General features: G+C 34.2%; 7 protein-coding genes across 9 annotated transcripts; 2 read left to right on the top strand and 5 right to left on the bottom strand.

The window, feature by feature from the left end:
* Positions 1 to 6,876: 6,876 nt before the first annotated feature.
* On the bottom strand, positions 6,877 to 11,557 carry LOC137813880 (Peroxisomal membrane 22 kDa (Mpv17/PMP22) family protein). Its single transcript, XM_068616346.2, has 8 exons — positions 11,053 to 11,557; positions 10,684 to 10,771; positions 9,531 to 9,625; positions 9,129 to 9,201; positions 8,922 to 9,014; positions 8,728 to 8,814; positions 8,018 to 8,098; positions 6,877 to 7,135 (listed from the first exon to the last, which is right to left on the bottom strand). The coding sequence occupies exons 1-7, from the start codon at positions 11,376 to 11,378 to the stop codon at positions 8,018 to 8,020; spliced, it is 843 nt and encodes a 280-aa protein (XP_068472447.1). The 5' UTR covers positions 11,379 to 11,557; the 3' UTR covers positions 6,877 to 7,135.
* A 7,825-nt stretch (positions 11,558 to 19,382) lies between these two features.
* Positions 19,383 to 21,275, bottom strand: LOC137813879 (Ubiquitin carboxyl-terminal hydrolase family protein). Its single transcript, XM_068616345.2, has 2 exons — positions 19,833 to 21,275; positions 19,383 to 19,696 (listed from the first exon to the last, which is right to left on the bottom strand). The coding sequence occupies exon 1, from the start codon at positions 21,273 to 21,275 to the stop codon at positions 20,031 to 20,033; it is 1,245 nt and encodes a 414-aa protein (XP_068472446.1). The 3' UTR covers positions 19,383 to 19,696; positions 19,833 to 20,030.
* A 185-nt stretch (positions 21,276 to 21,460) lies between these two features.
* LOC137813878 (Transducin/WD40 repeat-like superfamily protein) lies at positions 21,461 to 28,042 on the top strand. 2 transcript variants are annotated; one of them, XR_016520701.1, is made up of 14 exons: positions 21,461 to 21,699; positions 21,775 to 21,830; positions 21,936 to 22,109; positions 22,203 to 22,317; positions 22,660 to 22,756; positions 22,854 to 23,036; positions 23,163 to 23,218; positions 24,303 to 24,390; positions 24,474 to 24,549; positions 25,678 to 25,777; positions 26,734 to 26,785; positions 27,180 to 27,313; positions 27,463 to 27,550; positions 27,810 to 28,042. XR_016520701.1 is itself a non-coding variant. In XM_068616344.2 (14 exons), exons 1-14 carry the CDS (start codon positions 21,642 to 21,644, stop codon positions 27,870 to 27,872), a joined length of 1,344 nt encoding a protein of 447 aa, XP_068472445.1. In that variant the 5' UTR covers positions 21,461 to 21,641; the 3' UTR covers positions 27,873 to 28,042. The 2 variants fall into 2 exon arrangements, 1 of the variants encoding a protein (XP_068472445.1); XM_068616344.2 differs by having other exon boundaries at positions 27,176 to 27,313.
* Positions 28,043 to 29,303: 1,261 nt separating this feature from the next.
* On the top strand, positions 29,304 to 30,128 carry PSRP5 (plastid-specific 50S ribosomal protein 5). The gene is made up of 2 exons (XM_068616343.2): positions 29,304 to 29,564; positions 29,654 to 30,128. Exons 1-2 carry the CDS (start codon positions 29,471 to 29,473, stop codon positions 29,989 to 29,991), a joined length of 432 nt encoding a protein of 143 aa, XP_068472444.1. The 5' UTR covers positions 29,304 to 29,470; the 3' UTR covers positions 29,992 to 30,128.
* A 682-nt stretch (positions 30,129 to 30,810) lies between these two features.
* On the bottom strand, positions 30,811 to 35,184 carry LOC137813876 (E3 ubiquitin-protein ligase At1g12760). 2 transcript variants are annotated; one of them, XR_016520696.1, is made up of 4 exons: positions 34,484 to 35,175; positions 33,601 to 33,720; positions 32,037 to 32,263; positions 30,811 to 31,242 (listed from the first exon to the last, which is right to left on the bottom strand). XR_016520696.1 is itself a non-coding variant. In XM_068616342.2 (4 exons), the coding sequence occupies exons 1-4, from the start codon at positions 34,873 to 34,875 to the stop codon at positions 31,081 to 31,083; spliced, it is 969 nt and encodes a 322-aa protein (XP_068472443.1). In that variant the 5' UTR covers positions 34,876 to 35,184; the 3' UTR covers positions 30,811 to 31,080. The 2 variants fall into 2 exon arrangements, 1 of the variants encoding a protein (XP_068472443.1); XM_068616342.2 differs by having other exon boundaries at positions 32,037 to 32,331; positions 34,484 to 35,184.
* Positions 35,185 to 39,415: 4,231 nt separating this feature from the next.
* LOC137816137 (alpha-L-arabinofuranosidase 1) lies at positions 39,416 to 44,626 on the bottom strand. The gene is made up of 17 exons (XM_068619226.2): positions 44,170 to 44,626; positions 43,966 to 44,020; positions 43,587 to 43,783; positions 43,267 to 43,388; positions 43,013 to 43,166; positions 42,858 to 42,927; positions 42,567 to 42,712; positions 42,389 to 42,434; positions 42,235 to 42,287; positions 41,965 to 42,109; positions 41,058 to 41,176; positions 40,863 to 40,937; positions 40,642 to 40,745; positions 40,218 to 40,274; positions 39,917 to 40,106; positions 39,679 to 39,819; positions 39,416 to 39,581 (listed from the first exon to the last, which is right to left on the bottom strand). The coding sequence occupies exons 1-17, from the start codon at positions 44,335 to 44,337 to the stop codon at positions 39,477 to 39,479; spliced, it is 1,947 nt and encodes a 648-aa protein (XP_068475327.1). The 5' UTR covers positions 44,338 to 44,626; the 3' UTR covers positions 39,416 to 39,476.
* Positions 44,627 to 45,999: 1,373 nt separating this feature from the next.
* Positions 46,000 to 51,632, bottom strand: LOC137813875 (alpha-L-arabinofuranosidase 1). Its single transcript, XM_068616341.2, has 17 exons — positions 50,779 to 51,632; positions 50,348 to 50,402; positions 50,031 to 50,236; positions 49,753 to 49,868; positions 49,487 to 49,637; positions 49,225 to 49,294; positions 48,683 to 48,828; positions 48,552 to 48,597; positions 48,393 to 48,445; positions 48,117 to 48,261; positions 47,831 to 47,949; positions 47,633 to 47,704; positions 47,421 to 47,524; positions 47,266 to 47,322; positions 46,916 to 47,111; positions 46,588 to 46,731; positions 46,000 to 46,474 (listed from the first exon to the last, which is right to left on the bottom strand). Exons 1-17 carry the CDS (start codon positions 50,953 to 50,955, stop codon positions 46,379 to 46,381), a joined length of 1,953 nt encoding a protein of 650 aa, XP_068472442.2. The 5' UTR covers positions 50,956 to 51,632; the 3' UTR covers positions 46,000 to 46,378.
* Positions 51,633 to 70,302: the final 18,670 nt, after the last annotated feature.

Here is a 70,302-nt window from a genome sequence, read left to right as displayed (position 1 = left end):
GCACTTTTCTTGGTTTATCCAACTCTTCGCAATCCTTCACTCGCTCGATCCTAAGAGACTAGTATGGTAGTATCCACCATATCTCGGATCCAGAAACATCCCGAGAAGGAAATTGATTTTTCTTTTATTTTTAGACTCTTTGTAGCCCCTCACTTGCTTAAGCCTAAGATTTCAATATACAATAGCTAAGCCTAAGATTTCAATATACAATAGCTAAGCCTAAGATTTCAATATACAATAGCTAACTAAGATTTCCTAGTTCTCAACAATACCAAATACCATTTTATCTCAACATATAAGAGATCAGGAATGCTATAGTGAGAATATCCATATCTTGACCAGGACAAGTACCTCGTCGTCACGACGTAGTCAAAATAACAAACAAATTACTAGGAAAGAAACTAACGCACATTTGGCGTATTCAACCTGCTAGATTACTAAAAACAATAACATAAACATGATTACGAAAAATTAGGAGGCCAAGCAAGATTATCGTGATTAATAAGCTACCAAATTACCTATATAAATCATGAGTCTTAGAAGACTTAGACCTACACAAGGCCCACAAGTAAAGACACACCTTAAAATAGTATAAATGGGAGGCAAGCCCTACAAGTAAAGGACTTTTATTGAACCTCTTACAAACAACTTGTATAACAAAGCCTTACTTGGGTGTCAGAGTGCCTTTACCAGTACCCCACTCCCTTGAAATTGAGACGTCCGACTGAGAAGGAGAATCAAGATCAATACCACAAAATACAAAATCATACCAAAAATAAAAATTTAAAAAGGAAAAGGCATTTTCGAATAACCTTTCAAAAATTATAAATCATACAAAAAATAATAATTTAAAAAAAAAATTATAATAACCTTGTAAAAGTTATAAAGGTCTTCCATACATCTAGAATATAAAAGTGCATTAGAAATCAAATTTGAATATTTTTATTCTTACTAATTCCTTAACGAATGCCCTTTAAGACATTTGTTAGCATTTATATTTCAATTTATAACCACAAAAGCATTATGAATATAAGTATTCTATCACAAATTAAGAAAAAAATGATTTTTTTTTCTCTCTCATTAAGTCGTGTAGTTTTTTGTTTGTTTTTTTTTTTGCATATTACTTTTTTCATTATTTTTATTTAGTTCTCTTCAATAACCATTGTTCAACTTAAATTAATTTAAATCTAGGTTTAAACTTTGAATCTATATATGTATCAAATCGAATTGAAGATATTACTTTTTTTTTCATGTTTAATTAGATTTTAAGATTTTTAAAATTGTAATAACTCTCAATTTAAATTTTACTGTCAATTTTAAAATTTTGAGCCAGTACATAAATAAAAATGATGAAATTAATATTATTTGAGATATGGATGACAGTGCGGGTGAGTCATGTGGGTCAGTTCGTACCCCACTACAAAAAAACGTGGAATGAGTTCACTAATCTAATCCGCTAATCCGCTCATACCCGTTCCGCATAACCCGCAGCCCCGTGCGGCCGCATAAAGAAAAAATAATTATTTTATTTTTAAAAAAAATCATACCCATTCACTAATGATTACAATATGACATTTATTTTATTTTATTTTATTTTATAGAAATTGAATTTAATGTACTGAAAAATAATGTTTTATTTTAATAATTTAAAGGAGTTAGTTTTTTATATCAGTAATAAAAAATAAATAAATAAATAAGAACCACTTTATGGATGATTCAACCCATGTACAAAATCGCACAGAAATGAACAACTTCTCCTACTAGAAGTTTGCCATTAACTTTCTACTAGAACAAATACAGTCTGACCAACCTAAATAAATCAGTTATGTTTAATCAAATACATATAAACCAGAGGATCCAAACACCAGTCAAAAAAAGGAAAACAAGCAGAAAAGACTTTAGAGGTTACCCAGGACCAGACCTTTAGTTGAGTCATGGAGTTAGTATGAAGAGTGACAATGGATTTAGTTTGAAGTAAAGTCTTATATTTAAAATTTGTTAATAAAAGAATAATATAAAGAAGAGATTTCATTAGGATAGTTAAAAAATTAGTCATCTTCATTAAAATATTTTGTAGCAAAACTTTGATAAAATATTTGTATACATTTACATACATATATAGGAAAAATATAGGTGCAAAGTAAAACTTTAATTATTTTTAATCAAGTCTTCTAACAATCCTCATACTTGAATTTATTTCTTATTTTAATTGAATGAATTGAAACATGAATAAAAAATTTATTTTTTCAGTAGTAGGAATAAGGTTTTTTTTATAATTAATGAAATTTTAATTTTTGAAAAAAAATATTTTTCTTATGCGGATTGACCTGCAGGCCTGCAAATTACTGAACGGATAAATAAAATGAGTCTACATTTCGTGCTGGCCTAATTAGAGATAACGTGTTATATAATTTATTTCATAATATTTCTAAAACATGTATCTTTAACTAATCCCACGTTACAAATAAAATGTTAATGAACCAATAACATGGATTTTTATCTACACTCTGAAGTTATAAGTATTCAATAGAATAAGGAGAATGATTAATATTAAGAACACTTTTCATGAAAAATGGTTACATGTTAACTTTGAAATGGGTTAGTTTTAGGTTGTGTCCCAGTAAATTCTTTTTTATGTAGCCATCATGATTGATTACTTTTCAATTGATAAAAGCTAGTAAGAAAATTGTAGTACAGATATAGAAAAAACTGTTAAAATAATTGACACATTTAAATAATATAAAAAAATTATACCTACTTGATGGTACATTAAAACAAAAGCCTTTTTACAATATTTAATCGTTTACTTATAAAGGTGGATAAACTTTTTTGTCTTTATTTTCTCTAGTTACTTACATAAGTTGCATTAGCTCAAGCTCTCAAATTTTATTTTGAACTTATGTAAGGTACTGAGAGCAATGAACCCCATAAACAACTTCCAATTATGATAAACATATTATTTATTGAAAAATAAAATATTCTTTAACTAACTATTATGTTTTTGCAATTACACTTTAATTATTAACTATAGTTTTGTAATTTAATAGCAAACCCTAAATCAAATAATTAATATAGAAATCAATATCATGAATTCAATGAAGTAATTCTTCTAGAAAAGATCATTATTAAATTGTATATATCAATTATTTTATTATGGAGACATGTTTAATCATAAACTTTAGATTCTTATCCTTTCTTAAATGGAAAATATCATTACAACTATACAACATTAGTTTACAACTATTATGTGATATAACATAATTTTAAAATTATTTAATCTTTAAGTGGAATTTATATTTTAGAAAAATTTATTTATATTTTTAGTTATAATCTGGTGTAGATTATCAACCTATCATCACTTTTGTTAAAATTAAATAACTGTCATGCTATCTACAAGAATTTATTTTGAGCATAATTAGGGTTTGCTTGGTAAGCATTATATAGGATATTGTTCAAAGTCTTCCGACATAAGTTGCCTAACTAGTGGCAAATTCAAATTTTGACTAAGCTTTTTTTCTCATACATTAATAATGCTTTGCATTGTCCCACGGTTCTGGTGGATAAGTATAGTTTATGTAACAGAAAATCAAAAAGAGAAAAGTTTTAAGAATGAAGTTGAATTAGGAGAACCTTCTACGTCATGATTCAATCAGTTTTCTGAGTTGAAGTTATGTTCGAAGATACATATGAATCATGTTTGAACTGAACAATAATGCATTTGAATCAGACATAATTAACAAAATCATGATCTCACTGTTTTAGAATATAACACAACATTGCTGTTGGATTCTTCTTTTTTTATTACTTTATTTTGCTTAAACATTTTTAAAAACTTAATACGAATTTACATAACATGTCATAGATGATTAAGGAAATTCATGAAACACGTTATGGAACTTTCAGAGGACTATAAAGTCAACACATTTTCCCTATATGCATATATCAAAATGATTACTTGCATGACAATAACATATTAATTATGATATATATTTATACAGTAATCATTGTCTTAAGGGCAATAATTAAAAAAAAATCTATGAAATTGTTAATATTTTTTTTTATCAGTGGGAATTCAAACAGCAAAAGGAGAAGATTACTAATTAACATCTCACTATAACATTTTTTTATTTATAATCTCTTATGATATTCTCTTATTTCTTCTGTAAGTTATGTTTTATATTTTTTAGAGTAATTCATTTTTTTGATTTAACACTTCTATGGAAAGTGGGAGAAAAGTGTGGAGAAAGATTAAATTATTTGAGCACTCACACAACAGTGGCAAGAAGGGACGTGTTTGAGGGAAAGTTTTAAAAATGGTGCTGCTTTGCATCTCTCTTTTGGGTGTTTCCAATTGTTTTTTTTTCTTTAAAACGTAAATGGAAGGAGGAAAAAACATATAAAATTAATGAATTTAAATGAAAAATATGAGAAAAAAATTTGAAATAAAAGTGTATAAATTTAAAAATTTGATAAATTTTTTTTTTTTTTACTTGTCTAATAATTATATCCTACAAACTTTTAATATATAATTACCTAATTCAATTTGACACACTTTCATTTCAAATTTTTTCCTCAAAATACTACACTTAAATTCATTAATTTTATAATTCTTTTTCAACTTCTTTCTTATTTCCTTTATTTTTCTGAACAAAAAGAAAAACAAAAAAAAAGTTAGAATTCGGTTCCACATAAACCATCTAATTTTGTAGTAATATTACAACTAATGAGAGGTTAAAATTGGATTTTTCAAAAACTAAAATTTTTGAGCTGAAAATCAAACTGTACTATCTGTGTAAATAATTGACATAATATAGTATCTGAGGAAAGAAGATGAAGAAGCAAAGTGTGCTATTTCAGTGAAAATTTCCAATACTTAAGTTAAAATTAAATCACCATTATGGAACTCTTTGTGATTCTTTTTGGTATGTGTTGGAAAACCATTTAGTTTCAGCTACTTACAATACCTCCTAGGCTTTACCAGTTATGAGCCCAATACCCTTAAAAAATGGGGAATTACTTCCTACACCCAATAAAATTTGAACCTGCACCCGATTTTATTTACGTGAAATGATAAAAATATCCTTAAATAAGAGAGGATTTAGATAAAAATTCATTTCGAATTTCTTTCATAGGACACGGTTCTAGATTTGAATTTCCAGAACACGTTTTGGGATTTGAATTTCTAGAACACTTTTTTTTTTCTATAACCTCTTTTCCAGAATAATTTCTGGATTTTATTTTTTGAATTTTTTCAAATATTTTTTATTCCAGAATTGCTTTTTTGAAATAAGATTTTAATTTTTCAATTTTATTTCCGAAACAAATCTATTATGATTTTTTTTCAAAATATATTTTTCTACTTTCAGATTTTCAATTCTAGAATGGAGAGTAATTTTAGAAATTTTAAAGTGCATCAAGATCAAGTGATGTCACAATTTACAAAGGCACAGGAGGAATTTGCCTTAAAAAAATGTCCAAATACAATACTCAAGCCCAAATGGCTGAGGAGTCGAAAAGGGACTATGATTACGCTGCAACAATGCTTATGAGACTTTTTCTTCCTACACCTCCATACCTTATTGTGCCACCCCATACTAAATATGAAAATACCATTTTATCTTTTTTTTTCATCCCCTTGAATTTGAAATAATAAGCCTATGGATTATATAATCTGGATAAATTTCGGATTACATAATCCGGAAGTCAATTTCATATTTAGAAAAGACTTCCGGATTATGTAATCCAGAAGTTAATAACACATCTGAAAGAAAGACTTCCGGATTACATAATCCGGAAGCTAATCTTATGTATAGAAAAGACTTCCGGATTATGTAATCCGGAAGCTAATCACAAAAGACTGCTGGATTACATAATCTAGAAGCTAATTCTGAATCTAGAAAAAGACTTCCAGATTATGTAATCCGGAATATTGAAAGGGTATTTTTGGAATAAAAAAAATTTATGGGAGTGGCACAAGAAGGTATAGAAGTGCAGGAAGAAGCAGCCTGCTTATGAACCTCAAGATTTAAACATTAATTTGTGTTGGCAAAATGTGGTTTTTATGAGTCAAACATTATTTAATATAGTCAAAATGGAACTTGGAATCACTAGATCGACCTCTATGTCTCAACAATCAATGACCCAACAAATTTGATCATTCTGAAATATTTTTGCTTTTATCCTTAACAAATGTAAATTCCATATTAGTTCATGACTCATGTAAGAAGTTTCACTTGTAATATCAATTACTCCAAAAACTAGTTATATGTTCAATTTCTAACTAAAGTTGAAGCACACTGATAAATGAATTACAAAAGTGCTGCATTTATGTTGGTTTTACTTTACACATCATTATCATATTGACAACGAAAATTCACTTCATAAAAGGTCCTTCCTTTTGTAGATTTGTTTAGCTAATTTTTTTTTCTCTCTTCTTTCTGTCTTTAGATTTCCATCATAATGGTTTTCATGGTCACCAAAAAAAGTTATTGCCCTGTTGAATTTTGCTATTTTTATCTAAAACTATGAAACTATCATATCCATTCAAAAGATCTCGTAAATTAAGTTGATTTAAGTTATTCTCAACTTCTACCCAAAACTCGACAACAAGAATATCAAATTTTAGCCAAGAATTAGAAATTATAATACTCCCTCTTTAAACCATAAACTTAACGCCAATGAAACCCTTCAAAAAGAATTCCAATTTCTACTAAATGTTATGCTTCCAAACTTTTGAACTGATTTTATATTCTAAATTTATCACAAACCCTACAAATAATCGGATAAAAATTAAAATTTGAAGATTTTTGGAAAAAGTAAATAAGGAAATTGTCAAATTTGCCCAAATATAAAAAAAAGTAAAAAAACTTAAGAACCTAAGCAAACAAAATTTAACATTGACCAAAACAAGGGGATAAAAATAAAAATACAGTCAAACCAAACAAAATTTCTAGTGCCTGTTTATACAAGTGCAAGTCTTCATGTTCATATAATTTACCAAAGCATTTAAAATCTTAAATATAGCTCATGCAGCTTCCTTCTCAAGCTCTGTCTGAAGAATGTTCAACAGACATAAAACTGATTAATATTGTCAACTACTATGTAATTACTGCAGTATTGGGCACGCTCTTCCAACCTGTAACATAAATAGATTAAAAGTGCAAAAAAACTCAGCATTATATATCTATGCCATTCTATAAAAAGAATATACCAGCATTATATATCTATGTCAACTTCTACTTGAACAATTTTCCCTTCTAATAAATAAAAAATAATTTATTTATTTAATAAAATAAATAATTAAATATTTTTTCTTTATTTAAAATAATTAAATAATCTTTTTAAGAAAATAATGACTATATAATTTTTTTAATACTGTTCTTATAAAATTATATGTATATATGCCTTTAATTTGTATTCTTTTTATTGTTTAATTAATTATTCTAAAAAATAATAAAATTATATATTTTTAATGTAATAAAACTGTAAATACACGATGTACGGAATTACATATGTTGTGTCTAGTCCATAATAATAGGATTTTGTTGTACATCATCCTATTACAGGAAGGTTTTTGTTTGGCAATACAGACTGAATCACTCAGGAATGTTCTTTTAAAAGTGTCCTGATAATTCTCTGTTGAAGGTGAACTCTTACAAATTATAGAAACAAGTAACTTTATAATTTCCAAGGGTCATTTGGAGAACATTCTATTTTCACTTTTAATTACAGAAACACCACCTTTTCTTTCAATTTATTTACTGCTTTCAAAACTTTGTATAGGAAACTTTGCAACAACTTAATGCAGCTATTCTTAGGAAACTTTGCAACTACAGCTATTCTTAGGAAACTTTGCAACTACAGCTATTCTTAGGAAACTTTGCAACTACAGCTATTCTTAGGAAACATCCTAGGAATTTCTTCTTGCCTCAGGTTCGTGTATAGTTCAATTCCTATATCAAAAGGTTAGTAGTTACTTAGAATTAGGTCTTCAGCATTCAAGGAACATAAAGCTTACCTATTTTGGAAGAACCTCTTTGTGTGCCATAAATGAGAGAATAACATTCCAAGCCACAGCAATAACATTAGCAGCAAGGACCTGAAATTATGTCCATCTACTTTAAACTCAACAATAACATTAATAAAATGGAGAAACAAATCTAAGAACATTGAAGAAAGCATTAGATTCTATGGCCAAGGAATACTATCAACAACAAAAATATCTGGTATGGTAAATTGGAAAATATCCATCTGAAATGTCAGCAAGCATAACCAAAGATGGCTCTATTCCACTGATTTCAGGCATTTCAGAACTTCCCAATGAAATTAATTTAAGATCAAGATTAACTTTGTTTGAGTAAAGAGTATATGCGTGTGAATGTAAATGTTTGCTTTAAATAAAAAAATGGAACAATGAACTGCGAACCACTGTGACGCCTTCTCAACAGACTAAGAAAAAGACAAACGGCATCCCATTTTCATATGATATAATACTTGAAAACAAGGGGCCAAAAAGATGCATCCTAGAGATCCAAACATGTTGCAAAGTGAATCGAAATATCAACAAAAAAGTTCCTTCATTATGTTGAAAAGTGAATAACGAAATATTAAGCATTGATCAAGTCAAATTGATCTTCAATACTAAAATGGCAACATGTATCAGAGTGGTGAACAGATTTATGTTCAAGTAAAATCCCCAGTGTGTGTGCATGAGTCTGCCAGTCTAACCTGAAATTGTTGTGGAACAAATCTGAAGTTGAGAAATTGAAAAGGTATCCATAGTTTCCAGTTTGCTAGAACAGCAGAAAACCACCCCTACAAAATGAAATTTGTGGATGAATATACATGACAACAACGAAATACCACTCTCTCAACACATTTTATAAAAACATACAGGTTTAAACATTACTTTTTACACCCACCTGTTTTAGCTTGGGTACAACTTCTGATGGCTTTCCCTCAAGTGTCACCAATGTAGCTAAGAAAACTCCGATGAATATGGGAGAAAATATGAACTGTGAAAATATTTCATAGCATTCAAAAATAAAATTATAACACAAGCACACAATTAATAACTGATTCTAAGTGGAGATAGACGGTGTATTGGAGAACCAAAAGAAATATTCCACCTGATCAAGTACAAGCCGCAACAGTGCACCTGATGCTCCAGGAAGTGTAACCAATTTACTCAGATACAAATACCTACAAATTCAAAGCAAATATTAAGAAGGACAATGGAATGAGACTTGACGATTATTGAGCCTTCATCCAAACTCATGTGACCATGGCGGAAAATTTCCTAAAGATAGACACCACAAATATCAGAAATCAATCTTCATTGGATTCTTCTAATAATATTCATTAGGGTAATGGATAAATATTTACAACATTATTAAAAAGAAAAAACTACACCAAGGACCTAACAACATATTGCACTTATTACTACTGTTGATGGATTGGGATGTACGATCACAAATTCATACATAACACCTCTACTTCCAGGCGTACCAACAGAGATTCTAGGGAATTACCAAAAATGTAGTGTTGGACCCACTAAAGCAAAACCGAGAAAAGTAAAGACAAATGTCCTCTTGAAGTCCAGTGACTGCACTTGATCTATTGCAAGCTGTAAAAAAGTAAGATTAATTTTGTTAAAGAATTAACATATATAAATGAAAGCATAGGCATGCAATGCTTCAAAAAGTAAATTAAGTATTGACCAAAAAAGTAATCCATTTAGAATCCATATCAAATGTAATGTCAAATAAAGTTTGATAACGTTAGCAATAAGGATAGACCCAAAATGTAAGGTAAGGTAAGAGATAAATTTCAGAAATAAAATAAATAAAAAATCAATTTACTGCTAAGACAAGGACATTACTGTATATCATAAACAGCAGAGAATACAAATATATAGAGTATGTGCTCATGCATAGAGGTAGTTACTTTGACTGTCTAACACAACTTGCAAGTATATATCATCTTAAGGACTCTATTAGTCCGTGTGACAGTAGTTTAGCAGTCGGTCACCTCTGTTAATAAATTTATACCAGTCTTGAGCAAATGACTTAGCAGGTCTGACCATGCTTGCTTTTAGTTGGAAGGTAAATAGCAGTAACATTGCACTACTTAGACTTCAGATTTCTCCATGCCTACATCTTTTCCACTCCACCCCACCCACTAATAATCTTCGAAGTCTTCATTTTCCATTTGGAACCCAAAACAATGTATAAATAACTTAATAATTCAACCCAGTCATCAAGAATCACTCAATGTCCAAAATATTTTCTAACTGGATATGTGAGTTTATGGTAAAATTATCATATATGTTATAAATAAACTACGCAAATTTGGTGCAGCTTGGATTTCTTTATATGCCAGTTCCGTAATCTTCATTCATATCATCGCATCCTTATTCAAAAGAACTCTTGATTCCACGAATTTGAGCATAATTTCATCTCCCCTGACCATTAAAATTCTTGGGGAAACCTTGCATGGTTGTCCACACACAACAAGGTAGCAAATTAACAGAAAGCAGAGCAGTTAAACCATGTTCAGATAGCTAAAAGTAAAAGCAACACTATTCTAAGCAAAAAGTGTCAATATGTATATCATACATTTTGAAGCAGTAAAGAAATATAACCAAAACCATTGAAAGAGAAAGGGAGAAAAATAGTGTAATACCTGGCAAATCAAATCACCAATTAGATTCAAAAGTGCAGAAGTTAGAGCTTTCACCGCAACAGGGTATTTTTCAAGAAGAGCCAAGTACCTGTAGTAAAACCATGTTACATTTTCTAAAAAAAAGCTACACTATTCAGACGTAAGGCTGAGTGTTTTTCACACACACACAAAGTTAGAATCTTCGCGGAAAGTACTTATAAAAGAAAAATAAATAAAAATGAAATACTCTCGTAAATGCTTATTATCATATTTTTTGCAAGTGCTTATTATCCAAAAACAAGACATAAGTAACCTTAGACTAAAACAAAGGACACATGATAATATAAAACAATGATAAAAGCATAGGGTTACATGTTGATATTTGTTTACCATGACAACAAGGACCACTTTTCTCCTCCATCACCGCCACCGGAATCCGAACCGCCAGAGCCACCGAATTTGGGACCGTCGGAGCCACCGCCGCCACGACCACCGTTTCCGCCGTCGGAGAAGGAGGAGAGGCGAGAATTACGGATGCGGAGGAGGGAGGGTTTGGAGGGGGTGGCGGAGTGATTGAAGTTAAAAGGGTGAGAGAGGAGGAAAGAGCGAGTGTGGAAATGAGGGCGCGTGGCATGTTGACGACAAAGGTTGAGGTTAAGGGCACGGTAAGCGAGTGGGAATTTGTGCGCGTGGGCGCACAATGCTCCATACACCATTTTCTATTGAAACGGAGTTTCTGCTCTGAAACTATGGATACCAAAACGGTGCAGTCTCTCACTCATTCACTCACCACTTTGGTGGCAGGGTTCAACAAATTCTCTGTTTCAGGGGAAACGACAAAAACATTGCAATGTAAGGAATAATTTAAAATATTACCGTTTATTCATTCAACTTTACTTCATTATTTAATTAATGTTCTTATAAACAATTTGATAACTTTATTAATGCTACATTTTTTAACAATTCGATCTTTTAATAAATAAACAAAATTTATTTCATAAAATAAGTAATTAAATCATTTTTATTATTTCAAAATAATTTTCATTTAAAAAAATTAAAGATACATAACTTTTTAATATTATATTTATAAAATTATACACGTATATATTAAATTATATTACTTTTCTATTTTTTAATTAATTATTGATAAATATAATAACATCATAAAATAATAAAATTATATATATTATTTAATGAAATAAAATGTGAATACAAAGTATAGAAAAGTATGTGTTTTTGCTATTAATTATACAAAATATTAGAAAAAAAAAACCTTAGTAAATACTAGTGGGAACACATGAGTTTTTGCGTCTGTGTATTTATATTTTTTTTTATCATTATAATACATGTAACACTATTAAACAATAAATCAAAAAATCATTCTCAATTGTTCAACCAACATTAATTATGAAAAATATTATATACAAAAGAAGAAAATATGATGAAATATGTTTATATTTTCTTTGTCTTGAACTCGTAGAGAGACTTAGTCAAATTATTTCTATCATTTACCACCATTATCAACCACTTCCTCTCCATATCCTCCATCAGCCCCTATTCTTAACATTCACAATCAAATCTCAAAATGTAAGCGTATTTCGCTAGTTTGTTATTCTCTCTCATGATCCATTTTCTCATTCTTTTCGTTCATAGACTAACATGCCTCCCCTTTTCTCCTTAAGTCCTCTGTTTCTCATAGACTAACCCCCTTACTCCCACCGGTGCATTTCCATCTTTTACTTTATAATTGAAAAACAATACTTATTGATTGGTTTCGTGGTGGTGGAATAAAACTATGACTTCTCATATTTTAGATTTTGAATATGAAAATAGAAAAAGAAGATGAACGGGAGAAAAAGATGCAATTGTACAATGCTCCTCAACAAGTCTCACTTTGCAATGTTTAGTTTTGAATTTAAAAATAGTATTATCTCTTATGTTATCTTTTTGAAATATAAAATTAAAAATGCTCACAAAATGATAAATATCTTCTCTCATATATTTTTAAAATAATAAAATAAAATATAAATTTAAAGATAAAATTATAATAGAAATAAAATGGTAGTTAAAGAGGGAAATCCCCTTTATATATAGGTATAAATTAACAATACTTAAAACTAACTAATTATTTTTAAAAAAAATAAAGTTAATTAATATTTATATAAGGGAGATTTTCATTAAAATAGTCAAAACTTTTTTATCTTTTCAAAAATAGACGTAATAAATTCTCATTTTATTTTGATTAACAGTTAAACTTTTATTATTGTTTTAAATAGTTATCAGGGTTATTTTGTTTTTCAATTTTTGACACTCTAATTTCATATGATTTTAATATTTTGAACAGAAATTGTTATAGGATTAAGATCTAATCGAAATCCACGGTGTATGTATAGGATTAAGATCTAATCTCAATTTGCATGTTTTTCAACAAGTAATCCAACCTTTAGGCTTTGTTTAGATGAGGGAGTGGAAAGGAGGGAGTGGATTTGAGATGATTTGAAGGGAAAGTGTAAAGAAAGTTGGGGTGTTTGGATTAAGGTAAATAGAGTGGAAAGTGTGAGGAAAGTTTATGAAAATTTGTGAGTGATGTGATGGGTGTGATTGAAATTATATTTTTTTTTAATTGATAAGAATGTAAGTTTACAAATTTACTTTTATATTTAAAAATTATTAAAAATTAATTGGATTGATTTATTTATAAATTAAATAAATTTATTATTTTTAACTTTAGTTTTTATAATTAATATAATTATTATATAATTTTTTATTTAAAAATATATATATTTATTATTATTATTTATATTTATTCTTATAAATAATTAATTATGTTATTTTATAATAAATATTTTTTTACCGTTTTAATTATATTTTTATATTTGAATTATAATCTTATTTTAAATAAAAATAATAATAATTTTAGTTTAAAATAAAAAAAAAACTAACCTAAACTATTAAAGCAACTTTCGTTGCAAACCTCTCCTACACATTAAGAAAGTTTTATACAAATCTCTTTTCGTTTTTCTTGTTTTATATTATTTAATGTCTCGTTTTTCGTGTTTTACCCACCAGTAAATCAGCTCCTTTCTTCTCGCTGAAACAAACAGAGCCTTACAGAAATTCTGCAACCAAATAGTTTGACTTTTGCACCCTAAGTATTCTTCGATAAGCCTCTTCAAGCTTCACCCTATTGAGCTTACAAGATACATTTCTGGTTTTCCCTGTACCATGAATTTTTTTGAATTCCACTCTTTCAACATGTTAAGGTTTGTCCTTAATTTTTTATCTGCATAATTAGAAGATAATTTCAATATCTAATGAAACAAAGGCTTTTTGAAGTTGAAATATTTTTTACATCAATGTTGAAAGACTTTAAAATCTTACGCAGTGTGTATAAAGCGATTTCACTAATGTATAAGTTGACTTGAAATGATGAACTCGCTTAAGAATCGCTGACAACGATATTGATACCTATAAATATCTATTGCTAAAGTCTTTTTAACATTTATAAACTCTTAGTGTGTACCCGTAAAAGAAGTTTAGTATTTATAAGATTTAAAATGAATTGGTCATCAGAATGAAAGTTAGGGCATTCACTTTCACTTGCTCAATTGATTTTAAAAAGGGTGGATTGATTATGATTAGCAAAATATAATGAATACAAATGGAACGAATATTTTTAGATCAAATGAGGAGAATGACTAAATCATAACTATTTCTGTGGTGACTCAACCTCAATATCGGGTGAGAAAAGTCCAAATTATAAAAGTCATTATATAATTATTCATATTCATAATATTTTTAAATGGATTTATCTCAAATTCAAATCTAAATTCATACTTTTTGGATTTTAAGTCCAATCCATTTAACAAAATTTAGATTAGATATAAATTGGATAATGTTTTAGATTTTAAAAATCCAAAATCAAGATGTGTTTAGGTCATTTCAACTTATGAAATGCTAAGTTGGTCTAGACCTAAGTAGTCCAGGTTGAGCTCAGGCAAGATCGAGCCAAATGATCAAAGTCAAACCAAGTCAACTAGAGCCCAGGTCAAGTCAAGTTGGCTCGAGCCCAAGTCAAGTTGAGTCGATCCAGGCCCAGATCAACCCAAGTTGGGGTGAGCAAACATTCAGTCAAGTTGGGGTGAGCAAACATTCAGTCAAGTTGGGGCGAGTCTACGTTCATTGGAGTAGGGCTAGGCACAAGTCGGTCTTAGTCCGATCAAGTCCAAGTCGGGCCTAGCCTAATCAATATCAAGTCAAATCCAGCCAAAGTCAATCCAAGTCAACCTGAGCCCAGGTCAAGATGAGTGAACCTAGGCCCATGTCTAGTGGAGTTAGCCAAGGTTTAAGTCGAGCCGAGCCAGAGGGAGCCCACATTCAATCAAGACGGGGCAGGTTCACATTCATCCGAGTTGGGGCTCACACACACGTTCAACCGAATTGGGGCAGACACACGTTCAACTTAGTTGGGCTAGGACTAGGTTGGTCCTAGTCCGATCAAGACCAAGGCAAGCCTAGCTAAATCAAGACTAGGTCAGTCTTAATCTAATCAAGACTAGGTCGAGCTTAGCTCGATCAAGACCATTTCAAGCCTAGCTCGATGAAGACAAGGTCTAACCTAGCCTGATCAAGAACATGTCCAGCAGAGCCCAAGTGAAGCCAAATCAGCCCTTTCATAGATCAAGCCAAGTCAGTATGTGCATAGGTCAAGTCAAGTGGCTCAAGCCCAAGCTTTTAAATAATGTACAATAAATTATACGATTTCGAGATATTGTATAATAAAGATTACTCGTTTAACTTCATTGGCATGCATGGCAATTTTTTTGGCACTCACCATAAAAATCTAACTTTAAAATTCCGAGTGGGCTGTAACATACCAATCTCATTTATCATCCAAACAAAACGACAAAGTAAAAAAAAAAAAAAACTAATCTCATTTCAATTTTTTAACATTCCCCAGTTTCTTTGAATTTATTTTCAGGAGATAAATCATGCTGGTGCTGGGGATTGTGGGCAAAACTTGTAAGCAATAGATGTCATTTCCAAATCAATAAACCTTTCTTCATCTTGTCTTTCCAGTCCACGACTCAATTAGTATTGAGTATATTTTTAATTATTTTGTTTATTCTCTTTTTTAGGCTTTGAAGCTGGAGGACCAGTAACACCTTAAATATTTATCCTTGGTCAGTTATTGGAAATGAGTAATCCATTTTTGTATCAATAAACCATACCTCTTGCTTTGAGCGTAATAAAGTTGCATTACAAATGAAGGTGTATAGTGGTGGTCATAATCCTTGCCGATATGGTGGCATTGGTATCTCTAATCCTTGCCCATATGGTGGCATTACAAATAAAAAGGCTTATATAACCATCACACTTTGTGTTTACATGGAGTAACTTTTTTCATGTTCAAAATTTTGAGCAAGGAAAGAGGTACAAGGTGGTCTACCATGTTAAATAAGAAACAAAGTTTGATTTTCAACTTTCATTCAAGGGTGTTGATGTTATAAAAGTGGCATCAAATACCAGGTAAGTTCCTTTTTATTTAAAAGACATTGTAGATATTCTACAACCTATACTAAATAAGCCATAAATCCATTTGTTGTATTGATTAAAATGATGGTTCTTGACAGACATGTTTTTGGAGATAGAAAATGGAAAAGGGTGGAGACAATAGTGGAAGCAAAAGATACTAATCACTATAGTGGAAAGAAATAGATGAAATATATTTTTGAGATGTCTTTACAAATGTGATTACCGTCTCAATTTATAGACTGTTTACAACCTAATTAAGGAAATAAATAATAAGTAATTAAAGCTATACAAATGAAATCAAATAACTAAAAGATATCAAATCTGTCATAATAAATAGAGAATGAAATCTGTACTTAATTACGGAATAAATATCTAATAATTATCAAAAACAGAACAATCAAAGACACGATTATGAAGACTAGTCAACATGGGAATAGAAAGATATAATGTGGTCATAAGCTGAATAGGAGTAACACCCTTTAAAACCCGAAAGGGTAATCTATTAATCGAATAAGTGGCAGTTAGGAATGCTTCCCCCAATAAGATCTAAGAACAGACGTTTCGAAAAGTAAAGTTCTAGTAACCTCAAGGAGATGCCAATTTTTCCTTTCAGCAACCTCATTTTGTTGGAGAGTGTCCACACAAGTTAATTCAAGAACAACTTGGAAAGGTTTTGGTTCACACATTCTCTTCCATTATTAGAAGACAATCTCTTAATTGGACTTTCAAATTGTGTTATTCTATAAAAATTTACAAACAAATGAAAAAATTCAAACTTATCTTTCATGAGGAATATCCAGGTAACCTGAGTACAATCATCAATAAAAGAAACAAACCATTTTGCACGTGAGATATTAGGAATAGGAGAAGGTCCACATACATCTGAATGAATACGATCAAAAGGTTTAGAACTTTTATTATCATTGAGAAGAAAAGTTGTCTGATGGTGTTTAGCAAACTGACAAACATCACAATAAAAAGACTCGACAGACACTTTTGTAAATAAGACAGGTCATAGGGACTTTAGAATACTAAATGGAGGATGACCAAAACGTTTGTGTTGAAGTCATATTTGAGAGGATGACCAAGATTCAAAGCCTTGTTGAAGATTAAAAGTGTGTCTGTAGTTTAACACACTTTTTATTTTCTTCATGCGGTAAATTATAACACGCCCTGCTCTTTAGCAATTTCAATAGCTTTTCCCGTGGCAAGATCCTAAAAAACACAATGGGAATGAAAAATACCACTGCACAATTTAAATATTGGGTAACCTTTTGAATAGAGAAGAGGTTATTGGATAGTTTGGGCACATGAAACACATTTTTTAAAGGAAATGAAGGTTGAAGGTGGATGTTACCACGACCAGTAACAGGGGTATTGGAACCATTAACAATAGTAATATGTTAGTTACTAGATAAAGCAGTGTAGGATTAAAATAAGAGGAATGAGGTGTCATATGATCAGTAGAGCCAAAGTCTATAATCTAGATATTTTCAGTACTAGAAGTATTAAAGGATAAGAAACTAGAACTCTTACCACTCATAGTTAAGGAACAATAGCTAGATGTCTTACTAAGGGAGTCCATGAGAGCTCAAAACCAACTGAGCTTTAGAGATTAGCAAAATTTGATCCTATTCACAAAAAAAAAGTTCATCGGAAAAATTCTCCGACAACAGTTTTCGGCGGCAGTTTCCAGAGGCCGGTGACAGTTTCCGGCGGTCGACAGCGATGATTGACGGTTGGCAGTGGCGATGGCAGTGACAGTAAATGGTGCAAGGTGGTGGTCAATGGAGAAAAGAAAAGGAAAAAAAACAATTGCAATAATTAAGGTTGTCCAAAAAAAGTAATTACAACAATGAAGGCTGCCCAGAAAAATAATTACAGCTATGAAGACTGCAAAAAAGATTGCAAAAACAGAGTCTCCTAGATCAGGAGTTCTGGAGTTCTGATACCAAGTTGAAAGAAATAGATGAAATATATTTTTGAGATGTCTTTACAAATGTGATTACAGTCTCAATTTATAGACTATTTACAATCTAATTAAGCAAAAAAATAATAAGTAATTAAAGCTATACAAATCAAATCAAAGAACTAAAAGATATCAAATTTGTCCTAATAAATAGAGAATGAAATCTGCACTTAATTACGTAATAATTATCTCCTAATTATTCAACAACTATTCTAGTCTTCAAATAACCACAACCAGTGAAGGGAGATTCTTGTTAGACCAGGTGTCAGCAATGCCATTGGACACTCATATGGTTAGTAGAATAAAGAATCACACCTTATAAATCAACGAATGTAGATATTTATTACTTAAATTTTATAGATTTAATATTTATTCCATCGTTTTAGTGCTTATTATTCAAAAAACTTCAGCCTAAATTCTGATATTTCCTACTACGCTTGGTACCTGACCATTTTCCCTTTACGCTACTTCATTTTTCTCTCGAAAAATGGCCATGGCTTCAGAAAGGACCTTTTTCAAATGGTGGCAGATTTGAAACCTAAATTTCTCAGATTTCCTGGTATGTCCAAATTCTGTGTTTGCAAAGTGAGGTTTGCTATACAACTTAATTTGTAACTTTATATTTTTGGGTACCTAAAGCTGCATTCTTACCTAACTAATTCATTTGAGTAAAATTTTAAATCAATTTCTGGACAATTATAAGTAATTAAAAAAGAAACTGTATCATGGTGGGAGATCTACACAAGGTGAAGGTATTCCCTCCCAATTTGGTTTATTTTATATTCTAAGTGATATCATTAGGATTCAAATCTCGAACCACCTAGTTAAAAGGGACCTGGTTACTATTTGTGTCAACAAATATTGGTTTTATCTTAACTCTTGGAATAGCATAATATTTCTTTCTTCTAAACTTTGTGTAAAGTAAAATCTCTTAAGACCTAACACTATTTGTCAATATTACTGCATTAGGTGGTACTTATGTTGAAGGTGATCAACTGCAAAACATATCAGTGGAAAGATACAATTTGACCATGGGAAGAGAGACCTGGACATTTCGATGATATTTGGAACTATTGGACTGACAATGGAACTGGTTATTTTGAATATCTCTAAGTGAGTGAGTATATATATTCTCTTGAAACCATAATTAAATTGTCCCTACTTTAGTTGAATAAATATAATGAATCAATAGATATATAAGCAATGGGAAGCAAAGTGTTACCCAAACCTTCAAATATTAATTAATTTCCTATAACTAATACAAGAGGAAAGACAAAACTGAAAATCAGTAATTTATAGTCCTTTAATTTCAACAAGTTTGAGTTAGTATAGCAACCAAAGACAACTCATATGATAAAGATATTGCTGTATGGGTTCATATTGCATAACCTGTTCTGCAGTGAAGTGGTAAAAAAGATGTCTCTAATTCCCCCTTTCTAGTCGAGAAGACTTTCATCATAATTGTTCTTCCAGATGTTCTAAGCATCTTGTACAAGAAACTGTCAATGTAAAGGCTCTATAGCTCTTCAACTGGATGATTCACAGTTTGAAATTTGAATCAGAGAAAGTTGAAAAGAGAAGGAGCATGTAAAAAGAGTAGAGAGAGTATAGGAGCCAGATTCATGAGTCAACTGGAGAACATCCTACAAGCAGGAGAAGTGCACACCTTTAACACAAAGGAGCTGATTTGTCCACCGTGTAGTATGTTTCACCTAGCTACCACATGAATCTCTATCGAGATCAATAGAATGCAAATGAAACACTGCACAAGGAAATAGAAGTCAAAGGCAATGAACTCCATAAACCCGAAACCATTTTCACAATCTCTTCAAACATGCTGCATCTGCTACCTTCACACACAGCATCAAGGGGATCTACTCTCCTCAAAATTCTCCAAGAAAGGAACCACCCAATCCCCTTGTTTTTCACCTTCCTCATTCATTTCACAGACCACAACATTACTCTCTTCCTTAGCCTCATCACCAGCCAACAATTGTCTAGTTTTCCTACACCCTAACAATACAAGATCCAATATATTCCTACGTGCCTCATACACGGGATTCGGTTCAATCAAACCCCCTTTAACATATGCTTCCCTAAGAAAAACAGTTAGAGTCTTCCCTTTAGTTGATATGTAAAATATACCAGGGTGCCTTAGCAGCAATTCACGCAGATTAACTTCGATACCCAAGTCTCTCCGAAAATGAACCAGTTGATCAACCTCAACCATTTTCTCCACAGTCAAGCTCAATAGCTCATGAAGAACAGCCACAGCCCTCTTCTCATACCGCTCAATCCCTCCACATGTCCGCACCCTAACAACCTCCTTCCGCTCAAAAGGCTTAGTGTATGAAAGCCTCTGCCAATTCTTCAACCTCTCTCTAAACCCTCTCTCAATCTTAAACCCAGTTGGGAAACTAATGGGAAATGCAAACTGGGTCTCAAACTCACTCAACCACTTCTCTATGTACTCTCTCTCCCTCCATTTCTCAACCTCAGCCAATCCCAATTCCGCATCGCAATCAACCAATTCCACAACCTCCAAACCAATCAATTTAAAATCCCCACTGAATTTCCCAAGAATGGACTCTCTGAAATCCTCAGGGAGACCCAGTTCCCTCCTGATCATCCTCAAAGCGTGCAAACGAAGAGTGCCACTCACAGACATCATCAATAACTTCTTCACCCTCTTCACAGCCTCCATCTCCTGCTGCTTCACCACCACCCTTTCTAGCAAGATCAACTCTTTCATCTTTTTTGTGACCCTGCAGCACGTGTTCCTCCTGAGAGGGTGGACAAAGACGTGGAACACGTGAGGGTATTTGTGGAGGAAGGGGCCCACAGGGACATTGAGTCCGAGGATGTTTCGCCAGCGGGACATGAGGGTGAGGGAGACGAAGGGAGCGCGCTTGCGGGTGGACATGAGGTGGTGGATTTTGAGGACAAGGTAGAGTCTTTTGAGTTGATTCATGAGTTTGTCGAAGTGGGGGTCTCGTACTCTGTCCTCCAAACGGGTTCGGGCGGAAACGGTGGGTTTCTTCCATCGGCGTTGGATGAAGAGGGTAAAGGGTGAGAGGAACCTGTGTCTGGGACTATGCAAGAGATTCATTGCATTGAACTACTTACAAGCTGTTGCTAACCAAGTTATTGGTTCAGGGAGGATTAACTTACAAGTTATTAATGAGAACCCACGTCCTCGTCGCCGACATTTTCTCCAAACCTGCGGATTCCGATGACAAAAGGGTGAAGAAAAAAGGGTTCGGGGGTTTTGAAAAGTGTGAAGGAGAGAGTGTTGAAGTGTGAGGGAAAAAAAGGTTAACAATATCATTAATAATAAAAATGAAGTTTTTAATGCTAATTGAAAAAATTAATACAATAATTTAGTGTATATCATCTTAAGGGTAGAAGAAAGCGGGAAAACTAAGGTGAATCAAAGCTAAAACCCTACTTTCTCTCTAACGGGAACCAAACAAACATGGCTTCCTTTCCTCCTCCTGGTTCACTCACTCTGTGCGAACTCAATCGTGACCTAAGTAACTCTCTCTCTCTTTCTCTCTCTCACTCACTTCCTATTGATTCGCTTCTCTGACTGGAAATTTTTTCTGCAGTCACCGTGGACGCTCTCTCCGAAGATCGAGCAAACCAAACCTATGGAAAAATCCTTGTAACCAATCGCATCATACACATTTCCCAATTCCCTCGATTCTCTTCTTCCCGATGTTGTTTCCCCCATTTTATTCATTATCATTATTTCCTTTTTCTATATTAGGGATCGGTGTTCAGTCCAGTTCCCTTTCACTCTCTGGAGAGCGACGCTTCCGATCAGGAAGGAGCAACGGCGACGGAGAACACCGCTGGAGAAAGCGTTCAGAGGAAAGGTCCGGTGGCACTCTTGCAAGGGCTTGTGAACACCTATCTCGGACACCTCTTTTACCCTAACGTTGTATGATGTGCCTGATTGGTCTCACTATTTGCATTACGGTGTAATTTAAAGTAGTTTGATAGTTTGGTGTTACTAATGTTAATTGTTGGCTAGGTGCATTTGTTGCCGGAGGTTGATCTCCAAGGAGTAAGCTGGCACCCTAATAAGCATATCATTGCTTTTATTTCTGCCCCAACACAAGTTTTGGTTCGTGATTACCAACAGTCTGGTACTTAACTTGTTATGGTCATGTGAGCTGTTATTGGTAGCTTGTTTAGGTCTTGTTTGGATAAATTATCCATAGACACTTTCAGGAGAAGAAAATAAGAAGGTAAAATAAGTGTAAGTTATTCCCATAAGTTTAAATTAGCTTATTCACGAGTTAAAATAAGCTTTTGGAAAAGCTATATCATAGATCTTCTGTAATTTAACTTGTGGGAGAAGCTTATTTCATTTTATCTTATTTTTTTCTTTCTATTGGTGTTCAATTGAAAAGTTTATCCAAACAAGGTCTTAGTTATTGTTATTTTTGTTTAGTAAATGCTGATTGATATTCTGGCATTGTAAATAGAGGGGAATCCGAGTATTTTGGCGAATGAGTCACAGAGAGACGTTAGGGTGCTGGAGTGGAGGCCCAATGGTGGGAAAATGCTTGCTGTGGGTTGCAAGTGAGGTTTTGTCTCTGTGTGGTTGTTATGATGAATGCAATGTCAATTGGTCGAGACTGTGCTTTCTTGTTTACTGGAATTGGGTTTACTGTTGCAGGGGTGGAATTTGCATCTGGGCTGCTTCTTATCCTGGAAATGCTGCATCTCTTAGATCTGGTGCTGCTTCCTTTTTAGGAAGTTTGTCTAGAAACTCAGGAAATCGGTATGTCCTTGTTGACTTTCTTCGAAGTCCATACCATGAGCATGTTATTGCTCTCACTTGGAGCCCGGATGGAAGATATCCTTATATATTTTGAAAGTCCTTATTTTTTGGGTTCTTCTGTGTTTCCCAATGCAAGAAGATATGTATTTTTCTTTTTAAATTGCATGTACTCAACCATACTTTTTCTTAACCTATTTTTACATACTTAGCATCTGGTTCATATGAAAGCTCCTCATTCACAGTGTGGGATTTTGCTCAAGGTATGATGAAGATCTTTGCTTCCTTAAGTGTTTTCTTTCACTTTACTTTGAAAGATCCTTGCTGTTCAGTGATGTTACTAATATGCTGAATATGCTTAAAATTCTTTCTGGATTTTTCTTTTTTCTTTTTCTGCCTGAGTTGTTCTCCCTCAATTTAGAGGTGATATCGAAAGTACCCTAAATTGCATGTTACAACCTAGACTGATGAACTAAACGACACATTAACATACGGAAGATAGGATCTGATGGACCATAGACCAAGTTTGCTTGTGCAAGTTAATATGGAGAAATACACCCTTTTTAATTCTTAAATATAATTTTCTTGTGTGAACTTAACTTTGAGTTGATGTAATCTGATCTTACCAATTGATCAATGTTGTCAATGAAGCTAGGCTCAATTGGTAAGATGAAATTACATCAACTGTACAGGTCCTTGGTCCCATTCTTACTGGTGGTTACTGGTAATTTGTTCACAAGGTCATATGTAAGTTTAAGTAGCACTGTAAACCCTTATTGAGGCTTGGTGGTGTGACTGACCCTGGAATGAGGTAACCTCCCTTCACAACCTTTTTGAGCAAAATAAGAATCAATGAAAGTCCCGTCTCGCTAGTTATGTATGCTATGTTGATTCTGAGTTGTTAGATTGATAGTTTCTAGCATGGAGGGGGAGGACTGTGTCTATTTCTAGATTGGCATTTTTGTTGTTCATCAGCTACAATGATGATTATCTTATCTCACTAGCTGAGGTTTTTTTTGTTTTTTTTTATCAGCATCTCACTAGCTGAGGTCCATTACGTATGTCAAATGATGTTGTTGGGCTCAGTTAGAAATCAAAGTCTAGGATATATTAGTTACCATGAGATCTCTTTTTAGCAATTTTCTATCTGTCACGAGTAGTTCATGTCCAGGATATCAACATGTTTTTACATGTCAAGGGCCTAAAAAACCATTTACTTGAATTTGGGACTGGCTATGAGACCACAAAAGTTTAGATTGTCATAATGCCATTATGATAACCAAATCTTAAGCTCTAATGGTGTTCTCTAATTTCTGAATCTCTGGTTATTTTCCATGTTATATATAGGTGTGGGGACACCAATTCGACGTGGATTGGGAGGCATATCAATGCTGAAGTGGTCACCTACTGGAGATTACTTCTTTGTTTCAAAATTGTAATGCAAAAAGTGAAACATGAATTATTTATTGAACATGTACTGTTTATTATTCACACCCTCATCTTTATTTTCTCGTTCAGTGATGGAACATTTTATCTTTGGGAGACAAACACATGGACATCAGAACAATGGTCATCAACAAGTGGTTTTGTCAAGGTAAATGATATTTACATCCATGTTTTGATGCACTATGATGACCTATTTATAGCAAATGGCATTTAGTCCTTAACCATCTTCAGTGTGTTGATATGTTTGGCAATATGTTGATAGTATAAATAGAATCATCTTCAATAGTATTCAGTGCTAAAATTCTTGAGGTGGTACTTAAAATATAAGAGCTATAATATGCCTTTTTAATTTAGGGTGATGGACTATGTTGCTTTTGCAATAAAAGATGATAAAAAAAGATGAATTTATTATCAAGAAAGAATGTCCATTGTAGGATGATGAAATATCTTCCCTAGAACCATAGAAGGGATAAAGGATTATTTAAGTGATTAAGGAGCTGAATTAACATAGAGTCAAAAAAGAATCTCTTATAGCTAATTGCAATCTACCCTTTCTTTGGAGAAAAAAAAAAACTAACATATTTTTCACTGTTTTTTGTACAAATTCTTAAAACTGGAATTAAAGTGAAAACAAATTGACATTTTTTCTAATTGTTTGTGAATATAGAGACACAATTTGCTTAAACTAAACTGCCCTGAGAATCCACAAAGGTCGATAACTCCTACAAATCTGAAATAACAGTGACTCCTTGAATAAACCATCAGTAGAAGACAGAAAAGAAGCCTTAAACCTAATTTTATACCAAAAGAAAGTTTAGGGCCATACACACCCATAAAAATAGGAACATTTTTCTGCAGCCAAACTCTCCAATACACTGCACCGTTATTTTACCCTCTGTTCTACTAGAACCTCTATAATGAGCCATCAAAACAGCTCCTTAATTACAATTGAAATGAACGTATTATACACATGTTCCATCATTCCTATTCTTGTAGAAGAAAATCATGCATTTTACCTAATACATATACATTCCCTTCTGTTTAAACTAGGAGTTAATTAGTGTTCATATATCTTGAGTGCAACAAGGTACGATGATATCTATGAAAAAATGATTCAATGGTGGAAAAGCTTAGCATTTTTTGTATAATCTAAGTAATTGGCACAGTTTTATTCTTGTGATAGCTATCAGGTAATGCCCATTTAGTGTTCATATATCTTGAGTGCAACAAGGTACGATGATATCTATGAAAAAATGATTCAATGATGTGTTATCAGGGTGCAACATGGGATCCAGATGGGTGTATGATACTTCTTGCATTTTCTCAATCGTCAACTTTGGGATCTGTTCACTTTACATCAAAGCCTCCCTCGTTAGGTATCTGACCTTTTTGGCTGATAGATATTATGTTAAGTTGTTTATTGTTTTTTGACGTTTCGTATCTTAGCTATATTGATAATGCACAAATGAAAATGTGGCATTGAAATATAGGAACTAAATTGAAAAGGGAAAAGTTAGATAGAGAGGGAAATAGAATATATTAAAAAGGGTCTGGGATAAATGTGAGTCTCTGACCTATAAAGTCTATTTATAGTGAGACACTGCCATAAAAAGGCTGACAACAAAGACCATGACAAACACTCTTTTCCGTAATAATAAAAAAAAAGTTGTGACTTGGATGGAAAAGGGAAAAGTGATTGAGATGGAACAATGTAAAATATATTCCCAAATTCACTGTATGATTATAACCCAGAACCTCCACGCCAAAACTATGGCCATGAAAAAACACGCATGACCTCTGCTGTGGGTGCACTTCAAGTAATACATTCTGACAGAAAAATTTTAAGGTAAAACATTCCAACAGCATAAACTATTTAAATTGATTGGATTAGTAGATTGTTGATATTGGAGATGATGTGGATTTATTATTAAAATGTGTTTCTGGTGAACACGTATTAGGTGAGTGAAACTAAATATGTCAAGTGTTATCCCTGATGGAAAAGGGGAAGTTTAATTGGTTCATGGTCTACCCCTGAAAAGTGCTCAGTAAGGAAGATGCAGGAATTAGTAAACTCATTTGTAACTTGCAAGGACATTAGGGAGTTTACATTTATTCTTGTTCTGCTAAATCAATAGAAGCATGCCTTCAAATTTTGAACCGGTTATTCTCAAGACCCTCTGTCTGAAGTCTTAGTTTTAACCTCAATTCATTTTTAATATTAATGTATGTGGTTGTTGTAGCATTCATGTTTTGCAATTTTCAAGTTATTTTGGTTTTGTTTTTTCTTTCTGAAATGTCATATATTGATAATTTCTCTTCCTTGACTTTCCAGATGCTCAGCTTTTACCTGTTAATTTGCCGGAAATATTATCATTGACAGGCAGGTAAAGATGAAGTTATGTTTTTATCTTGAATAATAATTCCTTGAATGTGATCCTAAAGTCTCGTCATTCTATTAAATCCTTCTGAACCAGTTCCTAGGACTGTAACCTGGAGGTCATGGTTCAAATTCTAATGACAGTCTGTGCTTACAAAAGCAAGATGGCATACTTACATCTACCCTGCCCAAACCATATTTGATAGGATGTTATGGAGAGAAATGATTATGTGAATTATGTCACGTCTTAAATGCAAAACTATTTTTGCAGAAAAAACCCATCAGATCAGACGTAGTGTCTTTTTAAATAATGTTTCAAGCCTATTGGATCTACATGATATCACGTTTGCTTTGTTAGAAACTATGGCCATTGGTTATCTTATATTATTTCATTCAGTCAGGGAATTGAAAAGATAGCATGGGATAATTCAGGGGAGCGATTGGCTGTGTCTTTTAAAGGTGGAGATGACATGTACAGGGGACTGATCGCCATATATGATACAAGAAGGACACGTATTATGTCTACATCTTTAATGTGAGTTCATGGTTGAAAATGGTTCAATTACTGATCTCTGTTATTTTATGTCAAGAGTCTTTTTGATTATTTTAATGCTGGATTTTTCTTATTAACATTTCTCTGTACAGTCATTTGACATTGTTTTCCCTTCCAATTATGTGTTTTAGTGGATTTATTAGAGGGCCTGGAGACAGTCCGAAGCCAATCACGTTTTCATTTCATGGAAAGTTTAAGCAGGGACCATTGCTTTCTGTGGTGAGGCTACATTGAATTTAACTGCTGTTATTATTTCTATTTTCTTTTCAAATAACTTTTCTATAGTAAGATATGCTGATATCATAATTTATTGTAGATGTGTTCTATCACATTTTTCCACTGCCCTTAAAACTAGAAGAAAAAACTAAAGAAAATATGATAATTTGGAGTCTTCATAGATAATTTGGGGTTTCATTGTCCTATTTTGGTAGTAGTTCTTACTGCACACATTTAAGTTCTGTGTTTTGTTTTCCTGCAGTGCTGGAGCAGTGGGTTTTGTTGCACTTACCCCCTCTTGTTTCGTTCCCATATGCTTCCATGACGAGCATTTCTGTGAAATTTTGTTGGTTGATTTGGAGAAATTGGAAGTTAGTGTCATTAATTCAATTTTTTGGATTACTTTAGTTGTTTTACCTTGAAAATATAGGGATGGTAATTGGATTCTAACTTCTATAAAAAATCATTCATAATGGATGTGCCATTTATTCATCATATGGCTTTGGGTTTGAGTGTAGTAATTTTTCTACAAATTTTATAGATGATTGTACCATCCAACTCCATCTATATTTGCAAATATATTATATTTTTATGGTGAGCTTGTCATTAACCAGAATAGATCAACCAAACATTTAAAAGGCAAATAATATCATATCATGTCCTTTTCTATTACTGCTTCAATTCACTCTAAACACTCCCAACACATCCTTATCTCTTTAGTCCTAATCAAACATTCAATAGATTTGACTGGATCAGTCAATAATCAGTAACCCAATTAGTTTGGTTCAATTTCTTTTTATTTTTAATATATATATATATATATATATAATCTAATTTATTCTGAATATTTGTTATTTTATTATGATAACGTTATAAAATTTAAATTTTTAAAATTTTATCATTATCTCAATCAAATCAAAGTAAATCGATTTTCAGAATGGTTCTCACGGTTTTGAAAACTGAACCGATTACTTTCATTGCTAAACAGCTTTAATATCCTCTGTGTTTTCAACTTTCTTAGTTACTGCTTATGAATTTTTCCCTAATTTAATTTTGACATAAAAGTAATGTGTTCACATTTTTTTTACCATGCATCTCGTTGGAAATGGTTATTATAAATATTAATAATGAATAAAATGAGAATTTATGACTTTTTCATTTCATAACATGAGAATATAATTTTTTTTTTCTCATTTCATAATGAAGAATAATGACAATAGCATTAAAATGTTAAAAATTAGTTTTTAAAATTATATACCATTCCTAAGACTAAGTATATTTCGTAAGTTTTTTTTCATTATTTGCCCACTCTTTACAATCAGTTCACCAAAAATTATTTTATAGACTCAAATAATTTCGCATCCATTGTTCTCAACTATCTTCCTGTGATATATAACTAATTTTGTTAATTTATAAAAGTTGAATATACAACAAAAAGTCTTAATTATCATTTTTTTATACTTCACATGTAAACATTGTTTAGGGCAAAACATATGGAATATGTAATCATTTTCCTATTTTAAATATCCATGAAGATCAAATAGTCATTCCTTTTCAGCAAAACTAGCTTCAATTTAAAAGTTTTACTTTTAATTTTTTATTATTTAAAAAAAATCTGTCTAAACAGTAAAATAATTTCTTAATGTTCCAATCCTAAACTAACATTTAACCACCCCCACAAACAATACTTAATATGTTTATTTATTATTACAGGGTATCTGCTTTATATATATTTATTTATTATTACAGGGTATCTGCTTTATATATATATATATAGAGAGAGAGTATATATATATATATAGAGAGAGAAAGTTGGTGAGTGGAGAGAACACACACCATGGCGTAGCTTATCCTAAAATCCATTTCCAATTCTCTTTTTCTTCATTTCCCCAAAACAACTTTTGAAACACAAAATCAAAAACCATGGCACTCCTCTCTTTCAATTCCCTCTCACTCTCCCCTCTCCAATCTTCATTCCCCTCTTCTTCCTCCATTCTCGCACTTCCCATAACCACTGGTAACTACTTCTCTTTCTCTCTTTTACCTTCATTTCTCCCAAATACATTTTCTTGTTTTTCCATTCTTAATTTTCTCCAACTGTGACAGCTTCAAGAGTACTCGTGGCTCTGCCCTCGAAGCCCTTGAACGGAGTTCGAATTACGGGACCCAGAGGGAAGAAATGCGCGTTGATTGTCTCCGCCGCCGCGGAAGGCTCTAGTTCGCCGGCGGAAGCGCTTCCTCCGGTGGAGAGCGAGAAGGAGAGTGGCGTTAGTGTGGAGAAGCTTCCTTTGGAGTCAAAGGTGAAAGAGAGAGAGGAGCAGAAGCTGAGGATGAAGCTGGCGAAGAAGATAAGGTTGCGGAGGAAACGGCTTCTTAGGAAGCGCAAGTTGAGGAAGAAGGGTAGATGGCCACCTTCTAAGATGAAGAAATTGAAGAATGTATGATCATCTATGAAAACTATTTAATTTCAATCTGCTTTTTTGCAGGCATTCTCATTTTATTTTCACTTTAATTTGTTGTTTTGCTATCCACTGTGTATTTTGACAAATATATTAATTTTCGTCTGTTCAGCTTTCGGCAATTTGGTGAATTAGGGTTTTGATTTGGAATCCATGTTAACATTATTGTCTTATCACCAAAATGGATGAATCTTAATGAGTTTTTCTGCTATACACAATGGATGAACATATGCTACCTTTATGAATTCCATTTTGCATCTTGGTTGGATTGCTTGGGAATTTGTTTTCTACTATATTTGCAGGTTAAGTAATCTACACACGGTTTAATTCACAATGCAAACTAATTAGAAAGGATTATATATATAATTTTTGAAGTAGTTACTTGTTAACTAACAATATGATGATTTGTGGTGAAAATATCAGTGTAAAAAAAACTCTTCAAACATTCCGTGTGAGTTAATATATATATTATTTTGAAGTAGTTACTTGATAACTTTAAACAACTTAATATATACATGATGATTTGTGATGAAATATCAGTGTACAAAAAACTCTTCATACATTCCGTGAGAGGAGTATTTCGTATAGTATACTCGATGATCCAACATTTTCACACATGAAGAAGTTTAGTCCATCAGAAAGGGTGAAGAAGTGAGAATTCAAATGCGCATTATCCAAGATCCATTACGTTCATTATTTGCCTCTCTTCTCCCATTGCCATCCTACTATTTTATAGTTTTAAGGGCTCAAGTCTCTAATTTATTGAATGGAGGAGGTGGGTAAAGTGCTCAAACAGAAAGGGAATTCTGTACAGAAAAATGTTTTTATAAGACACCCCTTGTATTGTAAGTTCAAATTATGGGGAGACCCTCTCCACGGTGGGACAATATTTACATACCCCGTCATAAAATTAACATTTTGCACTTACAGATGTAAGAGATTTATGGAAACTAATCCTAAGAGTAGAACCCAGTAAGAGCTGAAGGGGTGGAACATTTCGTTTTCTACTTATTATTTACGAACACTAGTCAGCAGAATATCTCGAATGGTTTGGCTCTCCAGTGTCTCTGAAGGTCAAACCAACGTGTCACCTCTAAGGATATTAAATTTGCAGAGTGGGCAGGTTGCTTTTGTTCGAAGCCAACGGCCAATGCATTCACAGTGAAAATGGTGGGTACAAGGAAGGCGATACACTTCTGCTCCATCAGCATATGGACATAGGCAGATACAGCATTCCTACAATATAATAATCATCACAACCAACTTAATTATCGTTCACTAGTTTCAAGATGCATTTCAACTGTATACATATCAATTTCAGGTTGTAACAACTTTATTTCAATATTCTCCCCCTAAAAGAGAAACTTTAATTTCCACATCCAATTTGGGTTTTTTAGTGGAGACAACGGAAAGGGGTCGAACGTCAGTTACAACCCTAATGCCTTTTCTCTCACTGAAAGTCCAGTAAATTGAAAATTCTATCATCGCTATTGATTTATATATATAATTTAAAACTAAAAGAATGCATATTGATATTTAACAAGAAGCAAAATTCCAGTTTCCAATAAAAGCTTAGACATGAATACATTAAAAATAAAGAAAAAATGTAATGCAATTGAGAAATTAAAGAAGGATAAATCAGATAAAATACCAGAATAGTATAAAAAAACACCGCAGTTTAAGGGAATAAAACTTACATAAAGAATACTTTGACAACCCTAAAAATATACACTCACTTAACAACAAACTTTAATAATATAATAATATATATTAATATTTTAAATTAAAGAAAAAATAAATATAATTAAAATATTGTTATTTTGAGTTGAGAAGTGAATGTTTTTTTAGTGGTGTCAAAGTATCACCCCGATATAATTTGGTTGTTTGTACTTTGTAACTGTGCCTTTCTTCCATGTTAAGTTTTAGAGTGGTGATACTGACACCACTAACAAAGTACAAACAAACAACGAAATTATATTAGCACCAAATAATTACTGAATGAAAGATACGAGAATACAGTCAGCACTCACAGAATCATCTGAATTGAGAGAAAGTTCACTCATATGGCTTCCATTGCATGAATCTACTCTTGCATTAACAAGTTGCTTCTTGTTGTCATCAACCATCACCAATGAATTTGACTGACTAAACATATACATAGGAAGTGACCTGATATCTTCTTCTGATGCGCCTTCTCTGATTTTCATAGCATAAGCTAGAGCTATTATTGGGATGATGCAGAAGAGAGCGAAGAAAACTACACATGCCATCCCAATGCAAAAGATAATAAAAAATATGTCAAAGGCTAGAAAGACCACTGTTAACCTGCACAAATGTGATAAATATATTATTGAGCATCCCAAATACTCAATACACCTGGAAAACGTAACACTAAACTATATTGGAAGATGAAGTAAACAGTTAGTGAATTAGTTATATATACTAAAATAATAGTTATATACTTGTATAAACTAAATTACTTTTTCCGGCGGGGATGAGCATTTTTGACAAAGTCTAAAGCAATAGGTTCAATGAGATGTCTATTCCAAAAGTAAAACAGACTCAAGCATACAAGTTCATTGTGCACCAATACCATGTCATGAAAAGGTAACTCCAAATTTCAGTGTAAGGATTATATGTAAAATATCAAGATAATGAATCTTCTTGGTCCAAGTCCTAACTATGGGTCATATCATTTCACAGTTATTTAGTTAAACCAATAGGAACATTGAATTTCGTCAACGAATTTCAGGGTTGGAAAAGCGTGATAAATGTAAATTATCTGGCCAAGAGAATTGAGAAATAATGATGATTTCTGAAAGAAGAAAAGGAGGATCGTGGTTGACTTCATTTCAATTCTCCCAAAATTTGAAAGAAATTAAGGAGAAGTTTAGAACAAAATCTTACATTATACTAATAGAAACAGAAATTCACGGAGTATTATTTATCTAACAAAGGGTGCTCACTCAGGTCCTTTCAACGGAAGAGAGTCCTCTATAGAGTAAAAACAACAAACAATAACTATAAGAAAGAACAGAGCACTAAGAAGCTGAAGAACTTCAAAGGCTACCCAGGCTCCCACAGCCCATGCCAAATTCTATGATATCCCCCCTCTTCTCTGCACGACACAAATATACAATTCGCTCTCTTTTCCCAGTGGTTGCCAAACCTACTGCTGCATTTATCATAGCCACCAGTTCATGCTATTATTTTCTTCCCTATCTATTCCTATTAATTCCTCCACTCCATTGCTCCTTTCACTAATCACTTTCCTATCTCCATTACCCGAGCACAAGGTTGAACATTCTACAATAACCCCTTTAACAAAATTTCTAAGTATAATTTGATTCCATCTAATTCTGCCCAGGACTCACTTAAGGAGGAACTTTTGAAAAGTAGGATTCATGATTTTTTTTTAAACTGTTGTTTTACATCAAATAAAAGTAAATAAAAAAGCTTACCCAGCTATACAAATTCTAACCACTTCTTTTATGCTTTCTTGGCATACATAACTTTGGTTATCTAGCACCCCTTGGTCCCCCCCAAAAAAAACAAGAAAAGCAAAACAGAATCCAAATTAAAGTTATTACTTACCAGTAGAGCCGCGGAGAATCTTCCAAAAGTGCTTGACCACCCGCAACAATCCAATAAAATCCAAACACCCACCAAACAGAAGATGCCAGAGTGTTCATAGGCTCTAGCTTCTTCACAATGCTAAAAACAAAAAGAATAGAGTGAAATGAGAGTTCAATCTTCCGATGCATATGAACTGAAAGGAACACACAAGTGAAAACTAATGATGACCATTATTCTTCTAAAGACAGAGTGAAGGAGGTCAAAGTATTCTAATAACAGACACTCTGCAAGACCTATCAACAAATTCTCTCCTTACAACATTCAGTTCATCACTACGAGGTATCAAGTCTCAGTATCTGAAACAGAAACAGCCTCGAGTAAAAACAAGCACTTCCCCTTCCACGCATTCACCAAATTTCTCAACAATAATTGAAAACCAAGTAAGCTCAATCGCCAGTCAGCTCCTCCAATGCACAATAATAATCCATTATCAATCTTAGAAAGCAATAATTTTCCAAGTATAAATAATTTATAATTTTAAGAAATACGTTATTAGTACAATTATACCCTCAGAAAAACTCTCCCTAACTTCAATTTCACTCGTCATTAGAAAGGAATCATCATCGCACGCACACCAATTCAACATCATCACATGTTTCATTTCTAACATCACATAGCTACTAGTCATATCTGCCTCCCTCTCTCTCCTTCTCCCTCTCCCTCACACACACGAACAATGTCAATTAAAAAGACATTAAATTCAACAGAAAAACATATATCTATCTATATATATATATATTATTTATTTATTTTTTTAAAAATAACTAAAATTAAAATAATCAATTGTGGACGCAGGAATTGAAGAAAAAACTAGTGGTAGTGAAGTAAAGAGAGCAGTTACCTATAGGTAGTGTGAGAAAAGGAATCGCGAACTCCACTTCGGAATTCAAAGAAGACGAAAGCCATATGAAGAATGCACTCGAACGCGTAGCCGCAGAGCCAGAGTCTGAGCGGCGTGGACGGCCGCTCGCGCAGTGTTGAGAGAAGGACGCCGGCGGCCACGACGACGAAGGCGAGGTTCCAGACCATATCGAGGACCAACACCGCGCGGGAGTAGCCGCACTCAGAGCCGTCGTCGTCATCGGATCGACGGTCAGCACAGTCGGAGAGGAAGAGGCGGCGGCGGGAGGCGGCGACAAGGCGCGCGAAGGGGAGAGTGCAGACGGTGGTGCAGCGGAGCACGGGATTGTTAGTTGCGCTGGTGGCGCTGACGTGGCGCTGGTCTTGGTCCATATTAGAGAGAAAAAGAAAGAAAGTGAGGTTTTGGGTTGGTTTGTAAGTAGTTTTGGATTTGGAATGAATGGAATAGGAATAGGAATAAGAATAGGAATTAGAAATGGGTGTGAGTGAGAGTGAGTGGGGGTGGTAGTGGTAGTGGTGATGGTGGTTCTGGGGAAGGTGAAACGACGTCACATCGAGAAGAGGACTTGGACGGGGTGCGTTTGTTTGTTTAAAGTGGAACGTGGCTAGTTTATGTTAATAATTGGGTTAGAGAATTGAATGAAAGAGTGTTGGAGTGTGGGTAGTGGTGGTGCATTAGCACACACTTAGCCACTCTTCTTGACTTTTACCTTATCATCATTCAACTTTTCTTTTCTTTTTTTTAATTAAGAATGTTAGTTCAACAATTAAAAAAGAACAACAAATCTATTAAAAATATTTTAATTTCAATTATTTGTATAATAATCTACTTTTATTTTATGTATTCCATCACATCAACTATTTGTTTCTTTAAGAAATTTATTCTAAATATGTTTACGTACACTGTTTTGTGTAAACCGACCGGAATAAGTTTTTTTTTTCAAATTATATTCACTTAACATATGAACTTTAGATTAAAAATTAAACTTGATAGACTAAAAATCATGTGTTTTTATAGTATATTATTAACTTCAATTTTTCATCACAACTTTGTAATTTGATTAAGTCTTTTTGTTAAAAAAAATATTGTTAATGGCTTTATTTCCAACTATTAATAATTCATACAATAAAAGTTAAATTATCGGAATGACACTTTAATTCTATCTTTTAGTGAAATAATAGTCATAAAAATTAACAGATAACGAATTTTAATTAAATTTGTTTGTATTAAATTAATTATTAATCTCATCATAATTAGTACCAGATAAATATTTTCATATGATTAAAATTTATAAGAAATAAATAGATTTAATATATATAAATATTCTTCAGATCTATAATTAACAAGTTAAATTACGATCTAACATTATTTTTAATTATTAGTTTTTCAAATTTTATTTCAACCTAACTTAGAGATAGAAATATATCAAAATTGAAAAAAAATTAAAAAAATTACTTAAAATAAAATATACAAATAAAAATTAATTTTGAACTAGTGAGATAGGTTTTTTTTATTAGTGATGAAAATATATTTAATACCCATAAAATTAAAAAATCATTTAAAATGTTTAATCATACGTATAGAAAACAAATATTTTATTCCAAATTATCTAACTAAAAAAATTATCTAAAATGTTTAATCAAGCGTGTAGAAAATAAATATTTTATTCTAAAATGTATTCATTTTATATATTATATACAATTAAATAATATAACAATCTAATAAATATTATTCATATATATTGAATACAGTAAAACATAAAGTTTCTATATATCAATTTTATCATTATTTTAAAACTCATACATTCACAATCCAAAATGTAAACTAAAACATTAAGATGTTGGAATCCTTAATCACATTTATAATGAATAATGTAATTTATTATTATTGTATCACAATGTAAACCAAAACATTATGATAAAGATGTTGAAATCCTTAATCACATTTCTAATGAATAATATAATTTATTATTATTGTTTTAGAAGAATTATATTATGTATCTCTCAATAAAGACTAACACTTAATTCATCACAAACACCATAAAATAAATTTTATTATCTTATATTAAGGTAGTTCATACACTTACTACAAGTTTAATGCATAAATATTTTTCAACTTCTCATCAGTTAATGTCTTAGTTTCATTAATGAGTTTCATGTTTGTTATCTTGATTATTAGGATCCAATATCATCGGATGTATATCATTGCACTATAAAAAGAATAATACACACAATGCTCCACATGGTAATGCAATCGAGATATGTGTTCCGACCTGCAACCAAGTGATTTCCTTGATTATTAACAATGGCTCAAGGTATATTACGAAGTGGATTTTAAGCCTAACTCAACCCCATAAAACCGGCTCATGAGGTGAGGTTTGCACCCACTTATATACAATGAAAGGCTCTAATCTCTAGTCGATGTGGGATCTCCAACACCCCCCCTCACGCCGAGACTACCAACTCGTGCGTGGGACTATATATTATGGGTGGTCCGATAGCGGGTGACACGATAGGCCCAACACAAATACTCGCTAGGATAGGCTCGAAATTGCTCTGATACCATATTAAGAAAGTGGACTTTAAGCCTAACTCAACCCCATAAAACCGGCTCATAGTGTTGAGGTTTGCACCCATTTATATATTATGAAAGGCTCTAATCTCTAGTCGATGTGGGATCTCCAACACACCCCCCTCACGCCGAGACTGCCAACTCGTGCGTGGGACTATATATTATGGGTGGTCCGATAGCGGCCCGATAGCGGGTGGCACGATAGGCCCAACAAATACTCGCTAGGATAGGCTCGAAATGGCTCTGATACCATATTACGAAGTGGACTTTAAGCCTAACTCAACCCCATAAAACTAGCTCATGGGGTGAGGTTTGCACCCACTTATATACAATGAAAGACTCTAATCTCTAGTCGATGTGGGATCTCCAACAAGGTAGTCAAAATCTATAAAAGGATATTAGACTTGACAAAATTCACAACTAACTCGAGCATCATTAGTCATTGTGGCTATAACCTGCACTCACTAGGAGACATAATGCACAACAAGTAATATGTATGTAAAGCTAAAGGAGACATGTATTGGTCCCATAAAATCAATACCGTTCACAATAAATACTGAACATAATAACATAAGCTACTAGGGCATACACTACCTATGTGAGATAGTGTAGCTCTTGCTTTTTGACACATCTCACATATATATGAAGTCTTCTAGACACCTTTGAAAATTATAGGTCAATAAAACTTGTAATTTGGTACCTTCCTTCTTGTTCTTTGTGCTCCAAGATGTCCTTCAACTAGTGAGGCATGATAGAAGAGTACAAACTATATTTCATGGTCTAGAATACACTTGCGAATAATTTGGTCATTGAAAAAATACCGCAAATAAGGGTTATTCCAAACATAGTACTTGACATCACTTTTAATTTTGTCTCTTTGGGCTTTAGGAAACAATGGTGGAAAACCATAAGCAATAAGATAATTAACAATATCAACAAATCAAGGAATGAAAGAAGGAGAATTAGAAGATCTTTCAGTCAGTCTAAACCGTCTACTGGGTCATCAAACTCAACTAAAGTAAAAAGTTGCTCATCTAGAAATCTTCCTGAATAGGAATTGCATATTTCTCCATCTCAATGTGGCTATGAAATTACATACATTAGATGGTCTGCCATGAGATTACATGTGTCACTTCTATCCTATATTTAAATCAAATTCTCGTAGTTACAACATCCACCTGATCAATCTAGACTTTGAATCTATCTTTTTAAATAAATACTTCAGAGCAACATGAGCAGTCAAAATAATTGTCGTAGAGCCTATAAGATATAATTTGAACTTATCTAAGGCATAAACAATCTAGTAGTTCTTTCTCGGTGATATTATAAGATCACATGATAGAGTCTATTAACCTTCTACAATAACACAATCCATCAATCACAAGTGGCTTGGAGAAAGAATACTCAAGGGGTTGACCAGGAGTGAACCCAAAGAATACTTGACATGTACTTTGCAGAATTAATTTGCTTATTCGAATTTTACTGGTTTATTCAAGAGCTTAAGGTAATATGTTGTGATAGGTGAACAATATAAATTATTGTATGTATAGTTTTTTCTTCCTTATCTATGTTATGAGTGTCTACACTAACCCAAAAAGAAGAGTTAATGTATGAAAACTTACTAAAATATTTGATTGAACAATCTTGAACTAAGTATTTGATATTATCTACATTGGTTTAGTCAAACTCTAAAACTATGATCTAATCACTTATTAAACCACATATGAATATATGTTATTTAACTGAGTTAAATGAGCTCTAAATCTAACCTTATTGAGTTAGAAAAAAATAAGTACGAAATAAATCTTTAACTATATTCATCTCATCATATTTATTATATAAATTTTTATTTAAGAGACATGTTTTAAATTTTATTAGACGAAACCACTTTAAATATATATTTTTTAAACAAAAACTGCTTTAAATCTTGCTCTGAAAACATGTTTTCATAGGATAAGTATGTATAAAATATTGTATATTAGATAAAAGAATCATAGTATGATTTTTAGAATATATATACACAAAAATATTCAAACAAATTATTTGATAAATGTAAGCAAAAGTCTCGTATAAATCTTTAGTGTGACTAATTTATGAATCAGATAATGTACTTAGCATCATTAATCAAATAATCTATTTGTAATTTTTTTAAAGAATTATAATTCACCTTTTTTTTGGTTTTTTTTGACACGTACATTTCAACATAAAGTAAGTTAGTTAAAATGAGATCTAAATTATTAAATAAGATTACGTATGGGGCCTAAGAAGGTTACAAAAATGGCCACCATTTAACAACTCTCAAATTCACAAATGTGACCCTACAAAATTTAGCAATAAATGTAGCATGCTATAACTGGATGTCTGCACTAAAATTAAGAGCTAAAGTTGTGTAATTACATTTTTATGGTCTTCTAATCAATAAATCAAATACTGTAAATGAAACTGGAGGAAGTATGTCATTTATCTCTTTGCCAGCACTCGTATGTGGATTTCGTTTTGGTACTATCTGTGTATAAAACAAACATAAAATAATAGATATTAGATCCTTTCTACAACCCTAATTCGTGACTATATAATAATATAAATAAATAATTCAAATGAACCTTTGTTGGGTTTGCAAAGCTGTTCCCATCGGATGCATCTGCAGATGTGAGCACTGTCTTTGTTGCCTTAGTTGCTTCTGAACTCTCAATTCCTTTCAGAGAAATCTTGAGATTTATTGGGCTCTTCCCAACGTTTGCAACCTAAACAAACCAATTGCATTAAGGTCTTGAAAACTCAACTTCACTTATATTCTATTATAAACCAATGCATTTTAGATAACTCATGATTCAACATTACCTTTATTTTCAAGTAAGTTTGGGAATTTTTGCAGATAATTGCAGATGCAGCAACTGAATTAGGGTGAGGTGTTTGAAGTTGTGATTTGAGGAGTGTTGCTCCATTTGACTCTCTAAACATAAACTGCACCCAATAGCTAGGAGTTCCATAAACCTGATTGGAACTAAAAACAATTGCATCTGGGTTCCACCTATATGGAAAAAATAACACATTTCAAAGTGGCCACTGTTTCACTTAGTTTATATAAATCTTCATATTTTGCATTGGAAAATTATGAGAAAAGAGGAAAAAAGGGATATACTTCCTGTCATTTGCATTCACAAAAAGTGGTGCATAGCTAGCCATTATCACATGATCACTGCATCAAAAATGGGAATGGTGTGAATTTTGAAAGAATAAAGTAATTGAATCTCATTTAAGAACATAAAAAAAAATATATCCATGATCCTTCTTTAAAATAAATAACATGTTTTTAACAAACTTTATCATAAAAATTTATAGGAGAAGAAATTAAATTAAATTTTCCAAAATGTGTAGAGCCTCTTTTATTAATATTTCTAAACTTTTTGTTTTTCTCTTTTAGCAGAAATTTGTCCATACAAACTTCTTTTTTTCATCCAAATAATTAAAATTTCTTAACTTATTTATTATTTATAACATTATTGTAACAATATAGTATCTTAAGAAGGGAAAAATGAATATAAATTAAGGTATAATTAATTAACCTGTTTCTTTCTAATCCAATAAGGAATCCAGCTTCTGATACAGCTCCCAAAAGGGTTCCCTGCTTAGCTTGTTCTCCAATTAGAGCATACTCACTCACAAAAGCCTGAATAATGGTATATATGCAAATTATTCATCAAACTTCAAATGCATACATAATATTACACAAATAAATACTATGATAATAGAGAAAGAAGAGAGTTAAAGTGAGAATTACAAAAACCTTTGGACCATTTCGTGGTGTTTTATCAAACACATCAGCGTTATTAAACATAGTTTCATATTCCTTAGGATATGTCTGGAAAATGAAGAGTTGGAATATATGAGAAAGGATGAACACAAAACCAATATATATATATATATATATGAAACTATGAAATAATTAAGGAATGTTAATTGCAAGAGATAGAATAATTACGTGATAATCATAAATATCTGCTGGGTGATTTAATGGTTTGGACGAAGCATCACAGTTTGAAACTATTTGAATGTCTGGATAAGCAGCTTTTATTGCCTTGTAGAAAGCTAGGTAGTTTCCTAACAAAAAAAAATTACACAAACCCTTTAACATTTTATTTTTCATCACTCATTAAAATATATATTAAAAAATAAATAAAAAATTAGACAAGCTCCTTACACTTTATAAATGAAAATGAAAATTTTCTAATCTATTTCAACCAATTATAAAAAATATGATTAAATTAATTAAAATAATTTTTGGAGAGGATTACTAGTATTACTCATAAATTAATTAGAAATCGTAAAAAATGAATTTTAAAAACTTCACAAACTTAATATATGCATGCATGTCAGATTATAATTAGTATATGTAAACTTTTAATACTCAGTATTATAGAGTGTTACACACGATAAATACTTCTTTAAAAAAACATTTTCAACTATTTTACACCGTTTGAAAAAAAAATAATCAACTTTATTATTGAAATTATATTTGTCAAATTTTATAATTTTGTTTCAAAATTATCTGTAATATTCTTGAGATCAATAGTATTTTTCTTCTCTTTTTTTCAATTAATTACTTTTCACTTAATTAATTAATATTCGAGAGCAAAAAATATAAGAGTTACCCACTTCCCCAATCCTTTAAAAAGAGAAAAATTAAATCATTAATTTTCAACCTTTAATATTTTAGAATTAATTAAGGATATTTTAGAGAAAAATAATTAATAACCCAATCACTTAGCAAAGGGTTTTATAAAAGGATACAAGATTTTCTAAAAAAAATGTTAGAAATAGAGATTGAATGTTTGTTTACTCAAAAGGCATACATAAATAAAATAAAAATAGAGAAAGTGAGAGCATGCCTTGGTAGTTTTTCTTCTGGCAATCTTCATTTCCAACAGCAACATATTTTAGGTCAAATGGGTCTGGGTGCCCCATAGATGCTCTAAGGGAACCCCATTTTGAACTAGCTGCACCTCTTGCAAACTCAATACCATCAAGGCTTTCCTACAATTAAGGGTAAACAAACAAGACAGTGATAAAGATATTTAATTCCACTGTTTCAAAAGGGAAAAAAAACTACAAGAACAACAAAAAATGGAATGGGAAGAAACAAGAATAGGAAAATATACTTGCACAAAAGGTGTGATGTCTTTTGTATCAATTTCTTCAGTATGGCTTATGCCTGTATTATTGAATTGAACATACACAAAAACACATATTCAGCAATGGTCCTTACATGATAACCAAAAATCAAACATAGTATATAGCTATAATGGACAATACCACTATTAAACACCCACAATGGCCTTGCACCTATGTCCTCTGCTAGCTACACAAGAAAAAAAAATGCTTATCATGATTGAATTTCACAATAACAAATTGTGATAATCAGAAACTGAGGTCTATAGAAGAGAATATGAAACCACTAAACCAAGAGAATTTAGTCAGTAAATGAACTCACTTGAAGACCCTCAAAATAACCAAATCCATCGTCTGTCCAATAACTCCAAACATCACCAAAATGGCCAGGTCTCTGTTCCCAGGGTCCAACACTATTTTTCCACCGAAATGCATTTCTTAATCTTTGCCCTTCAATAAAACAGCCACCTCTTGCAAGAGAAAAAAATGCATTAATTTTGGAATTTATGTGAATGTTTGATGAAAAGAGATTGATCAAAATGATATAATGTCTTTGAGAAATATTGTACACTTCTGATATGAAATCTCTTCCTTAACTTCAGTTTATGCATACCTGGAAATCTTAAAAAGGCTGGTTTCAAGTCTATTAGCATGTTAACCAAGTCACTTCGGAAACCATGTCCCTGTGCCAAAACAAGTTTGAAGATTTACTATTTAAAAAAATAAATGCAATGAAATTGAGTATTGCCAACAATGAGTATTGCAGACCTTGTATGTGTCCACAGGCATAGCAGACACTTGGTCCAACCATATAACCCCTTTTTTGGTTGTTGTTAAATACAAACTTGAGTCGGAACTTGATGCATCGGCTTCTAATGTAGTCTCCATCCTTTTCCAATTTGAAACTTCTGATGCAGAAGCACTAAAGATCAATGTATTAATATCATGTTCATATTCAAAAGATACTTTTAATAGAACTTTGACCATTGAGTCTCCCTAGAATGTTGAAACAAAGTTCTTACATGATATTGCTAGAAGCCAATATCCTTCCACCTTCAGTTTCTCTGAATGATACTGTCATTTCTAGTGCTCCTTTTGATTTAACAAAGAAGACAACTTTGTATTTCTTCCCTTCCACAATATTCTGAAACAAGATTTCATGGTTAAGGAGGCAAATCTTTTTCAATTCTGGCAAAAAAGAAAAATTAACTTGATAACAAAATTGTTTGTTTCCGGGAAACAAAATGCCCTTAAGAGTGATTTGAAGTAACCATCATATAAAGAAGGGAAAGGAGCATGGAAATAGAAGTTCATACTGAGACACATTATTTATTATTCTCACCATGCCCCAAAAACCAGGGTTAGAGACACCAACACCATCAGAAGGGCATTTGTCACACTGCACATCTATTTTCAATGCAACCTTGTTGTGTTCAAAGCAAGAGCTAAGTTCAGTTTCTAGGAAAATGGCTGGTTCTTTCCCAACTACAGTCCAGGGTGCAATACTTGATGGAACTCGGGTGCCCCCAGCTTCAAAACCTGAATCACAAATTAATATCTGAACGTATATTCTATTACCAGAGCTCTCTGTTAAAAATAAAGTTGTTCTTAAATTAAGTAGAATGTGTTAGTAATTTTCTTAGACAACTATTCACTTTTTCATCAAATTTTTTAGAGAAATCATATAAAAATATATTTTGGAGAGTATGGAAATTAGTGACCTCTGTTGTTCACAAGTTCTTCCCACAATCCACCAGTACCAGCATGATTGATCTCCTGCAAAAGAAGTTCATAATTTAGATCACTTTTGAACTATTTCACCATAAAAAAAAAAATACCAAGTTCAATGTTATATAACATGCACTGTGACATTTGGAGTTTTATAATATTAAAATTTTGAAGATCTGAAAAGGAAGGTGTGCAACCTCAAAAAATATTCCGAAAAGAGTGTCAGGAATTTGCCTTCCAGAATCAGAAACATCTACAACCAGAGTTGAAGTCTGGTTAGCATCAGCATAACATCGAAAAGCAAAACATGCCCCTATAACAAGGTATGTCCAAAGAAAACTGCAACAAGCCTTTGTAAAAATCATAGCTTCTTCTTTTGTTTTTTAACACCTTCAGTGTCACAATAACACAAGTATATAAGCCAACACACTCTGTTGCCTTGAACTCTCTCTTTTTGGCTTGTATTTATTTGGAAAAAAAAAGAACATTCCAATAGATTACTCTGGTCAACACAAGGAGATCCGAATCTCAAGAGTATTTGAGTGAAACTGAGTTATTGTAGGAGAAGTTGTGGAAGGTGTTACTTGTATTAGTTATTTTGTGCACACTGATTCAGACATTGGACTTTATACTAGGTCTATTGTTTTCTCTATAGTAGTGATGAGTCTAAGTATTCATTTGCTTAGGAGCTTAAAATTCTTTTATACTGATGCAAAATCAGAATATATATTTTTAATTATTTTAAGAATGATACAATAATAATAATAAATTAGTTTCAGGAACAACGGAAATTAAAAATTAGTGATTACGTAATCCTTTAAAAAGTCTTTAATTTTACTTTATTAAAAAGTTTATATCATGTTTTCTTTTTATTTCTCTATCATAAAAGTATTTATGGAACAATTTTTATGCCCAACATCATTTTTCACTACAAGAAAATGGCCGACATCATTTTACATCACAAGAAAATCACTAAGTAAAAATTAATTTTAGATACCAAAATAATAGTCAGTATATTGACTAAATTAGATATTATTTTATAAACTAAAAAATTATTGGTATATAAAATAATTTCTATTATTAATAAAAATTTATAAATTAGTTTTTAAATTGGTATCTAACTGTTACTTACCAATATTTTAGCTACTAACTACTCATATTCTAAATTAGTCTTTATTAGTATTTTAGAAATTGATTTAAAATCTAAAATATTAGTAGCTAAAACTTTGATAGCTAATTTAGATACCAATTTAGAAACTATTTTATAATTTTTATTAATAATAGAAACCACATTAAATATCAATAATGTTTTACTCTCTAAATTAATATCTAATTTATTCAATATAATCACTAATTATTTTTTCTCTAAATTTGATTATTATTTAATGATTTTCTTGTAGCATTAAATATTTTTTTTTTCTTTTGTTCAAATAATTTTTTCTTAGAAGTGTAAATTAATAAATATTAAAGCTTAATTGAGTTTTAAATCCATCATAAATTTTGATATATCCAATTGAGTTTTTGTTAATTTTTTTGTTTTATTGAAAATTCAATTTTTATATTTTTACAATTGAGTCACTATCATTTAATTTTTTTATTTGGGTAGCGTAATCATTATTTTGCCTCCGTCATCTTTAGTTAAAAAATATGAACTTTTATAGTTAATACAATATAATATTGTTATTAGTGTAATCATGACAAACAATTTTTATTGTTTTTATGAAAAACACGCTGTAGATCTCTCACGAAATCATCTATGGTCGGCGAGGAACTCCTGCTCATACGTTTTTTAAATGAAAGTAACAAAAATCATTAGTCATTTTTCATTGATCGAAATATTATTTAACAAAATATTTTAATAGGAATTCAATTAAAAATAAGCAATTTAAGAAAGATTTTAAACTTAATTAAGCGAAAAAAAAAAATATTCACCAACATGCCTTATAGATATCATGTAGTTTAAATGGGGTGAACGAAGATTTTTTTTATCACAACTAAAAAATAAAAAAGTTGCAGATACTAACAACTAGTCAAGACCATAGATTTGATAAATTCTCATGACTAAACAAATATCTCAGAAGGTTGATTTCAACTATAAATAGTACATCATTTGGCAGTTAACCATCATTGACATTAAAATGAACTTCTACTTTCAATGGCTATCTGTATGTTTGTACATACCATCAAGTTTAGGCTTCCAGTGACGAAAATAGGAATAATTTATGCCAAACATTTGAAATAACTTTCACTAGTTCAGCACAACTTGGGAGAAGGAAGGGCCATGTAACATTTGCCTGTCTTTTACCATCCACTATATCTCACATTTCTTGATAATATTATTAAAAAAATGGTCCCATTTCCTATTTGACTTCATTTTGTTTCAGTGAAATTATTCTTATGCTCTGATCATATTAAAAAATCTAATGATGTTACTGAATAGGAAGAGAGTACAACATTCATGTACTTGCCAGCATTCTCTAGGGAACTTGTTTGTGGCACCACCTGTGTTTAAAATGAAAATAATAACAAATGATAAATTACATGAATTAGTTTACACGACCAACTGTATTGTATTATGTAATGAATATAGCAAGTACAGATAAGCCAAATAGTACCTTCTTGGGCTCCAAGAAGGAATTCTCATCCATTAAGTTGGTTGATGTAAGAACTGTCTTTGTAGAACCAAATTGTTGCACATTTGAGTTCAACCCAATTATATAAATGTTAAGGCTCTCTGTGGCTATACCAAAGTTTACTACCTGTGAAAATCATAATCAATAACTCCTAGTGAAAGCATCTTCACCAAATAGAAATGCTGGTCAATGATAAAAAAAGCAATTGGTGTTAATCTAATTAAAGATATGCTTGTAGTCTTTCATGCTCAAGGACATTTTGGATGTAGCAAGAGTCAGTTTCAATTTAGTTGAAAAGGGCATCTCTTACCTTTACTCTTAGGTATTTTTTCTTCTCTGTAGAGTTTTCCCAGATAATTGCAGATGCAATAAGTTTTTTAGATGAAGTTGTGAGTGTTGAGTCAAGAAATGTTGCTCCAGTGGACTCAATAAAAAGTTTCTGCACCCAATAGCTGGGAGTTCCATAGAGCTGATAAGAGTCAAACACAATTGCATCGGGAATCCATCTGTAATGACACATTTATACAGTCTTATGTTACTAGGAGAATCATGTTGGAGTCTGCAAATAGTTTATCACAATAAATTTTCGAAGTGCCAATTCTTGTTACAAGAATAAAATAAAGGGTAGAAGATTTCACAGCAAAAGTACAAGAAATTTACCTCCTGTCATTCATGTTCGAGAAAAGTGGCGCATAAGAAACCATCTGAACAATATCACTGCATCAGAAAAATAATATAAATGAAAAACTTTGTGTGGTTAAGGTGAACTTCATAAAACAGAAACAATATACAATAAAGAAAAAGGCATAGAAAACCTGTTCTTCTCTAGTCCAATAAGAAATGCGGCTTCAGCTATAGCAGCCAAAAGACTTCCATTTGCAGCATCTTCTTTCCACACAGCATACTCACTCACAAAAGCCTGTAAAACCATATATATTGAGTATTCACATACCAGATTATGCATAAATTAGCAATCCATAAATAATGAACTGGAAGAGTGTTCAATAAAACTCAAGATTAATCAAACCTTTGGACCAGCTCGTGATGTGTTACCGAACCGAGTGGACTTAGAAAACATGTCATTGGAGTCTGTATAAATCTAATAAAATGTAAAGAGTAAGAAGGGTGATAAGTTGAAAACCGAATAAAAGAAAACAAATATACTTGCTAAAGTAAAATCAACAAAATGAAAGTTCAAGAAATAATGTTAGAATGTTATCTTTACATGAAAATCATATAAATCAGCTGGATGCTTTAATGGTGCACTAGAAGCATCACAGTTTGAGATAATTTGAATATCTGGGGTGGCAGATCTTATAGCCTCATAAAACTTAAGGTAATTTCCTAGAATGAAACAAGAAAAATGTGTTAATAATTTAATACATCAATCCTTAGATTGCTGCTAATATCAAAGGCGTTGAGTCATATAAAACAAGTTTTTACCATTAACATATATACGTAGTTTCATTAATGGTTTACAAGGGTGTGCTCAAAGAATAATAAAAACATACCTTGATAATTAAAATGCCAACAATCTTCATTTCCAACAGCAACATATCTCAAGTCAAATGGTTTAGGATGTCCCATTGCAGCTCTAACAGAACCCCATTTTGATTTAGGAGAGCCTCTTGCAAATTCAATGCCATCCAGGGCATCCTTTTGATTCAAAGATTTCATAATAGTAATAAATATATGTTTGTGTGTGTGTGTATATATATATATATATATATATATATATATATATAAATTCATAAAAGCTAAGAAAAGTGCAGGAGAGAAAAATGTACTTGCACATAAGGAGCTAAGGCTGATGCATTAATTTCTTCATGAACGCTGATACCTATAAATAAGACATTCAAATAATTAGAAAACAAAGACAGATAAATTCAAATAGTTGTGGCTGTTGGGAATGAATTTGAACTAAGGCAAGCAGAACACATATATACCAGCGTTAAAAACCCATATGGGCAATGCACCAAGGTCCTCTGCTAGCTGCTCGAGAAATATTGGATTATTATATTTATTCAGCAAGTAGGGAAAATTTAATAATGGTTGTAAGAGAATAATATACACTCACTTGGAGATATTCAAAATAACCAATTCCATCGTCACTCCAATAGTTCCAAATATCATTGAAATGTCCAGGTCTCTCTTCCCATGGTCCAATTGTATCTTTCCACTGATATCTGTTTTGCAGATGATCACCTTCAACATAAGTACCACCTAATGCAGTAATATTGACAAATAGTGTTAGGTCCTCAGAGATTTTATTTTACACAAAGTTTAGAAGAAAGAAATATTATGCCATTCTAAGAGTTAAGATGAAACCAATATTTGTTGACACAACTAGTTACAACATGTCGCTTTTAACTTGGTGGTTCGAGATTTGAATCCTAATGATATCACTAAGAATATGAAATAAACCAAATTGGGAGGGAATACCTTCACCTTGTGTAGATCTCCCACCATGATACAGTTTCTTTTTTAATAGAAGTTGATTTAATTATTTACTCAAATGAGTTAGTTAGGTAAGAATGCAGCTTTAGGTACCCAAAAATATAAAGTTGCAAATTAAGTTGTATAACAAACCTTACTCAGAAACATAGAATTAGGACATACCAGGAAATCTAAGAAATTTAGGTTTCAAATCTGCCACCATTTGAAAAAGGTCCTTTCTGAAGCCATGGCCCTGTTTCGACAGAAAAATGAAGTTATGTAAAGGAAAAAAAAATAGAATACATTGACAACAAAATGGTCAGGTACCAAGTGTAGTAGGAAATACCAGAATTTAGGGTGAACTTTTTTTGAATAATAAGCACTAAAATGGTAATAAATAGCTGCATTTATTAGATTATAAGGTGTGATTGTTTATTCTACTAACCATATGAGTGTCCAATGGCATAGCTGACACCTGGTCTAACAAGAATCTCCCTTCACTGGTTGTGGTTATTTGAAGACTTGAATAGTGATTAGTATCTTTTGCTTCCACTATTGTCTCCACCCTTTTCCATTTTCTATCTCCAAACACATGCCTGTGGAAGACCATCATCAATTAGTCATTTTAATCAATACAACAAATGGATTTATGGCTTATTCAGTATAGGCTGTAGAATCCTACAATGTCTTTTAAATAAAAAAGGAACTTACCTGGTTTTTGATGCCACTTTTATAACATCAACACCCTTGAATGAGAGTTGAAAATCAAACTTTGTTTCTGATTTAACATGGTAGACCACCTTGTACCTCTTTCCTTGCTCAAAATTCTGAACATGAAAAAAGTTACTCCATGTAAACACAAAGTGTGATGGTTATATCAACCTTTTTTATCGTCATTATTATTTGTTAGATTTAAACTTACATGAGACAAATAGAAGAAAAATATTATAATGTGTGTTTGAATGGGAAGTATATATGAATTTCCTTACCATGCCCCAATAACCAGGATTAGAAATACCAACTCCACCATATGGGCAAGGTTTGTGACCACCACAATACACTTTCATTAGTAATGCAGCTTTGTTACGCTCAAAGCAAGAGGTATGGTTTATTGATACAGAAATGAATGACTCATTTCCAATAACTGACCAAGGATAAATATTTAAGGTGTTGTCTGGTCCTCCAGCTTCAAAGCCTAAGAAAAATAATAGAAAAATAGACAAAATACTTAAAATGATACTGAATTCTAATGAGTCTGTGAACTGGAAACGCAAGATGAAGAAAGACTTGTAGATTTGGAAATAACCTCTATTGCTTACAAGTTCTGCCCACAGTCCCCCAGCACCAGCATGATTTATCTCCTGAAAATTAGAAACTGGTGAATTTTTAAAATATTCTAATGAGATTACTTTATTTTTTTGTGATATTTTTTGTTTTGTTTGGATGATAAATGAGACTGGTCTTGTGCACTCCACACAGAATTTTAAAGTCAGGTTTTTATGATGAGTGCCAAAAATTGTCATGCATGTCTGCAATGAAGTTAAACGAGTAAGCTCTATTACACAATATCTTGAAATCATATACATTATTTAAAAACCTGTTTAGCATTAAAGGTCTTGCCATAAACAAAGTCTTTAAGATAAAATTTCTGTCAAATTTTAAGAGGGTCATTACTATGAAAAAAGAAACACCACTATCCATTTTGTAAGTAATGAGGTGAAGGAAGGTTACATATACCTCAAAGAACACTCCAAGAAAACTGTGAGGAATTCGCCTTGCATTCACCTCATCAAAGGAAGCATTTACAACCAGTGTTGAGTTTGCATCAGCACAGCAATATTGAAACGTAAGAAAATGAATCAGGAGGGAAAAGAGCATAACACCAAACCAAGGCTTGAGAGAACAAAACCCCATTATGGAAATGGTTTAGATGACAAATTCCGTGGTGATGATATTTGTCTAACAAGTCATATTATATAGAGAAGGAACATTCCTAACAAATGTGCCTCCTCCAAGCTACTTAAAAAGGAAAATGTATGAAATGTAACAGAAAATACTACTTTTGTTCATTCTTTTAGTAATGTTCTTGATTGATTTTGTTGAGTCCCCATCAGGTTCATCTCACTCGCATTTTCACATATGAGAAATACTATTTTTCTTATAGCAAGAAATTTGCATAAACTCACTAAAGAAATGCTCGTATATCCATGCAAACTAGTTTTAGAGTGAATGGGACTTGGAGACATTTGTCCTCGGAATTCACAAGTAAAACTAGTTAAAAACCAAGGGTGAAAAACCTACAATTTTTGTCCAAAAATGCAAATATGCAACTATACAAAGTACAAGTTATTTAGGTATAATAATGAAGACTTTTGTACAAGTACCTGCTCAACATCTACCCTTTGGTGGAGTACTCACTTCATATTTGATATGGCTTCATAAACTTAAAATTGGATAGAAAGGAGCTGTCACTCATAATTACATCTTTCTCTCTATCCATGAAAACTTTCTACACTAACTTTTTCATTAGATGAAATGTACTAGGTTGAAGACTCTCCTCACCAAATTGCATCTATTCTCATCTCTGATGTAAATCATTCTGACGTTTACAAATTTAAGTTTAAATTGTATCTCTATTTTTTTCTAATAAAAAATTTAGGCTTAATTGTAATTTTGATATAAATGCTTTATAAAATCCACAATTTTACTCCACCCAATTTTTTTTATTTTTTGTAGTTTTGATCGTGAATTTCGTTTTAAGCAATATTGATTTCTTAATGTTTAACTATTCATAACTTTTTCAATTTTTAATTATATCGAGTAAGGTGTAGACAAAAAACAATGGATAATGAAGCTGAATTATTTTTCATAAAATTATGAATAATTAAAATTAAATAATAAAAAATAGTGTAAAAGGAGTGTAGAAGATTCACAAATTAGAGTGAACATGCATTGAAATGAAACACACACTAAATGGGTAGTCTATTTAATATAAAATAGTCACAGAATTTTGTTTAGTGACCTTTTTCATATTTCTGATATCTAGCTCTGTCCTCTTTATTTTTCAGGTCAGCTTTCAATTTTTGTTACTGTTATGAGTGAGTTCTTTTGTCTGTAATCTCAAAATTGTATAAAGCAAATACTACCACAACTCACATGTTACATGTTACCTTTTTTATATATATGATTTCAAACTCGTGAAATGTAGAGTTGTACATAATCAGCAAAAAAAGAGTGAAATGCTTAATTTTTCAAAATCTTTCAAATAAGTTACAAGGAGTACCTCAGCATTTATTTTCAAACAATTCATTTTCTTAATCACTTCACAGTTAAGCTCAAAGTGTTACTTTTCAGTTCATTAGCCTCTTATTAGCAATGTTGTGGACCATGAGATGCATCTAAATACTTGGAAATTAATACTTAAAATGATTAACAGTTGGATTAAAACTGTCATGTAGTTTAAATAAGGTGAACAGAATGTTTTGTTATGAACTCAGGAAAATGATAAACTGACAAGTCTGTGGCCATTATAAAGTTCCAAGAGTTTGATAAATGCTTGTGACTACTCATACTTGTGACTAAACTTATAAATGGTACATCTTGGCAATTAAGCATGAATGATGTGATTTTCAATGTGTATCATTTTTATACACCCCAACAAGTTTAGGGTTCCAGGTCTGAACCAGAGTGAGGAAGATAACAATAATTTTTGACTAATCTCAAACATCGTTTTCAGAAATGCAGGTCTTGAATGCATGTGAGTTGGTGTAGTCAGTGTAGGCAGGGCACTTTGGGAGAAGGAGAAGGGCTACTTTTCCTAGTCTTTTGTCCACCTAGAACCCATTTTACATATATTATATCTGTAATCAACTTAAGTACGAAGCAGAATTAAGCTAAAGGTTTATGTAATTGAAAATTGACATCTACCAAACAAAATGTCACATTTAAAGGAACAATCTGTACAAGTTTGGTGACGAGAGTACTTAGCTATCATTAGCATTTGTCTACAACACCCAGATCATTGGACCTGATTGTGCTAGAGTCCATCTCACCGAATCAAGTCAAATCGAGTTCATGTTGGATCGAACGTACCTTAAACTGAGTCAAATGGATTGAGTTAAGTCGGTTCACATTCTCTTAAGTTTTTTTTTTCATTATAAAAATAATTTTTCTTTATTAATAGTTTTATATTTACTAAAAAAACTTCCTTTGAAACTTTCAAAAATCCAATAGAATTTCAAATAATTTACTAAATATCAAATTCAAAATATCATCAATATCGTCCCTTTACAAACACCTTAAGAAGAAGAAAAAGAATGGAATACATAGTACAAATAAAAAATTACTAACCATAAATTAAGAATATGATTGGCTATATTTGATTTTCAACTCTACATCCTTAGATCTACATTCTAACAATATAAAAGTTCTAGTTAATATCTAAACTTAGAGAGATTTAAGAGAAAATGAGTTTTAAAAATAAAATTCACAATGAAACAAGGAAGGAACACTATATTCTATTTATAATGTTTCTATTTTTTATCCATTTTAATTTTATCTCTAAAAAAATTCAAGTCTTATACTTCAAGAAAAATAATTCTTCTTGGAGACACCAGACTAGCACTATGTGCAACTAGTACTAAGTTTGCATTAACACAACATTATTAAAAAATGAGAAAATAAATTACAAATAAGAAATAACCATATACATGGAATACATTTTTCTCATAATTTAAAATTAAATTTTACAAAAAAGTACAAGTTAATGAACACAACTTAGAGAAGTTGCATGTGATAGAGTAATATTTTGTTTATATAAAATTAATTTTAATATATAAAATAATTTATTTAATTCACTACAAGAAAATATACATTTAATTGTTGGAGATCCTACGTCGATTAGAGATAAAACAAAATAATTCATAATATATAAGTAAGTGCAAACCTCACTTTAGAAGTCCATTTTGTAAGGTTAAGTTAAGCTTAAAGTCAACTTCTCTTAGGATAGTATCAAAGTCATTTAGAGCCTATCATAACAAGAGTTTGTATTTAGCCTATTGTGTACCCACTATCAGACCACCCATAAATATCTAGTTCCACATGTGAGTTGACAACTTGCCTGAGAGAGATGTATTGGAGATCTTACATCGACTAGAGATAATATCAATTTTATAATATTTAAGTGGATACAAACCTTACTTTATGTACTGACCAGACCTCAGACATCGAATTCGGAGAGGTAGACACCAAACGTCGACATCAGACCTCAGTGCTCTAGTCGCATTAATGGGCCACGTAGGTGGGCCCTAGAAATAATAATGAGATATTATCCATATAAAAGAGGGACCTAAGTCACGAGAGGATTCATGCATGTGGTGTGTATAACACGTTCAGGTCTAGCACAAGTAAATAATCCTTGGAGGCGCTAAGGCCTGTTAGGGTTTCCAAGGATAGACTACATGCATGACACGTGAATACTTAGGACACCCATAGAACATATGGCCCCGCAGCGTTGGTACATGAGTTACCCTGACGGCCATGCTGTTAAGAGTTTGCACTCCAGAAGAGGCAAGTCCTGTGTCGCGGCTACGCTAAGCTTGTGCAACGCGTCACAATATGCCTCACCAGTAACCCTAATTCCACTAAAGGAAAGATATGGGACAGGGAGTTGACCTAGATACAACCTATATAAAGGGTGGTAAGAACCCTAAAAAAGGTACGCCGTTTCTAAGACTGAAACTGCTTTACATACTTTACTGTTTCTTAGCCCAGTACTAACTTGATCTTCGGAGTGCAATCAACAGATAGGACCCCCTCTGTTTCAACGGAGCTACTCTTAGCTACCCAAGGAGATAGCGGAAACCACCAAGAGATAGGAGGAGCCACCATCTACCTTTGAAGTCAATGACGGCTGAGTCAACCGACGAGAACATTTGGCGCCCACCGTGGGGCCCGATAAAACTAGGTCCCATTCACAATCGTGTTGAGAGCCATCTAGCGACATGAGGAACACGAGGCAAGGTGCATTTGCATTAGAAGGAGGAGACAAGGTCTCCATGCAACAACTCATGGAGACCATTCGCGCTCTCCAGCAGGCTGTAACAGTGTCTAAGGCTGACCAGGACAGGATTCTAGCTGAGGTTCAAGCCGAACAAGCAGCTAGCCAGAATCGCTACCAGCACAACTTGGTAGTGTCGCACGCAAATAATGAGGAACTGCGCAGAGCCAACGAAGAACTGCGTAGAGATTTGCAACAACATACAACTGAGGAGCGAACCTCGCCCATACCAGTTAGGGTTCGCCCCATGCCGTTCTCACAAGCAATCATGGACACTTTGATACCGGCCAACTTCATAGGTCTGAAGATCGCCTTCACAGGCGTAGAGGACCTGAAAACCCAGATCACGGCTTTTCACACCCAGATGATGGTGTCAGGAGGCACCGATGCCATGCATTGTAAGTTGTTTATGAGTACGTTCTCAGGAACAACGTTGGAATGGTTCATCAGTCTCCCTAATGGACACATCATCTCTTTCGACTAGTTCTCAACATTATTCAGAGAACAATACATCGTCAACCAGGCACCCCCTCTTGTCTCTTACGATCTCTTTGAAGTAAAACAGTACCAGGGAGAGCCTTTGAAGGATTTCTTGAACAGGTTCGGGGCATTGGTGGTGAAGTTGCATACCAAAGATGAAGATATGACGGTACACGCCTTTAGACGAGGGGTGCTGCCAGGACCTTTCAATGATTCACTAATAAGGTGTCGCCCAAAGACGTTCAGCGAGATTCGCCATAGAGCCGTCGCTCACATCGTTGCAGAGGAAGAGGTCACAGAGAAGCACAGAGGCATCTTCCTAGTCCGACCTCGGGGAACTGGTCGTCCTCAACCTTTAAGGGTACATGAGGCCACAACAGAGAAGAAAGCCTTAGGTTAACAACCACCATATGAAGGAAGGAAGCCTCAAACTAGGGCACAGGCGAAGCAGAATGCCCTCACCAGGCACAATTTTCGGTTGGACCTCAAAGAGGTGATTGCTATCCCTAACGTGGCAGACAAACTGAAGGCTTCGCCGAAGACCGATAAGAGGCTAGGGCCCAACAAAAACACTTGGTGCGGGTTCCACCAAGCTTTTGGCCACGACCTGCGCAACTGTTTGGCGTTGGGATTCCAGTTAGACATAAGAACCAGCAAAGCACACAAGTAAGGAAACACGTAAGCAAAGGCAGGGGGAAGGGGGATACCGATATAATCCTTAAGGGTCCCGGGGCTGTACTCAAGCTTGATCAACTCAGCGGTGCTAAACACCACCCCCAGTTTAGAGAAGAACTCGCACACTTCTCGGTTGTGCGGGGTTAAGTCCTCAAGGCACCTAGGCTTCTTGAGCCCTGGTTCTTTCACCTAGTAAAGTGGGAACCCATCCAGCAGGGTGGGGTCAAACTTGCTACACTGAATCTTGAAGAGCTTCCCTTTGAAGCCCTTCTACGATTGTTGGAAGAGGGACACCAAAACTCTTCCAGCGACCCCATTGAAGCTCATCCATAACTTCTTCCCTGGACTCTTAGCCTCGAAGAAATGCAGAAAATCATCCACCGATGGCGTATGGCCAAAGTGGTTGCAGAGAATGGAAAAGGCCCAGCTATTGGGATGTAGCTGGGTAGGGGCCATGTTGATGTGAACCCAAAAGCATGATAGGGATATGATATGAACATGTTATGGATTCAATAAGAGTTAGAATATGATTAGGCACTTTTTAAGAATTGGATCAATGTTCTTAATCATTCAAGAACTCACCAAATCACAAGAAGCAAGCCAAACTCAAATAGAAACTCATATTTGGACATATGAACCGAATGAAACAAAGAAGAACACAAATGCACCGATTAAAACTTCAAGAAACACAATTAAAACCATAAGAACATCAAACTAAGACATTCTACCGAACATAAACACAAACTAAACAAGTTCTACCGATTGAATCAACAAGAGACAACAAAGACATGTTTTAGAGTTTGTTTTGGAATGGAAATGGAAGAAGAAGATGAATAGGAATAGGAAACTTATGTTGTTGGAGTTCTTGGAATTATGCACGCCACTTGAAGGATGGTTGGCTTCAAGATGAGTGTTGTTGCCACTTGAGAGCCCAAGAATTCACTCAAGATAAGACTAGAAGAGAAGAAGACACAAGTCTCTCTCACTCACTCACCAATTTGGTAGAGGTTCTTTACTCTAAAAAATCAATCTTATTATTTCAAAGAGCCACGCACCCCTATATATAAGAGGTGGTGACTGGTTCTACAAGTCAAGAGAAGAGTGAAGAGTCATCTTCTAGCTCCTTCCAAGTCATTCTAGCGCCTAAAGAGAGAATAAGTGTGAAAAGGCACTCTTCTAGTCCCTTCCTACCAACACTAGCGCCTAAGGTGCTATACAAAGGAGGTGTCTTTTAGGTTTCCATCTTTAGCACATCCTAAAGATATTCTATATTATTTACAAATTTATACAAAATAAATTACAAAGAAAGATATTAATTGTGTTGAACCAAGTGTGTTCAAGCTTTGAAGAATCCAAACCCTTTGAAGGTTGATGAAAGGCTGGATGTGCTTGCTGTTGCTGAGCTGTCTTTAGATAGGATCTGGGGTAGACTTTATATGTAAATCCACTCTTGATTGAATCCAAAGTATAAGCACTCTCAAACCTTTTAATTGAAATGCTTTTTTCAAACTAAGTGAAAAACAACCTGTAGTTTTGTCGAAACAACCGATTGTTTTATACTTAGGTGTTTTTAGAATGGTTGAAAACTGTTTTTGATGGTTCACTTGCTGTCAAACCAAAAAAACCGATTGATTCGTGGAAACAATCGATTTTTTGTTTTGGGACCATAACAAAAAACTGTTTTGTGCTTTGACTGAGCATTAAATGTTTTTCTAACTGTTTACGCTTCAGTTTTTAATGCTTTGACCAATCTTTAAACGCAATGAATAATTTGTTAAGATTTTGTAACAGACAACAACTTTGATTTAATACAGAAAAACAGATTTGAGTTTTTCATAGATTGAGATTTTGAAAAGTTGAGAATTGCTTAGAGATTGCATTGATCAAAGAGTGTGAGATAGGATTTTCATCTTGTATTGATTTCAGATTTGTTTTGTAACAAGTGTAATCCTTTGTACCCTTGAAAGAAACTCTGTGTGTATAGCTGAGAAGTGTTGTGTGTTCTTGAGGGGATCAAGATCAGCATTCTTAGTGGTGTTGTGCTGAACCAAAGGAAGTGTGAGTCTTGAGGGGATCAAGGTCACTTCTTTGGTTGTGTTGTAAGTAATCTAGGGTTGATTGCATAGTGGATTCCCCAGTGGTTTATGGGACGACTGGATGTAGCTCTGGGTTAAGAGTGAACCAGTATAAACCTCTGTGTGCATTCTCTCTATCTTTAATCTCTTTAAATTCAGTTTTTATATTTGTGAACTGGTATAAACAACCGATTATTTCTACGAAACAACCGATTGTTTTTCTGGTGCTGTGCTTTTTGCTTTGTGTTTTGGCTTTATCAAGTTATTCTCGAAGTATTTTCATTCTTGGCTTAAAAGTTTGCGAAAACCCTCTTTAAACCATTCACCCCCCTCTAGTTTAAAGCCATACATTCTAACAAATTGGAGCCCATTCTTGAATGCTTGTAGTCTTCTTTTAGGCTTGGTCCTCTCTTTATTTAATTTCTTCTTTATTTTTGAGAAGACTAGAAGGAATAACTTTAAATGCTTGGGTGGATGGCCTCTTCCTCCATTAGTGAAATCCTCTTCTACTTGATCTTCATCATACTCCATGAGTTGGAGAGAATTCGTCCACGAATTCTGAATCCCTGCATATAACAAAGTCAGTTTACTATCAAAATTAACAGTTGAATAAGAGAAAGGCAAACATGACTTAGAATTTGTAAGCAGTGGGAGTTCAGAAAAGGAGGTCCTATATATAGACCAAGTTGGAAAAAATTGTTTGGGAATGATGATATTTTTTGGAAAAAGTCCTCTTAAATGGTGAAAAACATTAGGAGGTATGAAAAAAAAATCATCCCTAACATTGTTTAACCAAGATGGTGTTGAAGTAAGAACCTTTGGTAATGAAAAAGATAAAGAAGAAGAATACATTTGAGGCTCAAGTTGAGGCATAGCACGAGTCAACATGATTGATTTAGTGGATAAAGTATGGTGACTCGGTTTATTACTTACTTTTTTTGCTTTCTCATTTTCTCTTTTAGTTTTCATTTTTATTTGGTCCTCATGAACCTCTTTGGGAGAGAGGGGTTTTAAGGTAACTTTGCGCCCTTGGAAGGAAAAAGACATTGTATTGGATAGGCCATCATGTAAAACATGTCTATCATATTGCCAAGGCTTTCCTAAAAGAAGATGAGTTGCTTCCATGGGCACAACATCACATAAAACCTCATCTTTATACTTTCCTATTGCAAAGTTAATGAGGACTTGTTTGTTAACCATGATTTCACCTTCGGTACTAAGCCATTGCAATTTATAAGGCTTGGTATGAGAGATAGCGGGTAAGGCTAACTTCTCCACAACTCCTGTACTAGCCACATTAGTGCAACTACCCCCATCAATAATCAAGGAACATAACTTGTTGGTGATAAGACAGCGGGTGTGGAAAATATTTTCTCTTTGAGTATCATCCAAAGGTTTTGGAATTGTTCCCAACATTTGCCTTATCATCAATAAGTCACCTTCACAAGGACTTTCGCTCTCAATCTCACTTGGGAATCTAGAAGGTGAGGAATGTCTAGAGGTTTCAGAATCATGCTCACTAACTACTACCCCATTATGCACAAACATATTCCTTTTAGAAGGGCAATTAGAAGCTATGTGACCATATCCCAAACACTTAAAATATTTCTTACTAGACGATTTGGTTGGTGATTTAGGAGTAGAAGTGGAAGGCTTAGACTCCTTAGGTTTGAAAGATGAATCTTTAGAAGGAAATTTTGAAAAAGATTTTTTATTTTTCCAAGAGTTGTTGTAGTAGCCATCATTAGGAGAATGTTTGAAAGCATTTTTCTTTGCAAGTTGGGATTCAACCTTCATGGCAAGGTGAACCAAATTTCCCAAAGATGAATACTCATGAAGTTCAACAACATCTTGAATATCCCTTCTAAGACCACTCACAAATCTAGCTATCTTAGCTTCCTCACTATCATGCATTTCTACTTTGATTAAAAGCGTTTCTAACTCTTTAAAGTAAGCATCCACACTTAGCATGCCTTGTTGAAGCCTTTGGAGCTTCAACAATAGGTCTTTCCTAAAGTGTGGTAGCACAAATCTAATGCGCATACACTCTTTCAAATCGTCCCAAGAAACCACAGGAGGTCTCTTGTTTAGTCCAATGTCCATTACAAGTCTATGCCACCATTTCATGGCATAATCTAAGAATTCTAAAGAGGTTATTTTCATCTTTTGGTCATCATTGACCCCATGGGCATCAAAAATTTGTTCACATTTAGCCTCCCAATCTAAGTACATATTAGGATCACTATCACCACTAAAGCTAGGTAGGTACTTTTACAAAAGATAAATGAGACTTGGCTTCTTGGTGATGTCCTTCTTCACGGTGATGTATATCTCCATGAGAATGATGGTGATGTCTCCTCCTTCTATGTTCTTCTTCATGGCCGTGAGCATTGGAAGAACCTCTAGAAGAATGTCTACGAGAATGGTGGCTTCCATGGATGGAATGGGATGACCTATCTTGCTTCAATTCAACTTTTTGTAATCTTTCCTCCAACTTTTTCATAGCTTCATCCTTTAGAGCAAGGGCTCGTTTTGCCTCTTTTAATTCATTAAGAATATAAGTTCTATGAGGAGATTTTGGTTTGGAAGAGTCACCACTTGAATATGTAGCCATTAGAAAAAGAAAACAGCAAACACAAGAACAAACAATTTCAAGAAAAACAAGGTTAGAAAATGGAACAATGATAGTGCTGTAATGAAAATTAAAAGACACTCAAATCACTCCAAGAAATTAAAAGACCCTCAACCAATCTGCTCTTGAGGTTTTGGTAACTCTCAAATGAAATATGTCAAAGCTAACCACTCTTTCTCAAAGCCAATACACCACAAAACTTAAAGAACAATAAAAGACAATCAAGAAAATGTTTAAACAAGAAAGGCTATAGCAAAAGGAATACAAGATATGTGAAAAACTCAAAGAATAGTGAAGAAAAGACAATTAAGAAAAATAAGGTACTCAATTAAAAGATGGCACACAAAAGAAACCTAAATAAAAGCACTAGAATAGATGAAGAAAAAAAAAAAGAACTACTGGAATTTTATGTAAGCTGTGGGTGACTTTACAAATTTATCTGGAACTGAAGAAAGCAAACTAGATTATGAAATTTAAACAAATGAAAGTTCAAGATCTTATCTCAGCAATGACACAATGTGATAAATTTTGCAAAATTACTGCCACTTTATCGTATTTGTTGTGCCAAAATTATACACTGGACGTATTTGATTTATCATTTTTTTGCTATTTGGAATTTTGACTCACTTCTTTTTTCTATTATTTTTTAACACTCTCAAGAACTCAAATTCATAATTTCAGAAATTTCCAGTAATCACAGAATTTTAATAAATCGAAACAGTCAGCACATTTTCAAGAAAACAGAGGAAACCTAATTGGAATGAAAAACAGAATTGAGAACTTCAAAAGACATAATAGAATTGATGTTTCAAGAACTTGTATAGATCTAAAATACAAGTAAGAACTAAAATCTAAAAAGAAAATGCACCAAAGGATCAAGAAAACAAACACATAAAACTACACTCAAAACAAAATCAGGAAACCAAAACTATCAACAAAAGGACTACATAGAATTGATAACATTTTTTGGAGAAATATGACTTTGACAAAACTTATAGAGATTCAAAAATCAAAATTACACAAACACAATGTATTAAGAACAATAAAACAGAAAAATACCCAAAAATAAACCTAAAACATAAAGGTAAAGATAAGAATGTAAAGTTCTTGAATTAAAAGTGCCAAAACAACTCAAACATACACAAGAACACACCTAAGACTCATGATACCACATGATGTAAACCTAAGAACATGATATGAACATGTTATGGATTCAATAAGAGTTGGAATATGATTAGACACTTTTTAAGAATTGGATCAATGTTCTTAATCATTCAAGAACTCACCAAATCACAAGAACCAAGCCAAACTCACATAGAAACCCATTTTTGGACATATGAACCAAATGAAACAAAGAAGAACACAAATGCACAGATTAAAACTCCAAGAAACACAATTAAAAACATAAGAAAAACAAACTAAGACAATCTACCGAACATAAACACAAACAAAACAAGTTCTACCAATTGAATCAACAAGAAACAACAAAAACATATTTTAGAGTTTGTTTTGAAATGGAAATGGAAGAAGAAGATGAATAGGAATAGGAAACTTATGTGGTAGGAGCTCTTGGAATTGTGCACGCCACTTGAAGGATGGTTGGCTTCAAGATGAGTGTTGTTGCCGCCACTTGACAGCCCAAGAATTCACTCAAGATACGACTAGAAGAGAAGAAGACACAAGTCTCTCTCATTCACTCACCAATTTGGTAGAGGTTATTTACTCTCAAAAAACAATCTTATGTTGACCTCGGTGAGAAAGGCATACTCGAACCCAGTGAGCAAAAGACGAAGCTTGAGCAATTTGAAAACCATGGAGTACATGAAGAAGAAGGGGTCCTTTGGGTCCGCGGACTCATCGATGCACACCGGTTCGCCTTCCTTGTAGGGCAGGACCTTCACGAACCTGTCATGCTCCTTCCCGAAAATGCAAAATTTCTCGCTGGACTCGCCCTCCTTATATGCCTCTATATCCTTAAAGGAGGTGATTTTGGAGGTTTAGGCTAAAAGGCTGTCAGGAGCCTAGTGATACAAACATTTGTAGTTGATGGAAGGAGGTGGGTTTGGAGTAGTTTTTGTTCGAGCCATCTCGAGAAGAAAAGCTAAAGAAGGAGATGGAAAAAGGAAAAGAAGGGAAAAGTTTAGAGAAAGAGGATGGTGCGCCTCAGAAATTCGAAAAACAGAGAGCTGCAAAAACGAAGAACATTTATAAAGTGCAGATAACATAAATAGTCCCAAAACATTTAATTCATGTTATGAGCATCGGAATCATAAAGCAAGGGCGATTATGAGATAAAGGGCATACCTTGTCGCAATCGTGCTTCGAGGAGTTGAAGGGTTTGGAGAAAAAGATAGAGCGTTTCAAGAGCAAAAGTGCGTGAAATGTGTTTTGAGAAGGTAATGAAACAGTGAAAGAAGCGTAAGGGTTTAGGGGTTTAAGGTACAAAGAAGCGCAAGCGGCAACAAGCCTCAACCATTGATTTTGCCATGTGTACGCTGGTGGGAAAAGTATGGTGAGATGTCACCTCTGCGCACTGTTCAAGTCCCGTCACTCTAGCGCCATGTAGGTCGTCGTGGGTGATCACTTAGCCTCTTCGCTAAAACAAGTTACAGCTCGAGCCTGGGGGGCTTGTGTACAGGCCAGACCTCGGACATCGGCTTCGGAGAGGTCGACACCAGACGTCGACATCGGACCTTGGTGGTCTGGTCGCATTAATGGGCCACGTAGGTGGGCCCCAGATATAATAATGAGATATTATCCATATAAAAGAGGGACCTAAGTCACGAGAGGATTCATGCATGTGGTGTATAACACGTTCAGGTCTAGGACGTTTTCCTAGTTGAAGAAGGCGAAACATGGATGACACCCTATAGACGCTACTTGGCTGACGGGGTACTCCCGCTGGAACCCGCAGACGCCAGAGTAGTTAAGTAAAATTCAAGTAGGTATACCCTGGTTGATGGAAATTTTTCAGACATGGGTATACTCGCCCTATCCTTATTTGTGCAAGTGGTGAATAATGCACGCACATCATGGGGGAACTCCACGAAGGGATATGTGGGAGTCACATCAGTGACCTAGCTCTCTCATCAAAAGCCATTTGCGCGGGGTACTACTGGCCGACCAAGAGGGAAGATTGCACAAGGTATGCACATCGATGCAAGCAGTGCCAACAGCATGTTGACTGGCATAATGCACCCCTAGAGGAATTGCGCTCGATCCACAACCCATGGTCATTTCACACTTGGGAGATCGACATCCTGGGACCGTTTCCTCTAGCAGTTTGACAGATGAAGTATCTTGTGGTGGCCATTGAGTACTTTACAAAGTGGATAAAGACCGAACCCGTTGCACAGGTCACAACTCACAAGATTCAACACTTCGTATGGAAGAACATAGTATGCCATTTTGGAATTCCAAAACGCTTGGTGACCGATAATGGCACCCAGTTTATAAGCCAGCAGCTGGGCAAACTGTGCACAGAGCTCGGAATAAAGTAGGTGTTTGCATCAGTTGAGCACCCCCAGACGAATGGGGTCGAGTCTGCCAACCGAGTTTTGCTCAGGGGTCTAAAGAGAAGACTGGAAAAAGCTAAGGGATTTTGGGCATACGAGGTCCCAAGAATTGTGTGGGCCTACCACACCACTCCCCAGTCCACCACCAAGGAAACACCTTTTAGTTTGGTGTATGGTTCGAACGCGATGATCCTCGTAGAAATTCAGGAGAGTTCACCATGCTTCTAGAACTTCGTGGTCGAGGAATCCAACGAGGAAAGAAAGATGAACCTAGATCTATTAGACGAGGTCAGTGAAGAAGCACGCATCAAGGCTGAAGCCTTGAAGAGAAGGGTGGAGTAAAAGTACAACTCCAAGTTGAGACCTCGGCTGTTCCAGGTTGTCGACTTGGTTATGGGAATGGCCCACCCCTACCAACTTGAGAACAATTTATCTCCCAAGTAGACTGGTCCATTTCGTGTGACAGAGGCGCTTGGGAATGGGGCGTACAAGCTCGAGACCTTAGAAGGTGGGACAATTCCTCGAACTTGGAACGGAGACAACCTAAAATTTTATTTCAGATAATTTTGTCATTGTACGCAATTAAGGGGACACTCTTTTTCCCTTATCAGGGTTTTTTAATGAGGTCGCCCAATAAAAAATTAATTGAAAAATATATTTGCAAATGTGTTGTACAATGCAGCTAGTGAACCTCTCCTTTGCCTTCATACGCCAAGGTCGAGAACAGTAAGGTTCTAAGTAAAAGTGAACCTCTCCCTTGCCTTTATGCGCCAAGGTCGAGAAGAGTATGTTTCCCATTAAAAAATCTCCCTTGCCTTTATACGCCAAGGCCGAGATCAGTAAAAGTGAACCTCTCCCTTGCCTTTGTAAGTCAAGGTCGAGAACAGTAAGGTTCCAAGTAAAAGTGAACCTCTCCCTTGCCTTTATAAGTCAAGGTCTAGAACAGTAAGATTCCAAGTAAAAATGAACCTCTCCCTTGCCTTTATAAGCCAAGGTCGAGAACAGTAAGGTTCCAAGTAAAAGTGAACCTCTCCCTTGCCTTTATAAGTCAAGGTCGAGAACAGTAAGGTTCCAAGTAAAAGTGAACCTCTTCCCTGCCTTTATAAGCCAAGGTCGAGAACAGTAAGGTTCCAAGTAAAAGTGAACTTCTCCCTTGCCTTTATAAGCCAAGATTAAGAATAGTACGGTTTGAAAGTAAGACATCTCCCTTGTCTTTATGCCCCAATAAAACAAACCTCTCCCTAGCTTGTACACGCCCAGGTCGAGAATAACATGGTTCAAAATAAGACATCTCCCTTGTCCTTATGTGCCAATGTCGAGAACAACGAGTAAACCTTTTCCTTGTCTTTGTATGCCAAAGATGAGACCAGTTAGAGTTCGAGAAAACATCTCCTCTACCCCTATGTGTTAAAAATCGAGAATGGTAAAGATCAAGTAGGTTAGTGAAGGAGCGTGCTACTTAGGTAAGGACAGTCATCAAAGCGTTGTTAGTTAACAAGACTAATCCAAGACAGGCAAGATAGCTGACAACAAATACAAGAGACAAATCGAAAGGGAAAAGACTTATAAATAAAAATATATGTACAAAGTCATCAATTGTTTATCAGGTTACAAAATAAAGACAAAAGAGAATCGCCATCGCTATTCGGCATCTATTAGCTGCCCATCAGCAATTGTTTTGGTCAAACCAGTCAGAGAAAGATCCACCCCAGGATGCATCGCGGGACTCAGCGACATCGCGGGTAAGCTCATCTTTAGTTTGGAGGAACTGCTCATCCTTGCGGACCAACTCCTCTTCTAGCTTGGCCAACCTCTCCTTCAGTTGGGTCACCTCTTCGTCCCTACTGCCAAGGGTCTCCTCCAAACCATCCACTTCAGCCCGAAGATCAGTGTTCCTGGCATAAATCCAAAAAGTTTCTTGGGACTTCTTGAACAAAAGTTTCTTAGTCTCTTGATCAGATTTGTGAAGTTCCTCCATCTTTAAAATCATGTCAGTCTCACGACGTTTAAGCTCCTTGGTTTGAAGGGCTTCCTGGCTAGCTGCTTCCTTTAACCTTTGCAATTTTTAAAGGAGAATGCTGGATCCGACAAGGGTCTCCCCAAGGTGCCTTAACACGTGCTCCAGTAGGGGGTCATCCTCCAAGTTCTCCAGCCTCTCCTAGGATCGAAAGGATTGCAACGCTTGCTGGAGGGAGGCTGGCAGATTAGCAAAGGAGTCACCATGGTCACCCCCAAGGCGCTCTCCCCCCCACCTTCTTGCATTATGATGTTGCGGGGAGAAGAGGCACTGTGAGGACACTCCCTGTAAGAAGGGGATTGACCATCAAAGCCCGATTGCGCAGGAACGATAGCATCAGCCTTGCGTTTCCTTCTAAAGACAAGGCCTGGACAAGTATCCTCGTCCTCAGAAGGAACGACCTCGGCTGCTTCAGCCACTCCCTTGAGCCTCTTATCTTTGGTAGAGGGGCCAGGGGAAGAGGGGCCTGGTGCATCTGGGCTTCTTGAGCTTAGGCTTCTCCGCCCAGTAAAGGGGAAACCCATTCAAGAGGGTAGAATCTCTCTTGTTGCATCGAACCTTGAAGAATTTCCCCTTGAAGCCTTAATATGATTGCTGGAAGAGTGTCAATAGAACTCTCCCAACAACTCCGTTGAAGCTCACCCACAACTTCTTGTCTGGGCTCTTGGCTTCGAAGAAGTACAAGAAGACATTCACTGACGGTGAATGGCCTAAGTGGTGGCACAGGATTGAGAAGGCCCTAACGAACGGCCAACTGTTAGGGTGTAGTTGGGAGGGGCAACGTTGATTTCGGTGAGGAGAGCTCGCTCGAAGCCAGTGAAGGGTAAGCGGAGGGAGAGTTTTTTGAACACGGTGGAGTAGATAAAATAGAATGGCCCCTCCGGGTCCGAAGACTCATCACAGCAAACGGGTTCACCTACCCTACAAGGCACAACCCTCACGATCTTTTCATGCTCCCTCCCAAAGATATGAGACTAATGGCAATCCTCGCTCTTCCTATAGGTCACAATGCTCGAATGGGTGATAAAACTAGAGGTTTCCTCTAAAAGGTTGTCAGGTCCCCAACAATATAGGGATTTATTGTCGAGGGAGGGAGGAGTTGGGTTTGCTTGATCCATCTTATGAGGAAAATCTAAAACAAAGAAGAAGAAGAAATACAAAGTTTAGAAGGAGAAGTGTGTGCGCCCCAGAAAGGAAAACAAATATACAAAAAAACGAAGAATAACGATCGTAAATGCAAAAAACATAAACACTCCTAAAACAATTAAAGCAGATTAAGAACATCGAAATTACCAGGTGTTCCTACCGGTTGACCAAATACGTCTTCGTGCGCCTACGTCACTCTCACGTCTAGAATCCCTGTGCTTAACACGTGCTTTATGCCTGAAAACACAAAGACAATGGGCACTCCGACGCTCAAGTCAATCTTAGGGCTAGGAAACACCAAAACTGTATAACTGTCATTGTGTGTGTGTTAAGTGGCGCAAATGAATAGCGTACCTTGCTAAGTTTGTTGCTTTCCTTTATATAGATTAAAACTAGGGTTTCCTCTTTACCCAAAATGGGATTTCTGAGGGGGTGGGCCCAACACTGCTGTTACCCACTCTTAGGATAACTTAGCGCGTGGGTTCCCTAACTGGAGTGCAACCTCTGAGGGGGTGACCACCTGGGTGCCTCCTCGTGCACCTGATCTCTGGGGTCACCCGCCTTTGGGAGTGTCCTAGCTGTTCACGTGTCATGCATGCAGCTCATCCCCGGAACGTGACCCTCACAGGTCATACCTTTCCAGTGGCTCTATACTTGTGTTACGCCTAAACGCGTCATCCACTCTACACACATGGACTCTCGTGACCTAGGCTTCTCCCTTTCTGATAACTGGTGTGTGGTCTGGGATCCACCTCTCGTGGCTCAGCTCTGCTGTTCGGGTCCCGATGTCAGACCTCTCCACACTGTCTAGTGGCACGTCGGTACATCCTGGTGACCGATGACTGACCACTCTTTGGTTCCTTCGCTTACGTGCTTCGCGAGATACTGGCCCACACCGCTCGTGGGACCTTGATTATGTGGCACCAATATTACCAGTGGTCAACGACGCCCGAGGACTGGTCGGTACACAAGCCCCCCAGTCTCGAGCTGTAACTTGTTCAGCGAAGAGACTAAGTCCTTGCCTTTGGTGACGTACGTGGCTCTGTATGACAGGACGTGAATACTGCACCAATGTGACGTCTTTCTGAACCTGTTTTAATATGCACACGCGTTTTGATCAACGACTAGGGCTTAACGTCGCTTACGCTTCTTTGTTTCTTTTAAATGTTAGAAAACGCGCGCGTCCAATCACTGTTCCATCATTCTCTGAAACACTATTGATTGCTTCATCTTCTTCTTAGAGCACTCTCGCATTTTCCCTACAAACTCCAGCATCTTCATCCTATGTAATCAAAAGGTACGAACTTTGATCGTTGATCGCACTTATCTATTAATTCTGATGCTTGATAACTGCCTGGTGCTGTTTAACTTTTTGCATTTCAATCGTCCTCTGTTCCTTTGATGGAAGGCTGAAGTTGGTTGAAGTTGTTGCTGTGTTTTAGAGTAGGATCTGGGTAGTTTATCTGTGTAATCCACTCTTTGTTGAATCTAAAGCTAAAGTATTTTCAAATCTTTTAAGTTTAAAGTGTTTTCCAAACTATGTGAAAAACAACCTGCTGTTTTGTCGAAACAACCGATTGTTTTGTCGAAACAACCGATTGTTTCACTCTTAGGTATTTTTGAAAAGGTTGAAACTTGTTTTGGTTGGTTGACTTGCTGTCAAACCAAAACAATCGATTGTTTTGTGCAATCAACCGATTGTTTTGTGCAATCAATCGATTGTTTTCAAACTGAATGCGCTCCTGTTTTAAGTGCCAAGAGGTTGGCTTGCCTCCGCCGTTCTGAAAAGGATCTCTCTAAACAACTTCATGTTAAGTGCCAAGAGGTTGTCGAGCTGGAAGCAAGAATCCTGCCCCTGCGAATCCGGGTCTTTGAGCTGGAAGAGGCTGCTAAGGCATCCAAAGCCAAGATGGCGGGGCTTGAAAAAAGGTCCATTAATCGAGAAGTGCAGCTGGGTTGTGTGGAGGCCGAGCTCCTTCCACAAGCCAAGAGGTTCGAAGAAGCCGAGGCTGAGCTGACCGAAGATGCTGTTGATGCTGTTGATGCTTAGGACGCGGGGTTCAAGGACGCCCTCGCTCAGGTTGCTTGTGTGCACCCCGAGATGGACGCTTCACCTTTCGCGGTATCAAACCGTGTTGTAAATGGGCAGATCGTTCCAAGGATTCTTCCTTAGCTTGTATTTGGTTGTCAGACGAACAGTTTATCATCCGCCTGTAAATTTACTTTCTCGGACGTCTAGCTGCTTTTATTTCCTTAAATCGAAAACTGCTCTTTAACTCACTCAACTGCTAACTTGTGGTGCTTGGCACCGTGATGTTTCTTCTAGCGTTCTTTGATACCCTGCCCTAACTGTATAAATCTAGAAAGGAAGGGGTTTAACTGTGAACTAGGTCGTTCCTCCATGGCGCTCTCATTCGAAAGGGGATGTGTTCTCTATGAACCTACCTCTCCACTCACGAGGCCTCTAACGCAAGGGAAACAAACCCTCAACTAACATCAGCTTCCCTCAAGGGCAAGAAGGCTTTATCTGGTGAATTATTTCGTTCAACATTGGCTCTTTCACTCGAGAGGGGATGTGTTCTCTACGAACCTGCCTCTCCGCTCACAAGACTTCTAACGCAAGGAAAACAAGTTCTTAACTGACCTCAGTTTTGCTCAAGGGC

The sequence above is a fragment of the Phaseolus vulgaris genome, chromosome 1, assembly GCF_051622355.1.
Source record: "Phaseolus vulgaris cultivar YP4 chromosome 1, ASM5162235v1, whole genome shotgun sequence".
NCBI lineage: Eukaryota > Viridiplantae > Streptophyta > Magnoliopsida > Fabales > Fabaceae > Phaseolus > Phaseolus vulgaris.
This window is presented reverse-complemented; position numbering and strand designations above follow the sequence as displayed.

What these genes read in the sequence shown, in the direction of transcription:
- LOC137813879 (XM_068616345.2), bottom strand. Translation starts at nt 21,275, where the DNA reads ATGAATCTCTTGCATAGTCCCAGACACAGGTTCCTCTCACCCTTTACC.
- LOC137813880 (XM_068616346.2), bottom strand. Translation starts at nt 11,378, where the DNA reads ATGGTGTATGGAGCATTGTGCGCCCACGCGCACAAATTCCCACTCGCT. An exon ending in AAGTGGTCCTTGTTGTCATG is followed by an intron (nt 10,772 to 11,052) that starts GTAAACAAATAT and finishes GTTTTACTACAG; the next exon opens with GTACTTGGCTCTTCTTGAAA. An exon ending in TTGGTGATTTGATTTGCCAG is followed by an intron (nt 9,626 to 10,683) that starts GTATTACACTAT and finishes ACTTTTTTACAG; the next exon opens with CTTGCAATAGATCAAGTGCA.
- LOC137813878 (XM_068616344.2), top strand. Translation starts at nt 21,642, where the DNA reads ATGGCTTCCTTTCCTCCTCCTGGTTCACTCACTCTGTGCGAACTCAAT. An exon ending in AAACCTATGGAAAAATCCTT is followed by an intron (nt 21,831 to 21,935) that starts GTAACCAATCGC and finishes TTTCTATATTAG; the next exon opens with GGATCGGTGTTCAGTCCAGT. An exon ending in TACTTCTTTGTTTCAAAATT is followed by an intron (nt 24,391 to 24,473) that starts GTAATGCAAAAA and finishes TTTCTCGTTCAG; the next exon opens with TGATGGAACATTTTATCTTT.
- LOC137813875 (XM_068616341.2), bottom strand. Translation starts at nt 50,955, where the DNA reads ATGGGGTTTTGTTCTCTCAAGCCTTGGTTTGGTGTTATGCTCTTTTCC. An exon ending in ATTGGACTAGAGAAGAACAG is followed by an intron (nt 47,323 to 47,420) that starts GTTTTCTATGCC and finishes TTTCTGATGCAG; the next exon opens with TGATATTGTTCAGATGGTTT. An exon ending in TCGAACATGAATGACAGGAG is followed by an intron (nt 47,112 to 47,265) that starts GTAAATTTCTTG and finishes GTGTCATTACAG; the next exon opens with ATGGATTCCCGATGCAATTG.
- PSRP5 (XM_068616343.2), top strand. Translation starts at nt 29,471, where the DNA reads ATGGCACTCCTCTCTTTCAATTCCCTCTCACTCTCCCCTCTCCAATCT. An exon ending in CGCACTTCCCATAACCACTG is followed by an intron (nt 29,565 to 29,653) that starts GTAACTACTTCT and finishes CAACTGTGACAG; the next exon opens with CTTCAAGAGTACTCGTGGCT.
- LOC137813876 (XM_068616342.2), bottom strand. Translation starts at nt 34,875, where the DNA reads ATGGACCAAGACCAGCGCCACGTCAGCGCCACCAGCGCAACTAACAAT. An exon ending in TTTTCTCACACTACCTATAG is followed by an intron (nt 33,721 to 34,483) that starts GTAACTGCTCTC and finishes TTTTGTTTTTAG; the next exon opens with CATTGTGAAGAAGCTAGAGC. An exon ending in CTCTCAATTCAGATGATTCT is followed by an intron (nt 31,243 to 32,036) that starts GTGAGTGCTGAC and finishes ATTATATTGTAG; the next exon opens with GAATGCTGTATCTGCCTATG.
- LOC137816137 (XM_068619226.2), bottom strand. Translation starts at nt 44,337, where the DNA reads ATGATTTTTACAAAGGCTTGTTGCAGTTTTCTTTGGACATACCTTGTT. An exon ending in CAGATATTTATGATTATCAC is followed by an intron (nt 40,938 to 41,057) that starts GTAATTATTCTA and finishes TTCATTTTCCAG; the next exon opens with ACATATCCTAAGGAATATGA. An exon ending in GCTTTGCAAACCCAACAAAG is followed by an intron (nt 39,582 to 39,678) that starts GTTCATTTGAAT and finishes TTTTATACACAG; the next exon opens with ATAGTACCAAAACGAAATCC.